Source organism: Nuphar pumila, chromosome 15 (assembly GCF_984573655.1).
Source record: "Nuphar pumila chromosome 15, dmNupPumi1.hap1.1, whole genome shotgun sequence".
In the NCBI taxonomy this organism is placed as follows: domain Eukaryota; kingdom Viridiplantae; phylum Streptophyta; class Magnoliopsida; order Nymphaeales; family Nymphaeaceae; genus Nuphar; species Nuphar pumila.
This window is the reverse complement of record NC_143263.1, coordinates 31,972,730-32,044,818: the sequence shown is the minus strand read 5'-3', so window position 1 is coordinate 32,044,818 and position 72,089 is coordinate 31,972,730. Positions and strand designations below refer to the sequence as shown.

Genomic DNA, 72,089 nt, shown 5'->3' with positions numbered 1-72,089 from the left:
CATTGAATTTAGAAAGTTTGAACCTTCAATGAAGGAGTGCTGATCAAGGAGTTGTAGCTACACATTGAAGAAGTTGTGTGGATCGAGCCATTGAATCAATCATTTCGACATTCGTACATATCAATTCGATAAAACAAGGTAGGAGATTCTATTTGATACTCGTACATCAGATCTCGTATGCACAAGCATATTCCAAAGCTGAATAGGTTTGAAAACATACATTGAGCATCACATATAAGAAGTCGATGTCGATTTCAACCTATTGAGCATCAAATTGGTCTTCAAAATTGATTTATGAAATCATGTACCGATTCAAGTATGAATCGGTCATGAACATGGTTCAATATGAAACTGAATATATATACATTGTACATACATACATGCTAATATGTATATGTATGTATACATATATATATGATAGTGGGGTTTTTTAAGAAAAATATTTTTTTTATGTTGAACAATAAAATTTAATCAAGTAATTCGAGCATGGCCGATTGGTCAAAATCGGTCGTGTGAGGGATCATGAACTAATTCACTCATAGATCAGTTTTGATCAACTTAAGAATAGCCTGATCCGACCTTGTTGGGCTGGGTTGGTTTAGTTCTTAAAAGAAAAACTATATAGTTACATGTAGAGTGGAAAACACCAAAAAATATTTTCTGAGAAAATCGTTTTCATGGTAAAGGCCTACCGGTTTGCCTAAGTGGTTGTGTGTGTATGGTTGTCATTGTCGTGACCACATGCTGATAATGTGTGTACTTAATACACGTAAGGATGTGTGAAGTCAGCCATGAATTCAGACGATGACGATGATGCAAAATTAGAAAAGTATTTCAAAAATGATTTCATAACGATGATGCACTAGAAAAAATATGATTCAAGGGTTCATTCCTAGTATTTTGACCATGAGGTCAAATTTAGTCAAAACGATATCCCCTATGAGTTCCAACCTATGTCTCAGGGACACACTGACACAACATATACATGCATTATTTTATTATTTTTAATCTATATTTTAATACTTTTCAAAAAAATTAATAAAAACATAATTTGTAGTATTAAAATATCAAAATTGATTAAATCATTAAAAAATTCTGAGTTCGTATGCTTTATTTTTCAAAAAAAAAACATTTGAACTTGCAAGTGGAACCCACATCATGTGTTCTTTTTTTATGATGAAGTTCCATGCCTAAGCACGGACGTTAGGGGTTCTTGTATCCATGAGTCTTTGTAACTAAGGAGTTTCCTACCCACGAGGTTATCTAGGAAAATTGGTAGTTGTGAAATGCTTGAGTACTAAATCGGTGGTCAATCACGCATGTTGATGGACGATCACACGAAAAAAAATGTCAAAATGAAGAGTTTTTCCACCAAAAAAGGCATTAGTGGCGACAAAATTGTCACCATTAATGCTCAATTAGCGCAACAATTTTGTCGCTGCTAAAGCCTCTGGCAAAAAAAACTCATCAAAAATATGATTTTTTGTTTTGTTTTGCACTGGCCGTAACGTGCATGATGGATGGTCAGCGCGGTTGACCACAAATTTAGTACGTATAGATTTCACAGCTATCAATTACTATATATATAGAGAGAGAGAGAGAGGTGAACATGTTAGGCCCAATTTCTCGTTCTATACCATTCTGCTCTCATAGGTTTTAAGTATTTTATGATAGATCTAAATCATTAGATGTGTTTAGCATGATTTAGTGAGAATAGACTCTTAGATCATGTTTTATGAGACGGGAGAAACTGGTACCTTAGTAGCCATTGATTTTGGATCACTGGAAAAATTGTATACATATCAGATTTTGGCGATCCAAAAGCTAATTGCCACTAAACAAAACCTATAGAACACATCTGTGGAGTAAAACATTAGAAAAAATCCTTAAAACTATGATTTTTGATATATATATATATATGTGTGTGTGTGTGTGTGTGTGTGAGCGAAGCAGGTTATATGTTCCTCCCCCCCCCCCCCCCCCCGAACAGGGCAGTTACCTACATCTCATGTTCGGGGGGCCCAAAGAGCACCACGTATGTAATGTGCATCTCGTATCCCCAGGTTTGTCATCATTAATTAGCATTGGAGTTTGAATAACACTACAAATCGCGTAAATCGCTATTTGAATCAAGACCAACTTATCAGGGGGCGTATCTCCCTAACCGGAGATCGGATTTCCGATCCGTCAAAAGCGGCATCTTCGTTATTTAGTCTAGTTTATTTATGTCAATTTTAAGCAATTTTTATGATAATTTTACACCTGTTTTTGGTCAAAAACCAAGACCCTGTCACACTCTATATCGTTTGAGTTACTCATGTTTTTAGTTTATTTTGCAAGAATCATATCTCCCCAATGAGAGATCATTTTTCAAATCTGTAAAAAAGATTTTTTTGCTTTATTTGTCTAGTTTATATCTAAAATTTTTTATAACTTTATATATTTATTTGATATTACAAATTTTTAAAAAACTGGAACTGTTTTGTTTAATCATGGTGAAATAAGATTAATTTGTAATTAGTCCCGAATTTTAACAATTTTGAAATATCAAATATGTATAAAAAGCTATAAAAATTTTCAGATATAAACTAGACAAATAAAGCAAAAAAACCCTTTTTACAGATTTAAAAAGTGATCTTCCGTTAGGGAGATATGACTCTTGTAAAATGAACTAAAAATATGAGTAACTCAAACAATATAGAGTGTGACAGGGTCTTGGTTTTTGACCAAAAACAGGTCTAAAATTATCATAAAAATTGCTAAAATTTACAAAAATAAACTAGACTCAATAATGAAGATGCCGCTTTTTACGGATTGAAAATCCAATCTCCGGTTAGGGAGATACGCCCCCGACAAGTTGGTCTTGATTCAAATAACGATTTACGCGTGACGACTTACTGAATAACACTAGAAATCGCGTAAGGGTAAAAACTCTAAATGAGGCTCCACAACTCATCAAGTTGAATGATGTTACCCACGCTGGGAGGAGCGCCCAAACCCTCCTCCTATAAGGGCAAAAACTCTAAATTAAGCTCCACAACTCATCAAGTTGAATGATGTTACCCACGCTGGGAGAATCGCCCAAACCCTCCTATAAGGGCAAAAACTCTAAATTAAGCTCCACAACTCATCAAGTTGAATGATGCTACCCACGCTGGGAGGAGCCCTCAGACCCCCCTTCTGTAAGAGTAAAAACTCTGAATCAGACTCTACAACTCTTCAAGTTGAATGATGCTACCCATGCTGGGAGGAGCTCCCAGACCCCTCTCTCGTAAGGGTAAAAACTCTGAATCAGGATCTACAACTCATTTTGTTGAATGATGCTACCCATGTTGGGATGAGCCCCCAAACCCTCCTCCTGTAAGGGTAAAAACTTTGAATCAGGCTCCACAACAGTCAATGTGCAGGTCAGTTGGTGCTTGATGGAGCAATGTAGGATCTTCTGCTGGATGTGCACAGAAGTAGAAATAGAAGGGAGAGAGAGAGTGAGAGGGTTGATGTTCATGGCCTCCTCCAGGGGAGAGTGAGAGGGTTGATGTTCATGGCCTTCTCCAGGGAGAACTTTTTGCCTCCCTTGATTTCTTCTCTAGAGAGAGAGAGGGTTTTACAGTGTTTTACGGAGAAAGAAGAAGAAGACTTTGAAGAGTCAACAGCATCCTCAATTTTCTGGATGGATGACATGTTTATCCTTTTTTTGAACTGTTTGTTTTTTCTTTTTTGAATGAAGGGCATTTTTGTCATTTTCTCAAACCATCACTTTACGAGAAGAATAGCAATAAAGGGTACTGAAGTCTTTGCAACCACACCAGACTCCAATGCTTAGTGATGTCAACATACATGGGAATACGAGCCTTATGTGCTTGTATACGTGGTGCTCATTCAAAGCCCCAAACACAGACATGAGATTCAGTGAATCATCGGGGGGGAACATACACCACCCTCCCGTGTCTGTGAGAGAGAGAGAGAGTAATGTGCTCTTTCGGCCCCTCTTTTCATTCGGCCCAAATAGGTTTTCTTTGAATGAAAAAATGAGCTTGCCACTTCTCTCTGTCCCTCTCTCTAAAAATCCTACTGCCTCTTCCTCTGTCTGGACTGTCTCTCTTCCTCTGCCACCCCCGCTGCCCTTCTTCCACCTCGTCTTCCTCCTTCAGCCTCATCTGCCTCTCTTTGTTGTCGGCCCTTCTTCTGCCTTGTTGCCTCTTACCGCACCTCCGCTGCCCCTGTTGGAGCTCGATACTGACATTATTGTCCACACCCTCTGCTTCAGCCCCAACAGGTACTGACTCTGGGTCACTTGCATCGCACTACCTACGATGACCCTCACCTTCATCCACAAACCAATGAAACCTATGACTTCATATAAAAGTTAACCTATTCTTAATCAGATTTTGATTCGAGATTTTTTTTTATCCAAATGGTTCTAGTTGGTTAAGTTTGGTTGGGGGGGTGAGATTTAGAATAGTATCCAATTGTTATATTAGAATTTTTGGTTTAAGATGGACTAAATGTTTTTTTTTGTCACTCCTCTTATCATCTAGGAATTTAATCGGTTTATCATCTTAAACTTTTTGAAAGATACAAACTTCGGTGATATGTTTAGATCACTCCCTTGCTGTATTCAGTTCTTTTTTTTGTGAATTTTGGATCGTTATTTTTTGAGGCTTGTGTTTTTGCATTTGTTCTGCAAATTATGTTCCTGCAAGCTTGTATCTTGTGCTGGAATCTAGCATTTTGGGGCATGTAAACATACCTTTGTTTTTTGTGACCGATGTGTTGAATGAAATTGGAAACAGGTTGCTTTAGAATTTAGTCTTTCCCTTGTTTCAGATGCAGTTATTTTGCATTCGTGAACTAACAAGCCAACCTTTGGCGGCCTTTTTCATCTTTGCACTAGAAAGATATGCCAACACTTTTTTTCCTTGTTTGGCCAAAGACTCTTGCATCATTATGCATTTGATTTAGTTGTTGTATACAACAACAACAACAACTACGCCTTCATCCCAAAACAATTGGGGTCGGCGATATGAACCAAAAAAAAAAATCATTCTGGGTCTTCCACATGAATCCTTCTCCTCCAATCATTTCTATCCAATACCATGTCCTCGGTGAGGTTCAAAGCATTCATATCCTTTCCTATCACCTCCATCCATGTCTTCCTAGGCCTACCCCGACCACTTTTAACTAATATATTTTCTCATTTCTCCATCCTTCTAACTGGCGCATCATTAGGCCTTCGTCAAATATGTTCAAACCACCGTAAATGATTCTCTCTCATCTTATTTTCAATGGGTGCAACGCCTACCTTCTTACGTATCTCCTCGTTCCAAATCTTATCTTTTATTGTATTTCCACACATCCATCTCAGCATACGCATCTCAGCTACACTCAATTTTTGAATATGATGTCTCTTGGCATCCCAACATTCCGTACCATATAGTAAAGCGGGCCTAATAGTCGTCGTATAAAATTTTCCCTTCAACTGCAATGGCATTCTACGATCGCACAATACTCTAGTTGCACTTTTCCATTTCATCCACCCAACCTTTATCCTATGATTTACATCTCCATCAATTTCTTCATACTTTTGAATGATAGATCCCAAATATTTGAAACAATCATCCATCGGCATTTCCTGCTCACCAAGCTTCACTACACTCCCATCACTACTTCGTTGCTTACTAAACTGACATTCCATATATTCTGGCTTACTCTTACTCAACTTAAAACCTCTTGCTTCCAATGTTTGTCTCCATAATTCTAACTTAGCATTAACCCCAGCTCTAGACTCATCAATCAAAACAATATCATCAGCAAACAACATACACCACGGCATATTTTCTTGAATTGATCTTGTAAGCTCATCCATCACTATAGCAAATAGGAAAGGGCTTAATGCAGATCCTTGATGTAACCCAACCGTTATAGGAAAATTGGTTGTCACCCCTCCACAAGTGTGAACATTGGTTACTACTCCTTCATACATATCTTTAATTATACTAATGTACTTGAGAGAAACACCTTTCTTCATCATTGTCCACCAGAGAACGCCCCTATGTACTCTATCGTATGCTTTCTCTAAATCAATAAAAACCATATGCAAATCTTTGTTCCTCTCTTTATTTCTCTCCATAAGTTGTCTACGAAGATGTATAGCTTCCATAGTTGATCTTCCAGGCATAAAACCAAATTGATTCTCCAATATCATGACAATCTTCCTCAACCTAGATTCAATCACCCTCTCCCAAAGTTTCATAGTATGACTCATGAGTTTTATACCACGATAGTTTGTGCAATCTTGTATATCACCTTTATTCTTATATAGAGGCACCAAAGTACTCTTCCTCCACTCATTAGGCATCTTATTTGTCCGCCAAATCTTGTTAAAAAGATTTGTCAACCATTCTAAACCTTTCTCTCCCAAGCATTTCCAAGCCTCGATAGGTATACCATCTGGGCCAACTGCCCTTCTTGATTTCATTTTCTTTAAAGCCTATGCAATTTCTCTCTTTTGAATCTTGCGCATGAAGTCACGATTCATCTCATAAAAAGGAATGGAGAAGTCTCCAAGATCCTGAGCATGACTTGCATTAAATAGCTTATCAAAATAATATTTCCATCTCTCCTTAATCTCCTCATCTTTGACTAAAACCCTTTGCGTTTCATCTTTGATACATCTAACCATACCCAGATCCCTCGATTTCCTATCTCCCATCTTTGCAAGCCTATAAATATCCTTCTTGCCCTCTTTGGTATCCAACTGGTCATAAACCTTCTTATATACCTTATCCCTCGCATTTCGAACTGCTTTTTTAGCTTTCTTCTTTGCTATCATATACTTCTCCAAATTCTCATTATCACGACTCTTACTTAGATTTCTATAACACTCTCTTTTAACCTTAATAGCTAATTTGACATCCTTGTTCCACCACGATGTATCCTTACCTAGCGGTGCACCACCTTTAGACTCACCCAATACCTCCTTAGCTACCTTTCTCATGTCACCCGCTATCTTATTCCACATTGATTCTGAATCCTCCTCGAGACACCAATCAGCTTTTTTAACTACCTGCTCTACAAACATTCCTTGTTTAGCTCCTTTCAGTGCCCACCACTTAATTCTAGGATCTATCCTATGTCTATCCCTTTTGCGGCATTGTCTAATTCTAAGATCTAAAATTAAGACTCTATGTTGTGTAGCTACACTTTCTCTCAGTATAACCTTACAATCGATGCAACAACCATTATCTCTCTTTCTAAGTAGGAAAAAATCTATCTGACTCGTATTAACCCCACTTTTAAATGTTACTAGGTGAGACTCCATCTTCCTAAACTAAGTGTTTGCTAAGATCATATCATAGGACAAACCAAAATCTAAAATCCTTTCTCCACTTTCATTTTTTTCTCCTATACCATAGCCTCCATGGATACTCTCAAATCCATCCCTACTAATGCCTACATCTCCATTAAGGTCATCGTTGATGAAAAGCCTTTCTCCATAAGATATCCCTTGTACTACTCCATCTAAATCTTCCCAAAATTGTTGCTTAATGGAATCATTTAAACCTACTTGAGGTGCATAAACACTAATAATATTAATAATATATGTACCTAATACTAATTTAATAAGTAAAATCCTATCACCTTTCCTACGGACCTCAACTACATTATCTATAAACTCACGACTCATAACAATCCCTACTCCATTCCTATTCTTATTTATTCCTATATACCAAATCTTATATCCCCAAGGTTCTATCACTTTTGCTTTCTCACCTACCCATTTGGTCTCTTGTAGACATAAAATATCAATCTTTCTCCTACACATAACATCTACTAACTCTACCAACTTACCAGTTAAAGACCCTATGTTCCAAGTGGCTAACCTAATTTTATGGTCTTGGACTAACTTCTTTACCCCCACCCGTCCAACAAAGTGAGGGAACCCTTGCCTATTTGACACCACACCGGGGCGCCGGTGTGACGTGTCGCTTTCGGGCGACGACCTAGCAACCCTTGTCCATTTATCACTACCTCCGGGCCTAAAGAGTACAGTGTGTCGCTCAGTAGGGAACGCCCCAACGAAATTCTCATATTGGTTCATATTCATAGGGTATGACTAAGTTTTTATGCTGGCTGTCACAGGCCTACCGCAACCCTCCTCCTTTATCCGGGCTTGGGACTGGCAATGTATAACTAAATAGTTATACACAGGCGGAGTTAAATTCATGTGGTTGGAATAAGTCTTGATGATGATGACCAGCACTAAGAATAAAGTTAATCTTGATTTTCATCAATATCAATATGCATTTTCCCTGCAAACAAGTTGCTTTAGAATTTAGTCTTTCCCTTGTTTCAGATGCAGTTATTTTGCATTCGTGAACTAACAAGCCAACCTTTGGCGGCCTTTTTCATCTTTGCACTAGAGAGATATGCCAACACTTTTTTTTCTTGTTTGGCCAAAGACTCTTGCATCATTATGTATTTGATTTAGTTGTTGTATGCAACTCAAATTTTTCTGTTTTTGAATTCATGTGGTTGGAATAAGTCTTGATGATGATGACCAGCACTAAGAATAAAGTTAATCTTGATTTTCATCAATATCAATATGCATTTTCCCTGCAAATGTGATCGGATATCTGCAAGCAAGAAACCCATCACTCACAATGGAGCATGGCATTGCTTAAGCATTAACGTGTTTCTAATGATTGCTTAGTGAGCTGGTTCATTCTAAAACAATTTTTAACAAATATTGTAGCATTATTTAATAGCTTAAGCAGGTCTTTGTCAAATGTGCAGATGCTTCAGAAGAGTTTTTTCAACAAGCTGGTGAGGCTCCCACGACAAGGCCTAGCAACTTCTCTTTGGCTTTCGAATTTTTTCAAGAACAAGGTGGAACCTTGGACATGGACAGAAGGACGTGATCCAATTAAAAGATCCAAACCCAATTAACACTACACATATATCAAATCCAGCTTTATGCGTGAAAATTGTATAATTGGATTCTTTTCATTATCGGATCATATATTGGAACGCCATATGGATCCTTACCATTTATGTAGTCAGATTTTAGCTTCAAAAGAAAATTGGTGTAATCAGATCTAGAAGGTGCTTACAAAATCTGACAATGGATCGGTTCCCATGGTGCTGCCGCTTACAACAAATCTACAATGAGAGATGGACGGTTCATCTCAAGTTCTGCATAATGAATGGCATCATATAGAAGGAAAAACGATTTCCTCACCTATTGTGAGTTTAAAAAAACAAGTCCTCATACAGGTCAATATGCAGCAAAACAAAATTGTTGTGAGCATCTAAAGGATTTATTCCACCAGAACCAACACCTAAAGGATTCATTCCACCAAAACCACCATTTAAAGTTCTCATTCCACTATAACTAGGGGTGGCAAAACCTGACACAACCCGCCTCTTAGGCGGGTTCGGGTCGGGCTTAAGCCAACCCGTTTAATAAACGGGTCGACCCGCCTAACCCGTTTATTAAACGGGTCGGGTTCGGGTTCGGGTTAGGGGTATGCCAACCCGCCAACCCGGCTGACCCGTTTAATAAACGGGTTAGGCGTGCAGGTCAACCCGACCCGCCAACCCGTTTTCCTGACCCAACCCATTTATTAAACGGGTTGGCAGGTAATGTCGGGTTACCCGTTTATTAAATGGGTCGGGTTAGTGTTTGCCACAGCTGACCCGTTTAATAAACGGGTCGGGTTCGGGTTGAGATATGGTGACACGCCAACCCGACCCGATTGCCACCCCTAACTATAACATTAGATTGACCAGTCACAGATTTGTATAATTTCTTACACGCATTAGAGTAATTACAAGATTTATTACACATTTCTTCTCAAAATGGCCTTGATTTGTATCAACTAATTCCAACTCTAATCAATGATGCCCTGATCTGCAAACAAAGTCCAGTAGAAAATTTAAGTCATAAGTTGGTGCTGTCAGAAGACAGGGGACCCATTCTTGTATATATATAGAAGGTGGAACTCTATTGAATCCTTGGACAAACTCAGGCTTCATCCTTTTCACCGGAAGGGTATTGAGCGGAACTGAATAAACAGTTAACAAACTGAATTAGGCAATTCCCATACGCAAAACAATGAACCCAATATTCACTCTTCCTCAAATATATAGAGAATAAGTAGCTCTATAATGGAGTTTACTTTTTTTCTATTCATTGTTAGAACACATGGTATATAGGCATATTCCAACTGTATGCAACTGCCTCTTGGGCAGCCTACGAAGATATTGAAACTCAGATCAACAGGGGTTTGTAATTGAAGAAAAAGTTATGCATGCACAGAATGAATGCACCAATTATATTCAATGAAACCATTACCTGCTTGATCAAATAAAAAAAAAAGAAAAAAAGAAAAGAAAAAAAAAAGACCGACCTACATGAAACAACTGTTATTTAGTCTCAAAAATCAAACAATAGGCCTGGCAATATCTCCAGGTTTACTTTTTATGCAAAATTGTGCCCTTTATTGTACCACGCAGAAAACATTTGGAGGCATATTGGGATACAAATGCAAACATGCATTAAAGAGAATCTGGTACAAGATTCAAATTAGAAAGACTACATAATAAATTAGAAAACTGAAAAGCACCAGCAAAATAGACAAAAACATGCTACTTGGCTTCTTCCCAACTTGAACCAATTCCCTTCCCCACAACTCGTCCTGCTACTTCAACAAGAATATCATGTAATTATAGTGTCGTCATGTTTTAGCCAACTTCATCTTATTTCAGATTTCTCAGAATCTTAGAATTACAGGAAGGAAACCTTATGTTGGTCATGAGATGACAACTGTGGCTGCATTGTAATGAAATCATATTTGAAGTTGTGCCATCTTTGCAAAGGGTTTTTTGCAGAATATGTAGCCAACCCCACGAGGTTGTCAGACTGAAACTCGGGGATCACAGCGTCGCTGAATGAGAGGAGTTGTTGCTGCAAATCAAGATTAACTGTATTCTTAGTGCTGGTCATCATCATCAAGACTTGTCCCAACCACATGAATTCAAAAACAGAAAAATTGATTTGCATACAACTAAATCAAATGCACAATGATGCATAAGTCTTTGGCCAAACAAGAAAAAAAAGCTTTTGCATATCTTTCTAGTGCAAAGATGAAAAAGGCTGCCAAAGGTTGGCTTGTTAGTTCACGAATGCAAAATAACATCCGAAATATCACCAAAGTTCCTAGATGATAACAGAAATAGTGACAAAAAAACATTTAGTCCATCCTAAGCCAAATATTCCAATAGAACAATTGGATACAATTCTAAATCACATTCCCCCCAACCCAACTTAACTAAATAAAACCATTTGGATCAAAAGAAATCTAGAATCAAAATCTAATTAAGAACATGTTATGTTTTATATGAAGGCATAGGTTTCATTGGTTTGTAGATGAAGATGAGAGTCATCCTAGGTATTGTGATGCAAGTGGCGTAGAGTACCTATTGGGGCCGAAGCGTGAAGTTATAAAAGAGTTTTTAATGACTTCAAGAAAGAAATAAAGAAATAGAACAGTGAACTTATAAAACTGGTTAGGCCTGATAGATGTGATGAATATTATGATCGTTTCACTAAGATATGACAAAAAGAATGGTCATTAGCATATTTTCTAAATGAGAAAGGCATTGTGTTTCAATACACCGTGTATGGTAATGGCTAACAAAATTGTGTAGCTGAAAAAGAAACTATACGCTTAACGAGATTGTTCGAATGTTGTTAAATCACTCAAGCTTTCTCTTGACCTTGTGGGGTGGAACTTTTCGGACAATTGTACTCATATTGAATAAGGTTCTTATGAAAACTATTCAGAAAAGTCTTAATGAGTTGTGGATATGTAGAAAATCTTCTTTGTCTTATACGTGCATATTGGGTTGTTCGGCTGAAGCTAAATTGTATAACCCGCATATAAAAGTCTTTGATCCTAGGATAACTAGTGAAGTTTTTATTGATTATTTAGAAATATCAAAGGGCTTTAGGTTTTATTGTCCATCTCATATACCATAAATAATAGAAATAAATAAAGCAAGATTTGTTAAATATGATTTTATTAGGATAAATGCACCTCAAAGTCATGTATTTGAGGAATTACATACTTCTGTTTTCATACCTATGAAGGAAAAAAAAAAACAGTTTTCTTGATCATTGTTCATTTGGATGATGTTAACAAATTCCAGTCAATGATGTTCAATCCCAAGTAGAACATGTTGTTGATAAAGATTTACAACAACAAGGTACAAAAGTTCAAATTGAACTACTAGTTGCACCTTTATGGAGGTCTACGAGGACCAAAAAATTTGTTATCCATTCGGACTATGTGTTGTATTTGCAAAAACCCAATCATTTTATAGTCATTGATGATGATGTCTTAACTTTCGCAGAAGCCATTGAAAGCAAAAGATCGATATATTGGATCAATGCTATAAAAGAAGAACTTGATTTTTTGCAAAAAAATTAAGTGTAAGATCGTGTACCTAAGTAGGCCTTTAAGACCAAAACAAACTCTAAAGGATGAGTGGAGAGGTACAAGATTAGACTTGTTGCAAAGAGATTCATACAGATAGATGACATTGATTATAATGAGACTTTTTTTCTTATCTCAACTAAGAAATCATTAAGAATAATTATGACCCTCATAGCTCATTTTGATTTAGAGCTACATTAAATGTATATGAAATAAATTTTTTAAATTAGAATCTAGAAGAGGATGTATATATGCAACAACCTCTTAGTTTCAGTGTAGATGATTCAAATAATTTAGTTTGCAAATTGAAGAAATCAATCTATAGACTTAACCAAGTCTCTCGCCAGTGGTATAAAAAGTTCAATAAAGTAATTTTAAACTTTAGATTTACTGAAAATATTATTGATTTGTGCATATACCTTAAGGGTAGTGGGAGTAAATTCATAAGTTTGGTTTTATATGTTCATGATATTCTTTTTGCAACTAATTATTTGAGTCTATTACATGAGACAAAAATTTATTTTCTATCATTTTAATATAAAGAACATAGGTGAGGCCATTTATGTCCTTGAAATTGGGATATGTCATAATAGAACTAAGGGTGTCATTGGCCTCTCTAAAAAATCATATATCTTTAAGGTTCTTAAAATATATGGGATGGAAAATTATTCTCTTGGATCGATACCCATAATAAAAAAGGATAAATTAAACATAAAAGATTGTCCTTAAGATGATATCGAAAAGGCTCATATGACAAGTGTCTTGTATGCTTCGACGATTGAGAGTTTATAATATGCGTAAGCCTACACAGGACCAGATATCACATTTGTTGTTGGGATACTTAGATATTAGTCTAATCCAGACATTGCACATTGAAAGGCGATGAGGGTCATGCGATATTTGCAAGGAACAAAGGACTATATGTTGACCTACAGAAAGGTTGACCACCTAGAGGTCATTGGATACTCTGATGTGGACTTAAGAAATTGTCTCTATAATAGAAAGTTTACTATTGGATATGTCTTCCTATAAGCAGGTGTTGTTGTCTCATATAGAAGCAGAAAGTAGTCTACAACTACAACTCGCACTATGAAAGCAGAATTTATTGTTTCTCAGGTCATATGGATCAAAAACTTTATTATGGGTTTGGGTATAATATACTCTATTGAAAGGCTACCAAAGATCTTATGTGATAAAGAAATTATTGTGTCATTCTCGAATAATAACAAGAGATCCACTTCATGTCGATATATGGAGTTAAAGTACATTGTTGTTAAAGAAGTGACTGAGAATCATTTAATGTGTATTGATATAATTTGTATGAAGAAAATGATTGTGAATCCTCTTACTAAAGGGTTAGCACCGAGATTATATTCTCAATATATAATAAGGATATGTTTATTTGATTTCTTCTAATGTATGACAATACATTATGGTTATATGTGATTATGAAACTAAATTAATTTTCTATGGCTTTTGTGCATTGCTTATTATGTACAAAGTGTCTATGAAGAGAGAATAACATAATAACAATATTTAAAAGATCAATAGAATGAATTAGAGACCAACCTATTAATAAAAGTATTTTTAACCGGCTAAACACTTAAAATAAATAATATTATAGTGCATAAAAATATGATATGTCATATGAAGGTGTTTATCTTCATGACTCGTATGATTCATTCTTGTGATACAGGAAAGTATATGAATCCACATAAAAATTGAATCGAGATAATAGTGATAAACCTTGAAGTGTTTTTTCATGTCAAGTGAGAGAATGTTGAATTTTAAATCAGATCAGATCCAACATAAATATGACCCATATTGACATGGGCACATTAGGAGACATACATGAGAGAGGCTCTTGGGTTTTGGGGTTTACAGGACAGTTAAGAGGCCTTTACCCGTGCTCATTATGGATCTCCACTATATTTTCCTATAAATAGGAGACCCATAATGGTGTGATGATATATATTGTCGGTCTCTTTCACCGTTTTTGGGTTCTAAGTGTCTTGCTCACTTCTCAGCATTCTGGCTTGTGCTCATTGTAGGCGTCGATTGGCTGAAGGAAATGCAGACCACCTACATCCACCGAAGCACCGTTCGTTCGGCCGCATCAGGTAAGTGACTCTTCCGCAATCCATTTGGTTCAACAGAGAGGTGATGGAGGTTCCCAATTTCACCGGTAATTTGGCCAGTGGTTACCGTCCAATCTCAATGCATAGAAATAAGTATAGTTTCCAAGGCCAACAGGGATTTTACAAGAAAACTTGTTGGAAGAGAGATCTAATGAAGTCACATACTTGACTCTGCAAAAAATATCAGCCCGCAAGGGTCCGGATATCTCGTTGTGCGAAAGATCCAACCCGGTCATGCTGGTGCAATTCTCTAGACCATCTGGGAACTGCCCTTGAAGGCCCATGGAGCGGAGTTTTATGTTGAGGACTCTGTTCTCATTTGGGTGCCAACTCCACGCCAGTGAAGTTACAGATGAAACCTGGTGTCATGTTCTGAAAATTCCAGGACGCCAAAGACCTCAAGGGATCAACCAGAGAAGCACGTATGGTTTTCAGGCACAGTATATCAGTTTCAGTATAGTGGCGCCTATCTGTGCTCGTCGAGAACGCTGCGAGAATATACAGAAAACAAAAGATTCTGGAGTTCGCACCCATCGTCGTGATGAATCTAACAAAACCCACGCCTAACTTCTCTGCGCCTATCTTTGCTAAAATGGATCTCAATAAAACCACCCGGGTCACAGTTATTGCAGCTGGCTTTGGGAGAATTAGGTGATGACCCCTTCGTCACAGGTTCGACTCTCACCAGGTGTGGGCCTTTGAGTATCGGTGACACCACTCGGGTTTACCTGACAAGAGAACGGGCCATTAAAAAAAAACAAAAAAAATATAAAGATTAAAAAAAAACACCAACGACTCTGAAGTGTGAAGCGGGAGGAAGGAGATGCTACAAACAGAGTTTTGAATGAGACAAGAATTTAAAGAGTTTCTCTGACATAACCATCAGAATCTAAAGAATACCTAAAACTTATTCCTCTCAATTTTGTTCTTTGGTAGCAAAAGTAAGCACCAAACACGCCAGTTTTGCCACAAAACGCGCAAAAACCCGAGAATTCTAGAGTTTACGTCCAATCACCATCACTATGACCAAATAAAGAAAAAACTCCCCTCCTCATACGAAGAAAATCCTCCCTTTCGTATTCAGCAGGCCGAGAAAAGCCACCGGATTTGTAGGGGGAAAGATGACATCGTTGTTCTTTGTTCTTCCTTCCCCACGGATGAAGAGAAGAGAGTAAAAGAGGGGCAGAACGCAGATTCACATAACTAGAAGATCGTTATGCTCCTCTGCCTGTTTATCATTATAAATGAGATAAAAGAAATATATGAAGCAGAAAAAAATGCTGGCGTCATCGTGTTGACTTGACCGCAGAAAACACGGTATATATATATATATTGTTTTACTTGTTTGCATGTTCAAAGAACTAAGATCATCATGCAAGTTGTTTTGACTCAATCTGACCTCATAGGTGAATTCAGATTTCAGCATGATCAATTTATTCAGTTGTGATTTTTAGATCATGTTTTTTTTTTTTTTTTTTTTAAAAGTTCTTTTAGTGTCAACATGGTTTTGGTGCATTTACAGCCGTCGATATTTTTTCATCTGACCTTGAATCCAAATGTGAAACTGCTTAAAGCTAAATCTGATTGAGTCAAATTCAGTAATGCATGGATGGAAACCATGTTCAGCCCTTTTACATCCCTATATATCCAGCAAGTCATAAGATGCTCGTCTCGTTCTCCAGCAACATTGTTACAAATCTCATTACAAAAAATATTTTTTGTCAAAGGAAAAATCGCAGGATATATAAATTGCAATTTTTTTTTATTAAATATCGGTGTATTTATATTTTAAAAAATCATAAGAAAATATATAAAATATAAAACTCTATCAAAATATAAAAATTATGTTAAAAAATTATCTATTGCATTATAATTTTGTAATAAAAACACAATATTTTCAAATAGATGATATTTTGCAAATATCACTTTCTTCTAGGGATTATATCGATTATTGAAAAACCCAGGATAAAATCAAGAGATATTAAAAGACTGGCCAATATTTGTGACCATGGAGCTATTAACACGGCTAAGGTCAATCTTCTAAGCTTGTGTCCCCAGAAAAAGTTGTCATCAGCGTTCGATAACGATACAAACACGTTTTGTCAAACACAGCATACCAACTCTATTTCTTTTTTTGAAAGGCAAGCTGAGGTTAGGCGGACCCCTACCAGAACAACAGCTGCCCCACATGGCATAGGGATTTGATCCTGAGCCTTCAGCTTGACACAGGACCCCGCTTACCACATGGGATACCACCTCGGTGGTACGGCATACCAACTCTGAGCGCGAGGACATGACACCAAACTGGATCATGACCTGAGTCTGCCTTTCCGAACCTTCCTTGTTGGCACCTCTTTGACATACAGACCAGCCAAACTAAAGTTGGTCCCTCTAGTTCAAAACTTCATCAATATGCATGTTCCCGGCTGCAGACCTTACAACGATGATAATGACCATGATCAAACCCCGCTGGCACACGGGTGTGTTTGTAGCTTTTAAAGGTAGGTCACTTAAGGTAGGGGTGGTTGTGCAGCCCCACCTGGGTTTTCCTCACTTTGGTAAGGGTTCCTCGTAATCAAAATAAATTTGATAAATACCAAAGTCTATCAAAGTCAAGCTCTAAATCAGAAATAAATTTGATGAATACCAAAGTCTATCAAAGGCAGGAGCAGTTAGTGCAGGTCATCTTGTGTTGGGAGGTTGCAAGTTCGAAACCCAAATGGTATGGTTGTATAACTGGTAGGGGTCTGCCTAACCCCAGCTTAATTTCTGTCAAAAAAAGGATTGCATCCTTTACCAGAAGGTCAAAGCCAATGGAAAACTATCCTCAACTAAGAATGCAAATGGGTCGGATTCAGCATTTGGGGTTTTATGATTTTTGGCTGTTCCGACTGGATGAGAATCCGGCTACCCCATGTATTTAGCTGATCAGAATCCGATCCATTTGCATCCATATCCTCAATGGGCTGGGAAGAATACTTGTAGAATTTTGTACCACGGACACAAAAACAGTGTTATGCTCACTTGGCATCTCTAGGCCTGTAACGGGGGACGTCTGAACGATAATAGTGGTTTATTCTTGTTATCAGAAGAAGAAAAAAAGTTAGCCGTGTTCTATTTTAGATCCTAGCTATTCACATGATCCACATGTGAAATGGATCTCAAAGTCTACCTCCTGGTTGTTGTTTGAATGCTCAGCCAGTATCATCTCGAGTTGAGATCAAAGGAGCGGTTAAGTGCCATAGACAATCACATGAAAGCATTGAATGGAGCCCACAGTTACAGAGTGCAGGCCCCACATGAAATGCTGTCATGTGATTGGCTATGGCACTTGCCATGTCACATAGCCGCTCCATGGATCCCTGCTCGCATCATTTCTCATAACTAAAATAATGTGTGGCGTTTAGATTCTAGTGTAGGCTCATTACATTCCCTCTCGAATACTCGTACGTTGAAGACCATAGATCTTAACTTGACCTATATATATCGTGGCTTTCTTGAGAAACAAAGCCTAGCTTCACATAGAACCCGTCTAAGAACTCATGGCTGGATATATCATGTGATGATTTTTAAATTGAACACCTTGATATCCAGATTTCCATTATTTCATTTTTCTGTCTACAAGTGTAGTACAGTGGTTAAATCCATGGTCATAAATCTGGGTTCCAGTAAATATAAGGTTAACATCCTGATATTTTCAAAACAGGCATTTATTTTCAAAATAACGAAATTTTTGTGATTATATTCATCTGAAAATATCGTGATAAAACCACAATGCTTGAAAATGTGTGTGATATTTGTGACACAGGTTATAACGAAATGCTAGCTAGATTTATGCCTTTTCCTATCAGCAACTGATCTTGACACCATTATCTAATATCCATAAGCTAAAAGCTAATTCACACACAAAGATGCCTGAAATGAAAAGAGACTATTTGCTACAAAATGCAAGGGAATAGTGTCTCCTGTGTCCGAAACCTGGTTATGCTGGCCCTCATCCAGCCATACCTAGGGTTGCAAACGGGTCGGATTCAGGAAGGAGAATTTGCAAAATTTGGCTGTCCCAGATCCAAACCGATCTGAATCGCCAATGTATTTTGGGATCCAAGAACTGAACCATTTGCATCCCTACCTACTTACTGTCACTGTCCCGGAGGCGTAAAACACCACCACTCACAACCCTTCCAACTTCTCCTTGCGGATGGGAATGCCCATACGGGGACCGAAACTTGGGGGTACAAGGAAAGCTCCCCATCCAAAAGTGTGAGGCCATGTCAGCAACCTCCTGGGATAGGTCCTCTTGTATTTTGTTCTTCCCTCAATTAAGAATGTTGTGCAATCGTTGATTTTTCACAGTTTTAAGTTGATCATGCTATCCTTAACTTGCCTATAAAAAATAAATAAATAAGAAAATGGGACAATTGTGCAGTCTAAGCATACTAGGTGCAGCAAATATAACGATTACTTGCACGATTGTAATTGATAGATGCCATGCCATAATAAAAAAACCAAGCATCAATACAATTAGCATTCATAAAAAGAGAATGAGCACGCATGAGACCACTGAGAACAATTCATCATCTCATCTGAAGCTTTATAGTTTCCATCCAAGTGAGAACAACGTATAGCTACATCATCTTATTGTAAATGGCAACCTTAACAAAACTTATATGGTAGAATACTGCCACTTTCAGCTCAACCCTATAGACAGGCATATAGTACGCACACACGCGAGCGAGCGAGCGCGCAATTTTGGGGAAAATCTGTCACGCACCACTACACATAATAGAGGCGGTCATCCAAGAGCTTAGCTTTCAAATAGAACATGATTTTACCAACAATTTTCCTTTGTTTTATGCATTGTGAACCACATGACAATCTTCTTGTGCTCCCTTCATACTTCTGATCGTGTGATCGATGAGTGCGGGTGTATGATTGGCCTCGCACTTCTTCAATAAAGAGAATAAAAAGAGAATCCAAATCCAGGGAAGTTAGTCAGCCTACGATTACAGTTAAAATCAAACTATGCCTCTAATATCACAAGGAAAAACCATGTAAGATTTCAACCATACAACCGGGGAGGAAAGGAGCCCATCAGGGCTCCGCTCATCTGGTAAGTGCAACCTGTGAATGTCAACAAATTGACGCAACATTACAAGTTTTAAACCTACAGATGGCATCCTTGCTGCAAGGTCGAAGCTGGATGTAGTCCACAGTGGGCAGGGGAGACCTCAAGGATTTTACCAACTGGAAAATAGCCAATGTGCGGTTGGTGGTGAGGGGGTTTTCCTTTGGATTAGAAGAAGAGAAAAGGAGAGAGAGGGGAAGGACAGGAAGACTCCTTTGGTAGTGTTTGGATCCTTCAACAAGGATATCCAACATAACAAGGATTCCCAAAAGGAACCATATCCCAAGCATGAATAGCCATAACTAGCATTTCTCTCGCACAAAGAGAAGACAAGAAAACAATATGGCAAGATGATAGAAAATAAAAATTAAAAAACGACCAGGACATGCCAAAAAATTAATATGAAATGGGAAAAATCAATGGGACAAACGTCTGACGTTCATATTTAACCTCTTTATTTTCAAGAACAAAAAAAACCCTTCAAAATTAAGATTAAAAAACTGATGAGCATCCATCATTAAGTCCACGAAAACACATTGAACGTGTTGTCTCAGATACCAGTGTTCAAAATGTCCACAGTGCATCCAAATGCAATCTTAAATCCCCAAGGTTGCTGAAGGATGTTCACACACAGTACCAAAATTTGTCATTCACTATCCATTGTAATCAATTTTATGCAGAAATACTAAAAAAACTCGTAAACATGATCTGTCCAACAAACTTCATTTCATGCAAAATGTTTCAAAGTTCAAACATATACTCCGGTAGCTAAGAGCAAGAACAAGGATCCAAAGCCCTGCAAGTGAAAAAGAAAGAAAACAAGGTTTGTTAGGTGCCATCAACATACACGTACAGGGCAATGCAAGCAGCAAAGATATTAGTGACCTACCAGGAATATGGAAGACACAGCACCAGCAGTAAGCTCCTTTGAAAGGCTACGGTTTCGCCTGGATGAAGTGGCTTCATATCTGAATGACAATTTATCTCAGAACCAGATAATGGAACAGAAAAAAAAAACGAAATGGAGGTGATAACACAGGAAATATTCAATTGATTGTGTAATTCTTGAAAGGAAGGATGCACTGCAACCAATCTTCTGCCCAGTTCAACAAGTTTGTCTGCTATTAAATTCAACATATTTAACAGAAAGATGAAGATGTCCACTTTCACATGCAAACAATTTAGAAGCTAGTTCTCCAATACCGAGAACTGCAAATAGTTTCAACACTATGGCATATGATAGAATTGCCAATTTCCAATTGTATCAGAGTAATTACACTTGTCAATGGTAGAGCAGGGCATAAATCATTAGAATTCATCATTCATATATCTCTCGCTGAATATTAGAGATCAATCAAATACCCTGAAATACACTATATCCCCTGAATTAAAGTCTTTTTTTCAAGGGAATGAAAATTTATTAGCAAAGGTGATAAGGTCCTCTAAAAAATAAACACAGGTGATAAGGAATCAATATATATAGAAAATACAATTATTAGGCAGCACCAAATAGGGAAATACCCTGGATAAACCAGGTCCCGCCTATGTAGTCAAAAGCCCCGACTAGGCACCAGCTAGTCTGCCGAGTCAGATTAGGCGTAAGTAAAACACATAGGCTTTGCAATTTCTAGGTGGGTACCTTAAAAGGTATCAATTTTGCCAACTAGGTACCGACTAAGGCACCTACTCGACCACTAAGCTGCCCCCACCTAAACATGAGGGCAGTTTAGTTATTTATTATTATTATATCTATTCTGTTATTTTTTGTATATATATAATTATATACATGTGCATGTGTTTGTGTGATTTGTTCTGTGAAATGATAAAAACATGCTTTATATATATATATATATAGAGAGAGAGAGAGAGAGCAATGCTATGGTGCTCCGGGAGTACCTACTCCCACATACTAGAAATCATCGTTGTAGGTTGTATCTTCTCAATTAAATCTTATGGATGTACCAAACATAGTTTATTTGATAGGAATCACACTTTGGATCATGTTTTTTGGACATAAAAATAGGATTTTTTAAGTCATAAAATTTTGATACATTGTGAGTTGTTGATTTTTAAAGGTCTTAAAAAACATACATGTATGCTATAATCACATGATCCAAAACTTGTTTTCTACTAAATAATGCTTATAGATCATATCTATAGGGTCTGATCAACAAAAATAAAATAAAAATTTTGAAAATCTAAAGCTTCTATTAGGTTGGAGTAGGTACTCGGGGAGCACCTTAACCTTTGCTTTTGGGATTTTTTCTGTGAAACATTGAAAGCATAAGCAGTTAATTTTAATTGATTATGTTTTTTTATATATGTGTGTTACTTGATTATGTTTTTTTATATGTGTGTTACTTTGTTTCTGATGATTTTTTCTATAAAAGCCTGAAAGCATGTTTAGTATTAAGGATTATGTAATATGTTATTTATATATGTATGTGTATTGTGCTTCTGTGAAAAGCTGAAAGCATATTTTGTTGATTATACTGCATATGTTATGAATAATTGAATATATATATATACATATCCATGTGTGCACAATTATATGTATGTATATTCTGGTTATGTACATTAATATATTTTGTGAAAGCATGTGTAATTTTGTACTTGTGTGATGAAAACATCTTATTAGTAAAAGAATTGAACATATTTTTATTTATATTTTGTATACTTTTTTATATTCTAATTGAGATACCGACTAGTCCCGCCTAGTCCTCGACTAGTCTTTTTAGGGGTCTACAGACTAGGCACTGCCCAGCGCTTTTGACTACACAGGATTCCGCTAAATCCCATTTTGTAAATGACGGATGTCGGACTGCCTAACATGTAACTCACTGATTTCTCTTAACCACCAGTACAACCAAGGTCACAGTAACCATCATCACCAAATGATCTTCCAATTCTTATCCATGGATTCGGTCCAAGGGCCTAAAAGTAGTTCTCTTGCCTAAACAGCTGGCTTCACTGATACCTCAGGTCTTGGCCAAGCCACTCTAAAGGGATTCTAGAATGCTATACAAAATCAGAGCAGGTGATCTAATAATTCGTCCTCACATTTGCACCTAACAGAGCAACTAGTAAATTTCACACGCATCTTCTTCAAATACAATTGTGAATAACATCATCTACCGAAACCGACTTCATGATCTGTAAAATCTCTTATCAAACATGAGGTCAAGAAATAGCCATGGGAATGGAAAACATTAACATCTGGTTAAGGTGCATGGAGGGTTTAGCTTCCTGTCCTAGAAGGTTTTAAGGAAGGATTATGGGTCAAATTGAGGTGTGCAATTCTCTACTATTCTAGAAAAATTGTGAGGATGGCAGGTAACTTTCCAAATCAAAATGCTTTCAAAAACTAACTTCATGGACTCATTTACTTACTAATTTTGGCTGTTAATGCACCTCAAATATTTTTTGGGATTTAATGTGATCAATGAACAAGAATGTAGCAAATCACCAACACAAAAAAGAGATGTAATAACAGTCCAGGCTCCAAGTTGAAATATCATACGAAAACTAGAAGGCCCATCTAGGACCAACCCAGATTAATGGCATATTTCCCTACTGAATAAGCAGCCTTCTAGGAGCTTATTCTATCTCAATGGCCCTAAGAATGAGGATGATGGTTAACACTTAATACCAACCATAGTCCCAAATATCAGCTATATATTAAAAATATTGCCTACATCTTTTTTGGGGGTAAATGATGTAAAAGGTAAAATATCACATGATTTTCAAAATCATATTTATTGTAATATTATCACGGCAATATCATGATATTTTCAGCCACTTTTATATTTCTTTTTCTACATTGTAAATATGTTTTTTCTTCTTTCTTTACATTTTTTATATTTCAATATTTTTAACTTTTATTTACATTTCTATAATTAAGTTTATTATCTAAACATATTTTTTTCTTATTTTTATATTTTTTTAGTGACGAGATTTTTCTGAGATTTTCCCAAGATTTATCAATGCAACCTTTATTATTGTGAGATTTAGCTTGCCGAGATATAGTGCAGACCAATATTTGTGACAATGACACCAACAGAAAACATGGGCCAGCCTTGATTTAGCAAGTTAAAGTTAATGAAAGAGTTACAGACATTTTATATTCCGGGACTTAAATATTTCTTAGCAAACCATTATGACCAGTTTTTACACCAAAGTACCCACTAGAACATCTAACGCATTTAGAACTATGTTTACAGGACCAAATAGTCTGTCTCCAAAGTCTTCTTGGAAGAATAATATGGTCAGGCACTCAATATGTAATCATGCAAGTGTATCAACTAATAGCTGAACCATAAATGGGTCAAGCCACCCTGGGCTAGTTTTTATGCATCATTGCGAGCAAGTTAAGGGTCGAGCTTGGCCTGGCCCATCATCATGCCATGCCCAGATCATGAGCAACCATGTTTTAGAATCATAGCATAGTCAGTATTTTTTTGTCAAAGCAGGCTAACTAGCAACTTTTTTAGAGTTCAGACCACAAACCAAAGCTCCATCCTGGTTATCCATCAAGCTGGGCCTGGTCTGGGACAAATCGGCTCATCCACAAAATTTTAGCCCAACCCGCGACCAATCAACAATAGTAAATGAGTTGATAAACTGTATCTGTGCATGCACGGAAGAAGTGGTAGAGGTTCTAATTCATCACTTAAAAAGAAATTTTTAAAACTCTCAGTTTCTTTATTATAAAAAGATGTTCATGTATCATTACAAAATTCCATACCTTCCATTTTTTATTTTGTTTTTCTATCTTGTTATTTACAACCTCATTCCCTATGTCACACGGACACTTCACTTAGCATGCATATCCCATGTCGATATGACACGACACTTGGACACTTCATGGATACAAACCAGTTTCACACACAGTCAACACTGTGTCATTAACTTTATCCATTTTCTTCTGTGATCTCATTTACTTATTTCATATTCACCTTTCTTTTTCTTATTTATGATCAATTTCAACATAATTTCATTAATTGATGTTGCTCATTATAGCGATTAAGAATTATTGTTTTTCACACACACACACACGTGTGTGTGTGTGTGTACAGCCAAATGTTCCTGCATCCTAATTTTTTGAAAATTACTTTATCCTACAAAGCAAGCATCGTGTCCAGCACTCGCATCCCTATCCATGTGACAGCTCATTCCTCTTTCTAAATATTCTATTTTTTCACTTGTACATTTTATCTAACTTTTAGTTCCTGTCAGTTCCCTATTACTTTATATACCACTAACTTGGTTTTTTAAGTCTCATTAGCATGATTATAAAGGTTATCTTTAATTCTTCTGTCATAAAATTATATACACTAGATCGTCAGATTCACTTGCGTTATGGGGTCTAGCAAATAAAACCAATGTTAAGCAATGAATCAATTAAAACTAGTAGTATTTCATGCTAAATTATTCCGCCAGACCAGACTCAATGAAGAACGAGTACTAGAGATTCATGCAGAAGTCCTCCTTTAGAAAATGTGGAGAAGTCTTTTTGGGTGTCTTAATATGCCCATCAATCTCTGCTCCAACCATTTTTTCATTTAACACCACAGTGGACATCTACATAGATTAAGATCCACACTACCTTAAAACATCTTCACAGAAATCCTTTGCATCAGACTTGCTCCTTTTGATGGAATTTAAATGTGATCATTTCATTTGGATGTTCTAAATGTTTTAGGACCAATAAACACGTCAACCCAGAATGAACACATTGAAGGATGAGAATGCAGCTATCTTCCTCAATATCAGTCTACTACGTCCAAATACCAAACAACTCTACAGTTGAATTAAGTGAAAAAAGGTAATAAATCTGTAAAATAATGAATGGTCCACCTCTCATATTTATTTTTAATCTCGTCTTTCAGATTGATCATGTAAAATATTCCCACAACTATGCTGCACAAAATTTATCAATGTATCTCGAAACAAATTTACAGATATCCATTTCTCCTTTGATGGGAAAACAGGCATCTATCTTACACATTCTATCAATCAAGAACATTTTGATATGGTGAAATCGTGTAAAAAGGATATAATTCTGCTTCATACTCTAGAACACACAAATTACAAATCAATTCATACAGACATCTATATCTTATTCCACAAAAATGTTAAAATATGCATATTTTTCTGCTCATAAATCTCCACAAAGATTAGATTGAACACATCAAGGATTTCAACTGAACCACCCAATGATTAATGATGTATGAATGGAGCTAAACACCAAAACCAGAAGACCACAGGTTGCCCAAACCTAGCCTAGGTCAGCACACATGGTTAAAACCCATGTAACACGGACCCTTCTAACAGGGAACCGCACCCGCGTCGCACCTGCACCCATGCGGGTGCGACACTTGGACACGGCTTCCTTTGTGTCAAGTGAAGTCAACCACACTGAAGTCCATTTTTGTCCAAAAGTAGATTCGGTTAACCCTAATCAAGTCCAGTTATATCTATATTATGTATATAAATACATAAATGCACAGTTATATCTATATTATGTATATAAATACATAAATGCACACACATACACGTAGTGTTAACTTAAAAATGTTAAAAATTATATATATACCCTCCCCACACCCCCGCACCCAAGTTTTTTTAAAGTGCCGAATCACCGCATCCGCACCCGCACCTGTGTGACATAGGTTAAAACTTAAAGTCACTTGGTATATCAAGCCCATGAACACTCAGCATTATAACCTAGGATGTAACATTGTGCATACAGTACATAGTCCTGGCAAAGGTACACCAGCCAGCTCATCAACCTCATAGAAGAACTCAGCCCAAAACATGCAGGTCATGCTCGGTCCTTTAGGACAGTTATGCCCATTTGCGATTTGCCACAAACTATGTAATTGTGACATGGCGGTTCAGCTGCCGTACCCATGTTGACACGAGTATGGGCACCGGGCACAGTGCAGGTACACCACGTCATAAAAAACAAAGTTGCCCCGCTCCCCCCAAAACTCTCTCTCTCTCTCTCTCTCTCTCTCTCTCTCTCTCTCTCTCTCTCTCTCTCTCTCTCTCTCTCTCTCTCAGCTTCCCCCTTTTTGTCTCCCTCACTCTTTCAGCTTCCCCCTCTTTGTCTCCCTCTCTCCCATCTTCCCCCTCTTTGTCTCCCTCTTCTTCTTCTCGCTGCAATAAACACACAGAGAGAGAGAGTGTGTGGGTGTACCTCCTCCCCTCCTCTTCTTCTTCTCCATCTCGCTGCAACAAATAGAGAGAGAGAAGAGGCCCTTCCCCTTTTATAACTAAGTTAAACCAAGTTGGTTTCGTTGACAAGGTTTGAATTAAAAAACAAGTTTTTTTTTCAACGAAGCTAAAAAATGATTTTCTTTCTCTATATATATATATATACACATATATAGTCGTGTCCCCGTACCTTCATTTTTTGAAATTGTCGTGTCCCGTACCCAGGTGACATAGGCCACAAACATTCAAGATAAAGTTGATCTTTAGCTTATGATCAATGAACTATGCAGTCAAAAGAGCCCAACTAGTGCCTAGTCGGTCTAAGCGTAAATAAAACGCCTAGCTTCAATTCCTAGGTGGGTACCTTAAAAGGTGCCAATTTTACCCACTAGATGTCGATTGGGGTGCCCAATCGGCAAATAAGTTGCTCTCGCATAGATGTGAAGACAGTTTAGTCATTTTTTATTATTATTACATGTATTTTGTTACTTTTTTGTATATATAATTATATGTATGTGTGTGCTTTTGTGATTTGTTCTGTGAAATGATAAAAACATGCTTAGTTAATTATATATATTGATTATGTTTTGTATTTTTAAAAATACATATATATATACATACATACATACGTATGTATATATATACACACATATTTATATATATAATCCGTAATTCCTTTGTATTGCCCGATAAGAGCATTTTAGTCTTTTTACTTGTATAATAAGTTGTTTATTAGAAACAACCTATTTCTTTTTTTCTTATGTTTTCTTGTTTTCTTTTTATTCTTTTTGCTCTTTCTTTTGAGTATTGAGGACCCGCATTTGGAGTCGTTAGGGCCCCAACGGTCATAAATATGACCGTTGGGAGCTCCCCAACGACTCCAAGAGTGGGGAGCTCCCAATGACTCCTCCTTTTTCTTGTATATATATATATAAGGGTGTTCCCCCTTCACATGTATTTGTTCTCAAGCTCTCTTTAATAAAAATTTTATTATTTACTTGCTTGTGTTGCTTTTTTAAGGCTTTTGTATTGTCCCATTGTGGACTTCTTACTTATATTTCTCTTGTGCCATCGTGCCTGTCAATTATTGAACTTTGTAAATGCTTTTGCATTCTTTAGTTATATTTCCGCATACTTCTTTACATGGTATCAAAGCCAAGAAACTCTTCTTGGCATTTTTTGCTTCTTTTGGGTCTTGGGATTCTTTGGTTCGAGTTCTTGCTTCATGAAGGATTCATGATCGTTGTGTGGCTTGGATTCAAGGAAAATATTTACCCAGTATGTATCTTACATTTTTAAGTATTTTTCATGTTATTTAGTTTATGCATTATGCATGAGAAAACACTTATTTTCTTTATCGTTATATATATATATATATATATATATATATATTGTTATTTAAAAAAAATCTTTAAATGGTTTTTTAATCATCGTTGGACTTGTTTTCTTATTAAAACTTATTTGGTTATTTTTTTAAGCAAACTAGATATATGTATGTTTTGAAATCATGTTTGAGTCTTAAATTTTTTCAAAACTTGCTTTGATATATATATGTATATAGTTATGTGTGTTTGAGCATGTATTGTTGGCATTTAGGTGTTTATCTTAACAAATCATGATTATAAATGTCAAATCATGTTCGTATTATTGAACATGGTTTTGTTCTTTTTGACAAATCATGTTCGTATAAATGACAAATCATGTTGAGAATAGGTGGTTTTTAGGTTAAGTTGTTCTTTCTTAGAGGTTTTCTGAAATATTATTTTCATAAGGACTTAGATGTAATTTCTCTGTTTTGCCTCTCTCTATTTAATATAGAGAGAAGCCCTAATGATGAATTAAGTTTTCTGTTTTCATGTTCAGCCGTCTCTCTCTCTCTCTCTCTCTCTCTCTCTCTCTCTCTCTAGGGTTCGGTTCATATTCTACATGGTATCAAAGCACAGCCCGATCGTGGGAACGTGATCGACTGTGACGTGGGAGCGTGATCGAGATATCGACTATGACGTGGGAGCATGATCGTGTTTTACCAGAACACAGTCGATCGTGGAGGCTTTCATGATCGTGATCAAACTTCGATCACGCTGAGTAATGTTTCTAATCAGGTCAGCAATTTAAAAAAAAAAATTTGGGCATGCTGCTGGTCGTGGATGCCTGCTGTGGGTGTCGTATCATCTGCTGGTCGTGGATGCCTGCTGTGAGTGTCGTACCTCCTCGTCCTTCTTTTTGTTTTCTCTCCTCGTGACTACCTACGCTGTTGGGAGTTTGATTGCGGTTCAGATCTTAGGAGAAAATCTAAATCAGTTCTCCTCATCGGGATTTCCTGTTGCAACCTGGTGGTGCCGAGTCTTGTTGCTGCTATGACGAGTTTTGTTTTTGGTTCATGAGTTGTCGAAGGGTATTCCTGATGGTTGGAAGTAACAGAATTTTTCTCTGTTGTCGTGAGTGCTGAATTCTTGTCGAGGTGTGTTCCTGCTGTTTGGGATCAACAGAAATATTTTTTTTTGTGTGGCCGTAAGTGTTGAGTTCTTGCAGAAGCTGATTGTGTGTGATATTTACTGGATGTCATGCCTTATATGTTGGAGAACAGCAGGTTTAGTGAACATTGTGTTTTGCGACTGCATTCTATCATGTGTGGTGATGTGTTTGGGTGCAGCAAGGTTCGGGATTTCCGTGGTATCTACAGCAACTGAAATTTAGTTTTTTTTTGTGTGGGTTGGTTTATTTCAGAATGTGTTTTTCAATGACTTCCTGTTGTGTCGAGTGTTGTTTTTAAGGAAGCACGGAAGCTGAAGTTACTCTTCTGTCATGGAAAATAGCAGGTGTGATTTCCTGCTGGATTGAACTTTATTTTGTGGAACAGCAGGTATGATTTCCTGCTGAGTTGAAGAAAAAAAAAATTCTTCTTGAACACTTGCTGTTCAAGTGAGTTTTTTTTGGTATGGCTGAAACGTCGAAAGGTGATTCCAAAATGGAACATATTGGGGAGTATAAGGCGTTTGCCAACCCCTTCGCGTATGGCTCTTCTGTTAGGTTGAATGAAACCAACTATGCCAGGTGGTCCAGAACTTTTATGATGTCGGTATCTGGACATCGTCGAAAACATATTTTGTTGGAAGGCGAACCCATTGAGAAATTGGGAAAATATGTTACTTGGGATAAAGATAATGACATAGTTATGTCATGGATCATGAACAGTGTTGAACCCCATATTGCAGATGGATTGATCTATTATAATACAGCCAAACTAATGTGGGACAATCTTCGTGATACATACTCACAAGAAACGAATGTGAGTCGTATCCTACAAGTCGAACAGGAAATATATAACTTGCAACAGGGAGATCAGACCTTGGCCCAGTACTATGCCTCTGTCAAAGCTGCGTTTGAAAGACTTAATGCTCACCGGCCTCTGTGTTGCTCGAAGCAAAAGGATCATCAAGAACAAACCATGGTTGCTCGTTTTCTTACAGGTCTCTCTTCAGATTTTTCTGTTGCAAAAGTTCAAATGTTGACTGGTTCAGATGTTCCCACTCTTGTTGACGCTTACAATCGTCTGAGTAGACTTGCGATATCTCTGCCACAATCTCAGCCAATGACTCAGACATCTGCTCTTGTTGTCCCATCTAGTTATGGCCGTGGAAATATTCAGAATATCAGAGGACGAGGACGTGGACGTGGTATGGGAGGTAGAGGAAAGCTTCAATGTACATTCTGTGGAAAATCTGGACATTTAGAAGATCGTTGTTGGGATAAGCATGGTCGACCAATCCCTTCTGCATCAAAGTCATATAACCCTAAAGCTCATGTTACTACTATTGAGGCAACAAATGCACAAGAGAATATCACTGCAAATGAAAGTAGTATCACCCTTAGTCGTGCGGAATATGATGAGTTGATTGCTCTTCGACCTTTGAGTTCCACTTCTCCTGTAGCCGGTATTGCCTATTCAACCGGGAATCATCTCCATCCGAATGATAGTAAGTGGGTTATTGACTCTGGTGCATCCAGACATTTGTGTAGAAATTCACGTGTTTTTTCAGATCTAAAGGTCATTAAGGCTCAACTTGGAGTCTCATTAGCCGATGGGAGCTCCTCCCCGGTTGTTGGTCAGGGAAATATTTCTATATCCTCCTCATTACAGTTGAAAAATGCTCTTCATGCTCCAAACTTTTCTCAAAGTTTACTTTCTGTTAGTTGCTTTATAAAAGAACAAAATTGTAGAGTAATATTTGATCCTATGGGTTGTCATTTTCAGGATTTGCTGACGGGGAAGAAGATTGGTGGAGGCTATGAAGAAAATGGAATTTACTACCTACATCATCCAATGGGTTTTGTTCATGCTGCAGTGGAACATTCATTCAGTCCTGTTCAGTGGCATCGTCGTCTTGGTCATCCTTCATTGTCAAAGCTTCGGTCGGTCTTTCCTCAGATTCCTTCCACCACATCATTTCAGTGTAAAGTATGTCAGTTGGGCAAGCATCATCGAAGTTCGTTCCCCTTGAGTCTGAGTCAGTCTAGTAATAAAGTTTTTGAACTTCTTCATGCAGATGTATGGGGTCCTAGTAAGATTCCTACTAGGACTCAGTGTCGGTATTATCTTGTTATTGTTGATGATTTCTCTAAGTTATCATGGGTATTTTTAATAAAAGAACGATCTGAAGTTCCAAGTCTTATCAAATCCCTAATTCTTGAAATAAAAACTCAGTTTGAATCTATTGTCAAGATTGTTCGCACTGATAATGCTCTCGAGTTTAAATCAAAAGGTCTGTTACAATTTTACCAAGATCATGGCATCCAACACCAAACTTCTTGTGCCTATTCATCTCAACAAAATGGGGTGGCTGAGCGAAAACATCGGCACCTCCTTGATGTTGCCAGGACCATTATGATTCAATCCAATGTTCCTGCGTTATACTGGGTGATGCGATTACCACTGCTTGCTATCTGATCAACCGCATGCCTTCGTCTTCTGTGGGTGATCAAATTCCATTACATATCCTAAAACCTAATGCCCCACTTTTTTCTTTCTCACCAAAAATATTTGGATGTGTTTATTTTGTCCACAAACTTGGCCCTGACCGTGATAAATTAGCCGCTCAAGCTACAAAATGCATATTTATTGGTTATCCAAAAAATCAAAAGGGCTATCGATGTTATGATCCTATTTCTCGCCGAGAGTATGTCAGTGCGGACGTATCTTTCCTGGAATCCTCTCCATATTACTCTAGTTCCGGTTCTCCGCTGCAAGTTGATCCAGCTGAGTCTTTTCCATTACCTATACCTCCTTTTCCTTTGGAATCTGTGCCCTCCTTACCGAACCAAACTTCATCCTCTTCCAGATTTAATAATCCTCCATTGGTATATATGCGTAGAGCTCCACTTCCGCAAGAGCCTTCATCTTCTTCTTCTCCTGAGGTAAGTTCTACTGACAATAGTGATCTTCAGGATGATGATAACAGGCCTATTGCTCTACGAAAAGGGACAAGACAATGCACCTTATATCCCATATCTCATTTTGTCTCCCATGCCAGAATTGGACATCAGATGAAGTCATTTATTTCAGCCTTGTCGGCTGAAACCATTCCTCTGAACTATCAGCAGGCAGCACTTGATAATCGCTGGAAGATGGCTATGCAAGAAGAAATGACAGCTTTGGTATCTCAGCATACCTGGGATCTAGTTGATTCCCCAGCAGATGCTGACATTGTTGGTTGTAAATGGGTATATACAATAAAGTACAAATCTGATGGTTCTATTGAAAGGTACAAGGCCAGATTAGTCGCGAAAGGGTATACCCAGACATATGGAATTGACTTCTTTGAAACTTTTTCTCCTGTTGCACGGATGGGTACCATCCGTCTTGTTCTCTCAGTAGTTGTTCAGCATGGCTGGAACTTGTGTCAATTAGATGTGAAAAATGCATTTCTTTATGGGGATCTCTCTGAGACCGTTTACATGCAACAACCTCCAGGTTTTAAGGTTGAGGGGGAGTGTCATAAGGTGTGCAAATTGAGAAAGGCGATTTATGGCTTGAAACAAAGTCATCGTGCATGGTTTCAAAAGTTGTTTGAAGTGATGTCAAGCTTTGGTTTTAACAGATCAGCAGCAGATCATACACTTTTTATAAAGAAAACTAGCTCTGGCATAGTTGTTATGGTAGTATATGTGGATGACATCATTCTTACAGGAGATGATGTGAAAGCTATTGAAGCCACAAAGGCTCATCTTCACAAACACTTTGTTACAAAAGACCTTGGTTCACTCAGGTATTTTTTGGGTATAGAAGTTGCTAGAAGCCGTGAAGGGATGGTTTTGTCTCAACGGAAGTATGTTCCTGACTTATTAAAGGAAACAGGCATGTTGGAAGCTAAACCAGCAAATATTCCCATGGACCATAAAGTTCAGTTAGTTGAAGAAGGGTCAAAACCTGTTGATAGCAAACGCTATCGCTCCCTAGTAGGGAAGTTACTATATGTAACTGTGACCAGACCAGATATTGCTTTAGCAGTAAGCAAAGTTAGCCAGTTCATGGACAAACCAACTGAGGTACACTGGAATGCAGCCATAATGATTCTCAGATATCTAAAATCCTCACCTGGAAAGGGGTTACTGTTCAAGAAAGGTGGAACTCTAGAGATAGTAGCCTATTCTGATGCTGACTATGCTGGATCTGTAGTAGATAGAAAGTCTACCACAGGATTCTGTGTGTTTCTGGGAGACAACTTGATTTCATGGAGAAGTAAGAAACAAAATGTGGTTTCCAGGTCGAGTGCAGAATCAGAATATCGGGCTATGGCCCAAACAGCTGCTGAATTGATATGGGTTCGCACTGTTCTTAATGATCTTCAGGTGAAGGTTTCCTCTCCAATGACCATGATGTGTGATAACAAAGCGGCAACATATATAGCAAACAATCCTGTCTTTCATGAGAGAACAAAGCACATTGAGGTTGATTGCCACTATGTAAGAGATATGATTCAAGCTGGTCATATCACTACAAAATACCTAAAGTCTGAAGACCAAGTTGCAGATATGTTTACAAAGCCTCTTGCTATGCCAAATTTCTCCAGATGCTGTGACAAGCTGAGCATGATAGATATCTATGCTCCAGCTTGAGGGGGAGTGTTGAGAATAGGTGGTTTTTAGGTTAAGTTGTTCTTTCTTAGAGGTTTTCTGAAATATTATTTTCATAAGGACTTAGATGTAATTTCTTTGTTTTGCCTCTCTCTATTTAATATAGAGAGAAGCCCTAATGATGAATTAAGTTTTTTGTTTTCATGTTCAGCCGTCTCTCTCTCTCTCTCTCTCTCTCTCTCTCTCTCTCTAGGGTTCGGTTCATATTCTACATATATGTATATAGTTATGTGTGTTTGAGCATGTATTGTTGGCATTTAGGTGTTTATCTTAACAAATCATGATTATAAATGTCAAATCATGTTCGTATTATTGAACATGGTTTTGTTCTTTTTGACAAATTGCTATATATTTTAAAATAATTTAATATTTCAAAATAATGATGTTGTGTGTATTTTACAAGTATAATTTTATGAAATTTTGCTTGAACTTGTATTTAATATTTCTCTTTACTCTTGATATGTTAAAAGTAGCATATGAAGTGTTAAAAATTATGATTTAGCTTATAAAATAATTTTTCTTAATATTTGATCCCTATGCACTTATAATTGTTTTACATGATGAATAAGATTGTTTGTTCGTGCATAAGGTATTGAGCATAATTTATTGTGGGAAGTCATTTACTTTAATAAATGTCCTTTTAGGACAATAGTTATGATATTAGGTGTTTATATTGTTAATCTTTTTTGTGGAACTTATGATTATGTTATTGATCTCATGGCATTATTTTACATGCTTTGCATGTGATTTAAATATTGTGTTGCATACTTGGTTTTTAATAGAATACTAAGTTAAGAATCATGAGAAAATCCCTTTTGTAAGAGCTATATGTGTTTTTCTCATGGTTCACTTTAGTACTTGTTCATTATTGATGGATGTGTTTGTCCACTTAGATCCTTGGTGGACATGCGTGTTCATGTTAAAAAATTCTTGACTCATTGTATACTTGTTATTTATAAAATATAAATTTTTATATTATACCCTTAGTGCTTTAAATCTATCACTTGCATATATGCTTAAATTTGTTGAAATGCATGTCTTTTATATGAGATATGTGGCTTTAAGTTACTTAGATTATTGCATATACATGAGTTCTTTTGATCGCTTTGTAAGAATGTATGTACTTGTTTTTTCATATGGTTCTTTAAGAATCTCTATACATGATTTGGTCCTCTTTAATGGCATTGATTGTCTCATAGTAGACTTATAATCTAGATTGAGCTATCTCTCTATATAACTTGCTTATATTAACGATGCTTATAATTGCATGTGCATATTATTGCACTATATTCAGTCCAAGTTTTCCATCTATCATTATTGGATTTGATTTGAAATTTGTGTTTTCAAATTGGTACTTATATTTGAACTCACTTGTTTGGATTTAGTAAGTATTTATTGCCTTCTTATGGCATTTGTGTTGTCCATCACAGACTTTTATATGATATATCAATCTTCTTAGCCTTGTTATTGTTGAATCAGAGATGTTTGTTGGGGTGAGTTGTATGCACATCTTTTTGTGTCATTTTAGATTGTCAACATGTAGTTTGACTCTAACTGACAGTTATGTGATCTATGATTGTGAGTGTGTTGAATGGCTCATTTGTTTTTAGCCATTGTCTTTATTATGGATGCTTATAATTATGTATGTCTATTTGTGATGACTATCTATTTTTTAAACCATGGTGTTTCAAAATATGGTTAAAATTGATATTTTTATTGATTGCATTAGTGTGTTTTCATTACAAGCCTTCTTACCTCAGGTGTCTTCTCCTTTTTATGCCTCTTATCTAAGTGTCATTATATGTAAACAAAAAATGTTTGTTCACACCTTCGTGTATGTTTTTAGCCCTTTGTTGGCATTAAGATTATACTCTTGATCTAGTAGTTGATACACTTATTTTTTTAGTGTCATTATATGTAGACAAGAGATGCTTATGCATACCTTCGTGTGTGTTTTTAGCCCATTGATGACATTATGCTCATGTTCTAGTCGTTGATACACTTGTTTTTAAGTGTCATTATATGTAGACACGAGATGTTTATATACACCTTCGTGTGTGTTTTTAGCCCATTGTTGGCATTATACTCTTAATCTAATCACTGATATACTTGATTTTTTGAATGTCATTATATATAGACAAGAGATGTTTATTCACACCTTCATGTGTGATTTTAGCTCATTGTTGGCATTATGCGCTTGTTCTAGTCGCTGATACACTTGTTTTAAAGTGTCATTATATGTAGACAAAAGATGTTTATATACACATTCGTGTGTGTCTTTGGCCCTTTAGTAGCATTATGTCTTTGCTCTTGTTCTAGTCGCTTATACACTTGATTTTTTAAGTTTAGAGGTCTAGTGAGGTGATTGTTTGTGGTCGTTGAACTATTGTTGAAGTTTGCAAAATATCACTTCTCGATATTTGTGAGAATTTATTTTTTTTATATTTTTTGCAAATTGGTGTTGATTTACAAATATCATTTTTTTTGTTATGTGAGATTTTTAAAATCTCTTTAAAATTTCTAAACTTTTACTACTTGTTTTTATGGAAGATGTTTATAGATAAAAATTTTAAGCATTTTATGCATACTCATGATAATCTTATTCTTTATATTGTGAGCCTTCTTTTGTTGTGCCCCTCTGTGGGTTTTGTGAGTATGTTCTTTAAATAAACACTTGTGTACTGTTATGATGGGGACTTTGGTTCATAATTAAAGGTATTTGATTCTTTATATTAAATTCATGCATGTTATGTGCATTTTATTAATGAAAATATTTATCTTTTTATTGTTGTTTCATGTGCATTAAATATTCTTTAATTGCATGATGCATATGTGTGTATTAGCTTGGTTCACATAATTGTATGCATGAATTTAATTAGCTCTTCTTTTTATTATATGCATAATTGAAATGCTTAAGATATTATTTATGCATAATTATTTATCTCTTCTTGATGAATCATATGTCCTTTAATGATTAAATTTTCTCATAATCAATGCTATGGTTTCTTGAAAAATATGTTGATTTTATGGTTCAATTTCATAAAAATTCATCTTTGAGGGATACTCCTCTTGTCTTTCTTAATGATTATCTAATGTTTCTAAAATTAGTACTATTTTGTTTGAAAAAATATATTCTTGTTTGTTAAAATATATTGGTTTTAAAACTTTATAACTATTGGGTTAAGATATTTTTCTTGTGTACTTGGAACATTTTTGTTTGTTCATTCTCTACAGGTTCTTAAAGATGTGATGGACTGAGAAAACAATACCTTTGATACATCGTGGAGATAGCCAATGAAGGTGCTTGGGGATGATCACTAATAAAGACATTTGAAGACTTATATTTGCAAAATTCTCTGGTATGCCAATAAAGATAGAGATTTTCCTTGAAGACTTGGATTCCTTTGATTTTTTTTTGTATTTCCAAACTTTCGGTATAACTTTCCCCATCAAGTTTGAGGAAGAGTGTTAAACACACACACACACACACACACACACACACACACACACACATATATATATATATATATATACATATATATATATATATAAAATCTGCAATTCCTTTGTATTGCCCAATAGGGGCATTTTAGTCTTTTTACTTATATAATAAGTTGTTTATTAGAAGCAACCTATTTCTTTTTTTCTTATGTTTTTTTTTCTTTTTATTTTTTTTGCTCTTTCTTTTGAATATTGGGGCCCCGCATTTGGAGTCGTTGGGGCCCCAACGATCATAACGGGAGCTCCCCAACGACTCCAAGAGTGGGGAGCTCCCAATGGCTCCTCCCCTTTCTTGTATATATAGGGGTGTTCCCCCTTCACTTATATTTGTTCTCAAGCTCTCTTTAATAAAGATTTTATTCTTTACGTGCTTGTGTTGTCTTTTTAAGGCTTTTGTATTGTCACATTGTGAACTTCTTACTTATATTTCTCTTGTGCCATCGTGCTTGTCCATTATTGGACTTTGTAAATGCTTTTGCATTCTGGAGTTATATTTCTGCATACTTCACACACACACACACACCTATGTCACATGGGTGTGGGTGCGGGGGTGCGGCAAATATATATATATATATATATATATATATATATATATATATATATATATATATATATATATATATATATATATATATATATATATATATATATATATATATATATAAAGTCCAAAAGTTGGACATAAATGACCCTTGGTGCGTTGACTGCACCTAGGGTCAGGTTGACCGCATCGGGTGCGGGTGCGGGTGCGGCACCTAGTTGGAGAATCCCTGTGACATATATTAAAAAAAACATTCTTGGCAATTTTTTTTTAAGTCCGGAAAATTGGACCAAAATGACCCTGGGTGCATGGTCCAGGGTCGGGTTGACCGCACCCGCGTCGCGTCAACGAGGGTGTGGCACCCTGCTAGCCGAATCCCTGTGACACACACACACACACACACACACATATATATATATATATATGTGTGTGTGTGTGTGTGTTTGTGTTACTTTGCTTTTGGGATTTTTTCTGTGAAATGTTGAAAGCATACACAGTTAATTTTAATTGATTATGTTTTTTATATGTGCGTGTTACTTTGTTTGTAATGAATTTTTCTGTTAAAGGCTGAAAGTGGCATACATATGTATGATTTTTATTTGTATATATGTGTGAGTTTCTGTGAACTTTTCTGCAAAAGCCTAAAAGCATGTTTAGTATTATTTAATATGAAAATATGTGATTTATATATGTATGTGTTACTGACCTGTGAAAGCCTGAAGTATGATTTTTTTTATATATAACTAAATATGTGTGCGTGTACATATTCTTATAATGCTATGAATATAATATATATCAATATATGTGTGTTAAAATCAATTTTTCTATGGAAGGCTGGAAGCATATTTTGTTGGTTATACGGAATATGTTATGAACAAAATATATATAATATATAGATATATATGTATGTGTGTGTGTGTGCATGTACAGTTATATATATGTACATTCTGGCTATGTATATTTTGTGTAAGCGTGTATAAGTTTATAGTTGATGTGATAAAGCATCTTTATTATTAAAATAAATAAACATATTTTAATGTATATTTTGTACACTTTTTATTTTTTTAATTGGGGTACCGAGTACCGACTAGTCCCGTTAGTCCTTGACTAGTCTTTTTAGGAGTCTACCGACTAGGCACCGCCTAGCGCTTTTGACTACATAGTCAATGAAAGCTACAAAGTGAAGATAAAACGATAAATAAGGAAGCATTTCATGTGTATACTGGTTTCCATCGAATGAGCATTGTTAACTTATATCTAAATCTTAAAGATAGTAATTATCATGAGAGGAAGTTTGACCATGCAAGTAGAAAGGATAATGGTACTAAACCCTTGGATGCATTTGCAAACAGGTTTCATCCATTATCAAGGCGAAGAACATATGGTGACCTTGTGAATAAAAAATACATGCTAAATCATCAAGCATATAGCAATATGGAGATATCCCATTAACCACACACCTTACTTATTTTGCCATCTACAAGTGTCCAAGAGATGTCTATCAAAATTTAGTTTTGGAACATACCATCAGGGCCAAATTCTATAGCAACACAATCCAGAAATGATGATACCATAGAAAAGTTGATAAAGCATGATTTTCAATAAGCAGTCAACCACAAAATGCTTGTGGATGCAAGATGTGTAAAAGAGGATATGAGGATGTTTGCAACCAACAGCTAGCAATATTCAGTTCTTCCTTAAACAAGACATACATTATAGAACGATCATCTAAAGCATTACAAGTTGGTCAAACAGTTTTTCCTTTCTTCAAAATATTCTGCTGAATTTGCTTATACCCTGCATGCCTCTTTTAACGTATCCCCTTGTTTGCACGGAATTTCTTCCGCACTTTAAAATAATTTGAAAATCATCACTTTTCATAAAATATGAGCTTCCGGCTTTACAAGTTAAGGTTGTTCATCCTCCAACAATGAGGGACGGCCTTGACAAGAACTTCAGCTTCTTTTTGTTTGAACCTTTGTGTGTTTGTTGTGTACCTTTCTATGTAACACGGACTCTTCTAACTGGGTACCGCACATGTGTCGCACCCGCACCCATGTGGGTGCAACACTTGGACACGGGTTCCTTTTATTAGAATATAGATTGGATATGGATCCAGTACTGGATCCATATCCATATAGAATAGCCTCACGTGGTTTGATACATCATAATGTATTTTACATTACTAACCAAGGGCAATCTTGCCATTGTAAAATATTATTGTAAACCTATTCTACATTAATGATGTTTAGTGCAGCATGCAAGGGATTGAAGTGGCTGCCGATTCCAAGGAAATCCCCTCTCCTCTCTCCTCTCTTCCCACTCCTACTTCTCGGTATTCACGATAGAACTGCCAATCCAAGCAGTTTTAACATGGTATCAGAGCAGCCGATTAATCTGGGCATAACAATGCTCTCGTGAGGGATCGTGAAAGTGCCAAGCCTTCAGCCGAGATTTTTCCCTCATCAGCGATCGTGAGCAGTCCCTCAACAGCCGAGACCTACCGTGAACCTTTTCCTGCCAAGCCTTCAGCCGAAATTTTTCCCTCATTCAGCTGAGATTTTTTTTTTCCCTCATCAGCGATCGTGAACAGTCCCTCATCAGCCGTGACCTACCGTGAGCCTTTTCCTGCCAAGCCTTCAGCCGAGATATTTTCCCTCATCAGCGATCGTGAACAGTCCATCACAGACGAGCTGAGTCTTCTATTCAGACGAGTTTCACAGACGAGCTGAGTCTTCTCATCCTCCTCTTCAGAACAGCCGAGTTCCTCCTATTCAGCCGAGTCTTCTGCTCTTCATCCCCTTCAGCCGAGCCTTCAGCCGAGTCTTCTGCTCTTCATCCTCTTCAGCCAAGCCTTCAACCGAGTTTGAAACAGGTCACGCCTAATTCATTTCTTTCTCTCTTCCTTCTACTACTGAAATACTTCTCTTCTATCAACTGTTTCTTTTATTTTACTTCGCTGAGATTCCTTTCAGCTTCATTCCCATTCATCGCCTGAAAATCCTTTCCCACGCTGTCGTTATTTTCTGTTTTCTTCTCCATCAATTCTGAACATCTTCTACTTAACCTTTTATCTTGAAATTGCTCTGTCGTTTTATTGCTTCAACCACTAGAGTTTTCATTTCAGTTTCAGTCACTAATACTTCAGGCAAGCCGTATCTTCTCCTTGTCAATCAGCTACCAATGGATACTTCAGGCAATTCAGGTCTTTCTTCCAACTTCCTTGGACAACTAGTTTCAGAAAAATTGACTACCAACAACTACCTGACTTGGAAAAGGCAAATTGCTCCTTTTATTCGTAGTCAAGACCTTTCAGGTCACTTGGATGGATCTACTCTTATACCTCCAGAATTTATCATAACCGAAACCAAAGAAGATGGAGGATTGCCGAATACTATTCGCAATCCTGCATTTGTTTCCTGGATGAAGCGCGATCAAGCTCTTGTTGCATACATCACTTCCACATTATCTCAAGAGATATTGATTTCCATTCCCGATGATTGCACATCCAAAGTTTTGTGGGAGGTTTTAGCTCAGACATATTGTCAGATATCAGAGGCTAAAGTGTTGTTTCTCAAACGCGAATTTCAGATGTTAAGAAAGGGGGCAATGAGCATTATTGAATTCTTAAATCAAGTTAAAAGCATTACGGACCAATTAGCCATGGTTGGATATCCAGTATCAGATAAAGAAAAGGTGCAACAAACATTGAATGCCTTGGGATAAGAATATCATGTCCTTGTAACCTCCTTATTATGCTTACCTACATTACTCAGTTTTGAGGAATTATGTGCCAAACTCCTTCAATACGAAATGACTCTAAAGAGCATGTCTTATGCTTCAGCTGGACAATCATCTACGCATGAGGTTCTTGCCACAAGGATGGTAGTTGATCGTGCACGAGGAGGACGTGGCAGAGGCAAGGGAACTGCCATCCAGGGTGGACGCGGATTATTACCCACACCAAATTCCACAGCCAGTTTTTCAAGGAATGTTCCCACATGCTATCAGTGTAATAAACGGGGTCACATCAAAGCCAACTGTTGGTTCAACTCGCAGAATCGAAACAGAGCGCAAAATAATAGAAATATTGCTACACCAGGAACTGCAGGTACCTTTCGGGTCAGTGATGATGCTAAGGATCTTCTCTTATCTGCAATGGCCAACTTGAACTTGAAACAGAATGATGATGGAATATGGTATGTTGACTCCGGGGCAGCGACTCATGTTACTGGCAATGCAGGTAAATTCTCTACTTTGGTTCCCTATTCTGGAAAATCAAATATTGTAACTGGAGATGGGACTCACCACCCTATTTCTAACATAGGCAATGTCCTTATTCCTTTGTCTGAGTCATCTATTTCTTTATCTGATGTCGTTCATGCACCAAATATAAAGAAAAACATTGTCTCTGTATCTAAACTTGTTGACTCTACCAATTCATCTGTGGAATTTACTCCTACTTCTGTCTTTGTCAAGGATCTTCAAACGAAGGAGATGTTCGCTAAAGGAGAACGACGTGGAAACATGTATGTCTTCAATGAAGATCCAGCCTCCAGTGTCTTGAAGCCCAAGTCTGATCATGTCTCTGAAAACGTCCTAAGTTTATCCAAATGTAATAAGCCAGATCTCTGGCATTCTCGTCTTGGTCATTGTAGTCAAGTCTTTATTGAAAAGTTAATGTCCAATGGTTTTCTTTCAAAGTCTGTTTCATTTTCATTAAAGAATAAAATGTGTTCCAGTTGTCAAGTTTGCAAGAGTCATGTACTTCCTTTTCATCAAATAAATAAAAGATCTTCTATTCCTTTTGAGGTAATATGTTCTGATGTTTGGGGTCCAGCTCCCAATGCTTCTTCTTCTGGAAGTAAATATTATGTATCCTTCATTGACAGTTTCTCTCGTTTTACCTAGATATTCTTCATGAAACACAAATCAGAGGTTTTTCTTATTTTTCGTCACTTTCATGCCTATGTTAAAAATCAATTCTCCCAAAATATTCAAATTCTCCAATGTGATGGAGGTGGTGAGTATTCCTCCAAAGAGTTTTTAGACTTCCTCCAAGATAATGGGATACATCGTAGAGTTTCTTGCCCGTATACTCCACAACAAAATGGAATTGCTAAACGTAAACACAGACATATTGTGGAGAGTGCAATGAGTATGATGCATGGTTGTAATTTGCCCATCAACCTTTGGACAGAAGCTTTTCATACTGCCACTTATGTGATAAATCGTCTTCCTATGCCTATCCTTGAAAATCAGTCTCCCTATTATGTTCTCTTTGGTATACAGCCTAATTATGATGAGTTACGAGTTTTTGGGTGCACATGTTATGTACATGTTGACAAATCCATGAGAAACAAATTTCAGGACAAAGCCTCTATATGCCAATTTGTAGGTTATGCAGATGAACACAAAGGGTACAGGTGTTATGACCCTATCAATAAGAAGATCAGAATTTCCAGAAATGTTGTCTTTGATGAAAATAGCTTTCCAGAAAATAAAGCCAACTATGGTCGTGAACATGGGGATATGGCTGATAATTGGTATAATCCATGGCTCAGTGCTGAACTTATCTCACATGCTGCTGAATGTACCGCTTTGGCTCCTGAAAACATACATGATGAGACGGTTTCAGATAAGGTGTCGGAAACAGAATGTCAGAGATACAAAGGGAATGTCTACACAAGAAGACCCAAAGCGCAAACAGATGCACCTGTTGGAGAACACATGACATTCCCCAATAATGTGGAGGCACCAAGAAAATCAAGCAGGATAAGGCATCCAATTGAAAAATGGGTAAGTTACGATAACTTTTCTATGGATTTTCAGATTTTCCTATCCAAGGTTGAAAAACATGAAGAACCACTTGGATTTTGTCAAGCTGTTCAATCTGACAAATGGATTGAGGCGATGAATGAGGAAATAGAGGCACTTCATGAGTGTCGAACATGGGAGATAGTTGGTCGTCCCCCCGATAAGAATGTTGTTGGCTCAAAATGGGTGTATAAGATTAAATATAAACCGGATGGGAGCATTGAACGATACAAGGCACGTCTTGTTGCCAAAGGGTTCACCCAAGAATATGGTGAAGATTACGATGAGACCTTCAGTCCAGTAGTGAAAATGGGAACCATTCGCATTATCCTCGGCCTGGCCATTGAGCATGGGTGGAGCCTTAGTCAGCTTGATGTCAAAAATGCATTCCTTCATGGGGACTTAAAAGAAGAGGTCTATATGGAGCAACCTCAAGGTTATGCAGAGGGAGACCCAAAAGCATATGTATGTAAATTAACCAGAGCATTGTATGGTTTAAAGCAAGCCTCCCGGTCATGGTTTGAAAGCTTCTCCTCAGAGATTCAGAACCATGGTTTTATTCGTTCCCAACTAGACCATTCTTTATTCATATACAGGGATGGAACCGCTGTAGTTTTCTTACTTATATATGTTAATGATATAGTGGTCACTGGAAATGCTCCAGAACGTATTCAACAAATTAAAGTTTTGCTGAGTATGCGATTTAAGATGAAAGATCTTGGAAAGCTAAGGTATTTTCTTGGTGTAGAGGTGGACAGACAGGATGGAGAAATGTCATTAACCCAACACAAATACACTCTTGATCTTTTGGCCAAAGCAGGAATGACAGATTGCAAACCTGTGCCTACACCCAGTGTTGTCAATCAAAAACTCAGCATTTGTGATGGCGAGTTGTATCCTGATGCAACCAAGTATCGCAGTTTAGTGGGCATGTTACAGTATCTTACTTTTACTAGACCAGATATTGTATATTCTGTAAATCAAGTATCTCAGTTTATGCATGAACCAAAGACTGGTCATATGGATGCTGTCAAGCGTATTCTCCGATATCTAAAAGGCACGGTGGGTGATGGACTCAAATATGCTCAATCTTCATGGGCAACACCGAAACATGACATATTGGCCTATACAGATGCAGACTGGGCAGGAGACCCAGATGAAAGAAGGTCGGTTTCAGGATACTGTGTTTTCATTGGAAGCAATCTTATCTCATGGAGTAGCAGAAAACAGAAAGCTGTGGCAAGGTCTAGCACGGAAGCAGAATATAGATCTATGGCAGCTACCACAGCAGAAGTAACCTGGGTTAGGCATCTCCTTACAGAAATGGGAGAGAGTATCTCAAGTTCAACCCTCATGTGTGATAATAGAAGTGTTGTACAAATTGCTTTCAATCCTGTTCATCACGGTCGGACCAAACATATTGAGATTGACCAACATTTCATCAGACAAAAGATAGCAGACAAAGAGATTGAACCAGTCTATGTGCCTTCAGAAGACCAAGTTGCTGATATGTTCACAAAAGGTCTCACAAGTAACCGCTTTTGGTATCTGAAGAACAAGTTGCACATGGTTCAATCCCATGTACAACTTGAGGGAGGGTATTAGAATATAGATTGGATATGGATCCAGTACTGGATCCATATCCATATAGAATAGCCTCACGTGGTTTGATACATCATAATGTATTTTACATTACTAACCAAGGGCAATCTTGCCATTGTAAAATATTATTGTAAACCTATTCTACATTAATGATGTTTAGTGCAGCACGCAGGGATTGAAGTGGCTGCCGATTCCAAGGAAATCCCCTCTCCTCTCTCCTCTCTTCCCACTCCTACTTCTCGGTATTCACGATAGAACTGCCAATCCAAGCAGTTTTAACACCTTTGTATCAGGTGAAGTCAACCACACTAAGGTCCATTTCTGTCCAAAAGTAGATTCAGTTAACCCTAACCAAGTCCAGTTTTATCTATATTATATATATATATATATATATATATATATATATATACATAAATGCACACGCATACACGTAGTGTTAACTTAAAACCTATGTAACACAGACTCTTCTAACAGGGCACCACACACTTAGACACGACTTCCTTTATGTCAGGTGAAGTCAACCACACTGAGGTCCATTTCTGTCCAAAAGTAGATTCAGTTAACCCTAACCAAGTCCAGTTTTATCTATATTATATATATAAATACACACATATGCGTAGTATTAACTTAAAGCTGTTAAAAATTATATATATACCCTCCCCGCAACCCCGCACCCAAGTTTTTTTAAAGTGCCGCATCCGTATCCGCACCCGCACCTATGTGACATAGGTACCTTGTATTTCAAACTTGATTTTCGAAAAGTAGAATTTTGATGATGTAGGAACACCACTGATGCTCAAATAATACCAAAACCTAACAAAATATGGAAGACATAAAGAACCAGGGTTTTGGATCACAAAAAAATTGGGGCCGCAGAAATGGTGTTGTTTCCTATGACATACAAACAGGACCTAAGTCTCTGACATGTTGGAATTGTTGACATTTGCAGCTTAGATTCCATTTTACAGTCTGAAATGCCCATGTTGGGATCTAGAAACTTCATCTTCACCACAAACTTCTTTGATTAGTGTGACGAGATCCTTCACATACAACAAAGAATCATGTAAAAGCAGAGGATGCCCTCCATTACGTTAAGACATAAAGTCCAAAAACAACATGGAAAACTCTCAAGTTGGAGATCAATACTTATGAAAGCATAGTCCTCAAAGACTCAATGAGCCTTAGCCTACAATTAAGAAATTATCTTTCAATCGATAATTTTTGTCTGAATATATTTGATGCATGAAAATCCAATGTCAACTCACACAGGTCACATTTGCCTCATGCATAACCAAATAAAACACCACAAAAATCAAAATTCATAGACCACCAAAAAGAAATTTCATTTACCTAAAAAAAAGAGTAAATTTTCAGAATCCAGGCTCCAGCAAAGCAGGATCAAGTTCGCCAATGATTCTAAAATCCAATTTAAGGTGCTCCGCTCGTTATTAAACAAAACATAAAATCCAGAAAAGCAAGATCGAAATTCACCAATGATTCTACAATCCAACTTACATGCTGCACTCATGATTAAACAAAACATCAAAGTGAGCAAAGCAGAATCAAATTCACGAATGATTCTACAATCCAAGTTACATGCCCCACTCATAATTAGAAAAACAAAATCCAACAAAGCAAGCAGGTTCATAATTCAATGCTTCACTAATCCAACTTACATGCACCACTCATAATTAGAACAAACCAACTACCAGACCACAATAATGATCAAAAAAGAAGATGGGATCTAAGAAAAATAGCTTGTGAGAGGAAAAGAAGAAAACCCACAAAAAATTAATAGAAATATGAATCATAATTCGTCGATCTCATTGCGAAAAAGGTACTAATCAAACTAAAAGTAGTCAAACCCAGAAAGAGAAACGATACGAGAGAAGCGAAACGAGGCTCACATGAAGAAGGAAGCGGTGAGCATGAGGCCTATCCCCAGAAGAAGAACGGAGAGGGCTGGGTACCACGCCTCCGGGACGGGGCTGCCGATCGGTTTCAACTCCGAACCCTAGAAAACGTTTCCGCCCAAAAGATTGCATCAGCGAAATGACTACGAGAAGACCATAGGGTTGACGAACAAAAGAGGAACAAGATCATGGACAAGAAAGAGGGGAGCTTACCATTTAGATCTCGATCGAACGAAGAAAATCTCTCTCTCTCTCTCTGCTTTGGGGGGAAGAAAGAGAGGAGTTCATTGTGGGTGTTAACTGCGTCAACATGTGCCATTTGGGTCGGATATCCAACCTAATCCGAATCCATTCAGTCTGAGGTAGGAAGCAAACGGATCGGTTCCGTATCAGTTAAATACATAGAAAAGTTGGATCCTGATTGGGTCTGCTGAACAGAAAAAAATCATAAAATGTTCATACTGAATCCGGTCCATTTGCATCCCTAGGTATGTCCCGTGATTTGATCCAAATCACTTGATTGATAATAAGATTCGGATTCGATTTTAGAGTTTTTACATTGAGTCCAACTCCGAACCTTAATTGGGATCAAATTCATGGCAACATATCCGATAGGGTTGCAACACCCGATCAAGTCCCTCCCGTGGTAGCGAGTCTAGGGAGAAGATGCTGACCCCTTCATCCCAAGTTCGACTCTCACTGTGTGCGGGTGCTTTCTACTGGTAGGCACCTTAAGGGCTTGGGTGTCGGTGACCCCACTGAGATTACCTGATTCAGTGGAAAACTTCATCATCAATAAAAATAATATATCTGAAAAAGATGCAAACGGATCGACACTCTCACTGGTTCCAAATTGGATCCAAATTCCATTATCGGAGCTGAAACACATATATACGGACTCAGATCAGGTCAGGTTCAAAACAGATAGTGTCTGGTTTAGTCGGATCCAGCTAAGAATCGGATAAATAAATAGGTTCCCAACTGGGTCTGACATTACTCGTTTTATCTATTTCACATAGAAGCCAATAAACTTTACTCGTTTTCTATGGATCAAATAATAGACGGGGTTAGATAAAACACGAGTCATGAATCCTACCATGTGTTTTTAGTGGAAAAAAGGTCTAGAACTTGACCCACTCATTGAAAGTTGGATCTAGTGTTGGGTGAACCCTAACCCTACCCATATCTCACCCATTTGCAACCCCAATATCCATAATAGGTTACATATATGACCAATACCGGTTCAATGATGGCTCCTTTCATCTAAAATCTGGATCCAAAATGGGCCTAATTAAGTCACTTTCATTTACCTAGGAGTAAATAATGTTTTCATCCAACCCATTTACATAACTAAATATGATGACTATCAAATGTCGGGTCTTTGACTAGATCCAAGTCAGTTCAAGCCCAGGTCCAATCTTCGAGCACCACTTACAAATAGGGATGCAGATGTGTTTCAGTGACAGAGATAAAGGTTTAAAATAAGAAAATAACGGCAGCAAAATCCTCGTAAAAATGATCTTTTGTTTTTTTATGTTTTTTATCAATAAATTATAAAAAAAAATAATTATAAAAAAAATGATGTATCAAAAAATAAGAATAAAATATATAAATATAGAAAATGACTGTAATGTCTTTGCAAAATGGTGTGTTTCTCGAAATACCTAGCGATTTGACAAAATCTCTTGCATATTTTAAATTTTGATTCTTGACTTTTTTAAGTTACTTTTACCCTTTCACGCATGTGATCCTGCTGAGGTTTGCGTGATATATAGCTACGCTATAAGAAGTTCGCAACCCTTCAATAAAAAAGAGATTCTGCGAACATTGATAAATAGAGTACGATATTCGCAAATATGGTTTAAGATTCACATATTTTGATATGTGAATGTCATTCAATTGATAAAGTTAACTCCTCAATTGTGAATGCGGTCACATATTTGCGGATATAGAGACTTTCACATGTTATTTTCATGCGGATCTTGTAACTCAAAAAGATGGACATCCTCAAATATGTGACCACATCCATAAATATGATTTTATGGTTTACACATTTCATCTAATTGATAAGGTTAACTTGTCAGTTGTTTGGTCACATATTTGCAGATGTGGGAACCTTCGTACATTATTTTCATGTAGATCTCGCAAGTCTTCAATATATACATTTGTAAATATAGTTTAATATTCATACATTCTCATATGCGAATGGCATCCAATTCATAAGGTTAACTCCCCAATGTGTGAGACAGTATGAAAATAAGTTTCTCACATCTGCAAATATGTGACCACATTCATAAACATGGTCTCAGGTTCACATATTGTGATGTGTGAATGTCAACCAATTGATAAGATTAACTCTTCAATGTGTGAGATCCGCATAAAAATAACGTACGAATGTCAGGACATTCAACCTTTAGCACTGCTAAAGGTCTCAGTTTTGCTGGGACCTTTAGTGGTGCTTCTAAAACCAATTGAAAAAATGACAGGTGCATCCCCACAAGGGCTTTTAGTGGCATTTTGAAGTACGTTAGAGCCTCCAGTGAAATTGGGATATTTTGTAACACTTTAAAAGCGTCACTAAAGTGTCATTTTTGGTGTTTTAAAATGCTTTTGCGCATTTTTACAATCATAAGTTGCAAAAGTCTTCAAAATATGTGAACATCCTTTAACTAAATACTCTCACATTTGCAAATATCATTGGCAAGGGAAAATTCGCAAATATAATACAATATTTGCAACTCATAGTTGCAAAGGTCGTACTGTATTTGAGAATGTCCTCCTGCATGTGCCATCTTTTTTTCTATTTTTTTTACATAGGTTCGCACATTTTGGAGACTTTGCAACTAAGAGTTGCAAAGGCCGTAATGTATTTACGGAAGGATAAAAATTGTCTTAAAAAATTAAGAATCAAAATTTTAAATATATGAGAGATTTTGCACTACAAGAATTTTGCGGATTAGCGACGGATGCTAATCCGTCGCAATTCCATCGCTGAATTATTTAGTGATGGATTGGCAACGACGTAGCGATGGATAACATCCATCATAATTTTCTGGTCACTAATTATCGACAAAACTGATCCATCGCTAATTCGCGATGGATTAGCGAATGTCATGATCTATCGCTAATCCGTTACTAAATAAGGACTGATTTATTTTTACGACAGATACATATCCATCGCTAATCCGTTGCTACAATTTAGCAACGAATATGTATCCTTCTCTAATATCCGTCGCCAATTTAGCGATGGATTATATTTTGTTGCAAAATATCGGCTAATTCAGTTTTTGACACAGATAAATATTTGTCCTTAATTCATCGCTAAATTGGCAACGGATAATTTTCGTCGCTAATCCGTCGTAAATTTTTTTAAAAAAATAAAAATAAAATTGTTTGAAATATAAATATCGAGAAAAAAATTTGTTATATAATTTATATAACCTGTGTATAAAAAATAAAGTACACATAAAAAATACATAGTGAAACAAATTTAATAACCCAGTATAATCCCCGCCAAGTTCTAATTAGTTACAAATGAACATATACAAAGAGTTTTTTTTTTAAACAACAAGTACGTGAAACAAATTCAACACATGAATCTAATCCTCGCCAAGATTCGGAGCATCATCCTCTTCATTGTCTTGATCTACCCCTTAATCCATGCCTCTATCAGCTCCTCTACGCTGATCATCTCCAGCATCCTACAAGAGAATCAAAATGTTAATATTGATAAACAAAATATAATGAAATAAATTATATGCAATGCACTTAATCTAAGGCAATCAAAGTAACATGGTTGAATGACACATAGACTAGCAATAAAGTGAAGGATATTAACAGAATTCAAAGGTTGTCTAAAAACTTTCATAGTGATTCAATCATGTATATATGTGTTATAAGGCAGTCAAAAAAATTTATTGTGATTCAATCATGCTTATATGTGTTCTAAGGCTGTAAAAAAAAATCATAGTGATGAAATCATGCTTATATGTGTTCTAAGGTTGTGAAAAAACTTTCATAGTGATTCAATCATGCTTATATGTATTCTAAGGTTCTCAAAAAACTTTCATAGTGATTCAATCATGCTTATATGTGTTCTAACGTTGTCAAAAAACTTTCATAGTGATTCAATCATGCATATATGTGTTATAAGGCAGTCAAAAAATTTCATAGTGATTCAATCATGTATATATGTGTTCTAGGTTGTCAAATAAATTTCATAGTGATTCAATCATGCTTATATGTGTTCTAAAGTTGTCAAAACATTTTCACAGTGATTTAATCATGCATATATGTGTTATAAGGCAGTCAAAAAAATTCATAGTGATGAAATCATGCTTATATGTGTTCTAAGACTGTCAAAAAAAATTTATAGTGATGAAATCATGCTTATATGTGTTCTAAAGTTGTCAAAAAACTTTTATACTGATGAAATCATGCTTATATGTGTTCTAAGGTTGTCAAAAAACTTTTGTAGTGATTCAATCATGCATATATGTGTTATAAGGCAGTAAAAAAAATCATAGTGATTCAATCATGCATATATATGTTCTAAGGCTGTCAAAAAAAATTCATAGTGATGAAATCATGCTTATATGTGTTCTAAGGTTTTCAAAAAACTTTTATAGTGATTCAATCATGTTTATATGTGTTTTAAGGTTGTCAAAAAACTTTTATAGTGATTCAATTATGCTTATATGTGCTCTAAGATTGTCAAAAAACTTTCATAGTGATTCAGTCATGCATATATGTGTTATAAGGCAGTCAAAAAATTTCATAGTGATTTAATCATGCATATATGTATTCTAAAGTTGTCAAAAAATTTCATAGTGATTCAATCATGCTTATATGTGTTCTAAGGTTGTCAAAAAACTTTCATAGTGATTCAATCATGCATATATGTGTTATAAAGCAGTCAAAAAAATTCATAGTGATGAAATCATGCATATATGTGTTCTAAGGTTGTCAAACAAATTTTATAGCGATTCAATCATGCTTATATGTGTTCTAAGGTTGTCAAAAAACTTTTATAGTGATTCAATCATGCATATATATGTTATAAGGCAGACAAAAAACTTTCATAGTGATTCAATCATGCATATATGTGTTATAAAGCAGTCAAAAAAATTTATAGTGATGAAATCATGCATATATGTGTTTTAAGGTTGTCAAACAAATTTCATAGTGATTCAATCATGCTTATATGTGTTCTAAGGTTGTCAAAAAACTCTCTTAGTGATTCAATCATGCATATATGTGTTATAAGGTAGTCAAAAAATTTTATAGTGATGAAATCATGCTTATATGTGTTCTAAGGCTGTCAAAAAAATTTATAGTGATGAAATCATGCTTATATGTGTTCTAAGGTTGTCAAAAAACTTTTGTAGTGATTCAATCATGCATATATGTGTTCTAAGGTTATAAAAAAACTTTCATAGTGATTCAATTATGCATATATGTGTTATAAGACAGTCAGAAAATTTTATAGTGATGAAATCATGCTTATATGTGTTCTAAGGTTGTCAAAAAACTTTCGTAGTGATTCAATCATGCATATATGTGTTATAAGGCAGTCAAAAAATTTTATAGTGATGAAATCATGTTTATATGTGTTTTAAGGTTGTCAAAAAAAATTCATAGTGATGAAATCATGCTTATATGTGTTCTAATGTTGTCAAAAAAATGTATAGTGATTCAATCATGCATATATGAAGTTCTTCTGTCCCGAAAAAAGTTGCACAACTCATTATGGACAAGGTTGAGAATGACTTCATGTAAAAAGTCATGCATTGTGTTTTGAAGAAGCTGGCGGACACCATTCCAAGAAACAGCAGGGTCAATCGGATGGTGGGAGTTGATGCTGGCGGGAGAACTCTGAGAGCTCTGGCTGCAGGAGGCAACGACTGGTATGGTGTTCATGTTACTCCTAAACTCGAACACATGACCTTTTTTGGGTTCACCGGTTGTAGTCACCCATGTTGTAGGATCAAAAGGCAGATGTTGAGTGGTGTCATCATCATATCGCTCTACCATCTGTTGCTCGTATGACTCCTACAAAGTAATGATTACAGTATGAATTAATAATTACAATATTTATGATAATGTAATTCATGGTTACTTGTATATTACAATATTTATTAATACAATAAATACATATCGTTGTCGCTTTTGCCTTCTCTGATACGAACTCTCTCGTGCTCTTACGTTTATGTTTTTCAACAAGCACATCCTTGTAAGGCACAATGCCTCATTTTTCGACTTCCTACAAGGTTAAATGAAAAAAAAATCAATTAGAAAGTATGCAGAAATACTTATAAATTTGACAATATATATTTTGATGAGTTACCATTTTCTTCTGGTGGCTCCCAAAAGTCCTAGAACCACCTGTGTGTAAATGGGTATTAGACATCTTCGCTCGATTTTGTGCAGCCTTTGCTGGGCGGTTTCAAAATTCATGACTCGCCCACTTGTCACAAATTGCATCCCAATAATCTGACCTGATAATAAAAGGGTCATGACCTTTCTACTGTAGTGGATCATTTATCCCACCAGCTGCTTTTATTGCTACAGTCTTCATATTATGTAGCATGTCGGCAAATCGGCTGGCAGCCATTTTCTGTCATACTAGCCTCGCGTCATGCTCTTTCTTAGCAGTCGTGAAGCGATTCGAAACCTATAAATAATTTCAGAAAGTTAGTACACATGATTATAACAAAAAATTAAATATGAAACACATTAGCTATGATAAACGATTGTATACCATGAATGATGACCATAATCTGTCCAATACCTTCTTCGGGTACTCTTTCCATTGAGCGACCGGTTCTGGAAGATGATGAACTAATGACTTCCTAATTTTTCGTATTACTTCTAGTGGCTCAAACCTTACATTGCACATGAATTGGTACATATTAACAATCGACTATCGATATACATTATTTATAAGATAAGTATTGGACAAGTGACAATAAAATACTTACAGGTGACTATTGATATATACTATTTGATATAACAGTCGTGTGTCAGACTGAGAAGACCTTACATCCGGCATTGTCTCGTGATGTGTATGAGTGGCTGGTGTAGGTGGGTCATGTGTAGGCAAAACATCATCTATAAAACAATGAGTTAGAAATTCACACAATGCATATTTAAACTAATCAAGTATAGAATTATTTAAATAATATACCTATCAAAGCATTACGTGAAGACAAAGGCTGAGACTGACTATCACTGAGTTGGGATCCTTTAAAAACGATTAACAAGTAACAATTTTTATATCAACATATAAGAAAAAACATAATGAATGCCTATATTTAAATATAACACAAAGACATCTACCTAATGTTATCCCACGGTCTCCACTTGGTCCTCCACCACTAGGTGCTCCACCACTGTGACCTCCATGAACCATATTCTAACAAATAAAAATATTATTTGGATCAATTACATAACTCTTGATCTTAGCATAGATATGACATATGCATGAAATGTAAAGATTTAAAGGTCTTACATGAATCAATTTTATAACTATGCATGAATTGTGTATGTACATGCTAAGTATGCATGGAATGTAACATGATATGCAATTCCATGAACTATTATGCCTGCATTGATAATTCAATATTTTTGTGTGTAACGCCATTACATCATATTTACATACATCACAAGGATATTTAAAAAGATGAAATTACATTCACAAACACGGTACGTTCATTTTAAGCATGTTTTCATGATACAATTTCACATGGAATGCATAATCAAATCGAAGATAACTTCATGCAAGTATGAATAGTCATGTCAAACATTGCAATATATTCAAATCATTCATATCACAATAATGTCAAACATGTACCTACAACAAACACACTCCAATATCCCGCTAACTACAACCATGACTAGCATGGTCTCCGAACTACAAAAATAATAGCATATGAGAAAGTGATGTGGTATATATTACAAGATGTATTTCACTAGCTCAAGTATGATTCCTCATCACTTGTTTGACTTTCATATTCTTCTTCTTCCTCCTCCTCCTCTTCGTCCTCTTCGTCTTCTTCTTCATTTGGGTAGCCATCTACTTGGTATATCATTTGGATCATATTCTTCTATATGTGTGTCATCGGATAATAGAGATGTGACATACAGACCATGTGTGACATTGTGACCATAAGAGAAGTCATACATATTATCTGATTGATAGTAAGCACCCACTTCAACAATCTTGTTTTCCTGTAACTGATCACACTCGGGTATAGTTTAGACTTCACCTTGCAAACTGCCCACCATTCATTTCTATCTGACTTCCTTGTATTCAGATATGAAGTATAGTAAACTTATTGAGCTTGCGGTGCTAATATGAATGGTTGATATGTTTCAAACCTTGATTTATGATTCACCTCCATAATGCTTGAGGCTTTGTCGACTCTTGTTGGTGTGGGATCAAACCAATGATACTTGAATAAAGTTACCCTGTTATTTATGCCTAATTAAGTTAACTCCATTATTTCTTCTATAACATTGTAGTAGTCAAGTTCATTTTTACCGTAATTGCTACCCTTGACATACATGCCACTATTCATCATTGACTTGTTTACACCATAGTCTTTTGTATGGAATCAATAACCATTTATGATATACCCGTTGTAACATTGCACAACTTTGGTCAGACTATTTTGTAAATCACATATTTCTTAGTCATTAACATCACCATGGCGGACCTACAAGCATAAACAATGACTGTAAACACGACCAATTAACATATTGTTGTTTATACAAAAAAATGCATGTCATCGTCCTTACCAACTCTTTCAACCCTGCCCTAAACTTATTTTCACGTTTTTTTTTGTACTTCTGAATCAGTGAGATGTGGAAGTTCTCTTCACAACTCCAGATCAAATTGTTTGTACTTAATAAATAATTATATTACTGAACCATGTACGTAGAGAACTTAGTGTAGCATATTATGTATACTTACTCAATGTAGGGGTAAATCTCTGAGCAATTAAAAAGAATATAGATTTGTGTTGCGTCTTGCTCTCGATCTTCGAAGAGTCTTGACCGGCAACTGCCAAAGGCATTCCCAAGTGGTTTAAATATCGATAGTTTGTCAGCCAGAATAAATTATTCTCCATCATCATTATGATGTGGGTAAGTGTAACATGTTGGAATGTGAGGCTCAAAGTACATAGATGAGAAATTTGAAATCTCTTTTAAAGTGTACGCCTCACAAATTGAACCCTCCACTCCTGCTTTATTTCGAACCTTTTTTTTGAGGTCAAACATGCATCTGTCAACAATATATATCTCGTAATACAATAAATTATTAATAACATTAGAGAAAAAAATATAAATAAAAATATACCTTTTCAAATGGGTACATCCATCGATATTGCACAGGACCACCAACCCTAAGTTCATATGGCAAGCGTATCATCACATATTTCATAATGTCAAAAAAATGTTGGCAGAAATATCTTCTCTAGCTGACAAATAATAGTGACGACAGAATCCTCGAAATTCTTTACCTCAGTTACTACAACGTTTGATACACACAATGTTCTAAAAAATCGACTCAACTCGAATAATACCCCCATATAGGTTTTCTAACATATCATGGAATGCTAGGGGAATCAACCGTTGCATGATGACATGACAATCATGACTCTTCAACCCATATAATTATCTATCATCTATCTTCACAGTCTGAGTAATGTTAGAGACATATCTATCTGGAAATCTCAACTGTCTCAACTAACATACCTGCTTTACTTGATCTGGTTCAAGCACATACCTTACCTTTGGTTTCAGTACTTTGCTATTGTACACTTGGAGTTCCAATTCTGGTCTTTTACATATTACTTTTAAATGCATACGAGGCTTCAGATTATCCTTCATTTTCCCTTGGACATTCATTACTGCATTAAACACATTATCAAACATATTTTTCTCCATATGCATCACATCCAAATTATGTCATATCAATAAGGTCGACCAATATGGTAGTTCCCAAAATATAGATTTCATTGTCCAATTGTGATCCTTTCCAAATCCAATGAAAGGCGTCGTACTACGAGCATCTGTCAATCCATATGGAAAGTATCACAATCGTCTTAAAATCTCTATGGCAGACAACCGTGTAGATGAACCTTCTATTTCAGTTGTTCCTACTCGAAACACATTCTTTTGTCGTCGAAACAAATGGTCTCTGGGTAAAAATCGATGGTGATAATCAAACCAACACGGCTTCTTGTCATATGTCAATCTAAAAGATTTTGTATCCTTCATGCAGTACAAACATGCCAACCTCTCATGTGTGCTCTAACTAGATAATATATCATATGCAGGGAAGTCACTAATTGTCCATAGAACAACAACATTCATAATGGAGTTTTGTTTTTTGTGGGCATTGTACGTGAGAATACCGTCATCCCACAGTATTTTCAGTTCATCAATCAATGACCTTAAATATACATTAAGATTTTAGCCTGGAGACGTCGGACCAGAGATCAATAGAGACAAGAAAATATTTTGACACTTCATACACAAGCTTGGAGGAAGATTGTATGAGGTGACAAATACTGGCTAACACGAGTATAGAGTTGATTTACCCCCAAATGGATTAAATCCATCTGTACAAAAACCGAGCCTAACATTTCTCACTTTCATTGCGAAGGTCTGATGAGTACGATCAAAGTTCTTTCAAGCTTTCACGTCAACAAGATGTGTGATCTTGTTTTTATCATGTCAAACTTTATTTGCATGTCATCTCATATGTTTAGCTATCCTCGAAGACATATACAGTCATTGCAATCTAGGGGTGAGAGGAAAGTAGCGGAGTGACTTGTATGACACTTCTTTTGACCTCGTGCTTGCATTGCCTATTGTCTTTGGCTTGAACCAAAGATGCTCACATGATGGACATGATCTGCTATTTTCTTGATCCTTGAAATACAACATGCAGTGATTTGGACAAGCATCTATCTTTTGATACTTCATACCTAGAGCGTTAACCATAATCTTCGCATGGTAGAAGTTTTATGGCAATTTCTCATCTTTGGGCAACATACTCTTCACAATATAGCATAAATGGTCAAAACATGATTGACTCAAATTATACTCTGACTTCAAATTCAGTAGTTGAAGAACTGCAAACAAGATAGTGTGACTCTCGCAACCATTCAACAGTGGCTGATCAACATCTTTAAGTAAGTCACAAAATCTACTAGCTGCATCGTTTGTTGCTTCTTCATCTACCCCAGTTGGTACATCACTAGGACCCATAGCAGAACCCAGTTCTGGTCCTGCAGCATCAAATATCAAATTTACATATGGATTATTGTGCACCATATTCATCCGTGCATCAAAATTGTTTCAAAATACTTTATCATAAACCGTTCAATTCTGATAACCACTGACAAAACCCTTTTTGTATAGGTGATGTCTAACGTCATGAGGTTCTACAAATTAATTATTCTTACACATCGTATAAGGGTACCTGATTCGACCGGTGGGATCCACTGTACTGACACTTGTCGTTGTAAATTCAATAAAATTATCAACACCATCCATATATTCAAGCGACACCTCATTATCAACTATCTTACGGTACATCCATTCACAGTTTGCAGTCATTTTGTCCTATGATGTTACAGATATTATCTTAACCAGTTAAAAGAGAATCATAATAATGCTATGACGAAGAAAATATTTATTTTATTATCATTGATGGTGGATGTAATGATTTGATATATATATATCACATATATATATATATATATATATATATAATGACTGATTTTTCCTTGTTGGTTTGCTATAATTTGCATATTATAGGTCATAAAGTTTTCATTTTGCTTGTGTTGAGTTGGTTAACACTTTGTTGTGGTTTACAAATCTATTAAAAGTTCTTGTTTGGTGATTGTTGGTGAGCATTTTTTTTGTTTCAGTTAATGTGTAAATTTTCTTCCCCTCTATACCACAAACATGCTTAACATAAAATGCAATTTCATGAACTATTATGCATGCATTGATAATTTAATATTTTCGTGTGTAAAAACATCACATTATATTTTCACACATCACAAATATATTTAGAAAGATGAAATCACATTCACAAACACGATACATTTATTTTAAGCATATTTTTATGATACAATTTCACATGGAATGCATAATCAAATGGAAAATAACTTCATGCAAGCATGGATAGTCATGTCAAACATTATAATACATTCAAATCATTCATATTACAACAATGTCAAACATGTACCTATAGCAAGCACACTCCAATATTCCGCTAACTACAACCATGACTAGCATTGTCTTCGAACTACAAAAATAAGAGCACTTCTATTTTCATACATTCAAATCATGGTCAACATGATCTCCAAACTCTAGCAAAATAGTCCTAGATATCCACCACTAAGTGAGTGTGTGAGCAGAAAAGTGTTGCATCCAAGAAAGTAAATAACATGTGATACGCTTGCATCACTTACTCATCATGGGTATTTACCCGATTTGCATACTTTTGCATTTGCATTTTTCTTATTTCTTTTCGCATGACATTTTAAGTCGCATGCGATGCTTAGCATTAAGCATCACACATTTTGCTCTGCTATGCACCTGCAATAACAAATATTGCCGGCCAAAGACAAACACACCGGCAGGGGGCTTCGCCTCACGTTGCCTGACGAAAGGAGAACATGACAGAGGTATAGCCTCCTCCCCCTGTCGGCAAAAGAACCACTCAGGTAGGGGCTTCACCCTCCATGCTCGATGAAAAAAGACAACAACAGGGAGGCAGAGCCCCTACCGGCTGGAGAAACAAAGTGGACAGGGGGCAGAGGGGCTCCTCCTCCTGTCGACTGAAAGAACCAAGGACAAGGGGCTTCGCCCCTACCGATCGAATGGAAACAAAGAAGAACATGAAAGGGGCCGAACACCTCCCTTGTAACCCAAGCAACAGAGAGGGGGTCTCGTCCCTTCCCTTACAAAGAAGGACAAACAAGAGGGGGTTGAGCCCCTCCTTCAAAATCCAAGAAAAGACAGAGAAGGATAGGCCCCTTTCGGTCGACAGAAAAAAAAGAGAAGGAGAAGAAGACACAAGAAAAAAGAGAGAGGGTGTGAGTGGTTACCTAAAAAGGTTTCGGTGAGAAGGAGAGCACCGACGTCAGGTGTATGCGACAAGAGAGGTGAGTGAGGGTTCGACTATGAGAGTCTAGCGAGGAAGAGGGTTCGGGGGTCTGATCGAAGAGGGGTGGAGAAAGAGAGGGAGGAGATCTCCGACGTATAGACGGTGGTGGTCACGGCGGTGCCGCGGCTTCGGCCGATTGGCAAACGGGGAAGGAAGGAGGACGCTTCGACCGATCGACAAAAGCAAAGAGGGAGGAGGTGGCACCGCAGACGGGGCTCTCGGCGGCGGCACACAACGACGAGAGAGATGGAGTGAGGGAAGAAGGAGGAGGTGAAAGAGAGAACTCAGGCAGCGGGCGGGGGATGGCAGTTGTGTGCGAGAGATAAAACAGAAAGGGAAACAAATGGGCTCACATTAGGGTTTTACAGGAGAAATTAGAGACGAAAACATTCTGTCTCAAACTCCATCGTAAATTAGCAATAGCGTAGCGACGGAAAAATTTTGTCGCTCATTCCATCACTAATTCCACAACTAATTCCAACTTTAGGGACAACTAGTTTTCTCTAGCTAATCTGTCGCAAATTGACGACGAATTATTTTCGTCGCAAATTTTTGTCGCTAATTAACGTATTTCTTGTAGTGTTGTTAAATTGCTAAGTATTTCAAGAAATATATCATTTTGCCATGACAGTACAGTCATTTTTTATATAAAATATTTTTTTTACCAAGATATAGCTCATATAAGCCTAGTGATATTTTTGTTAATACCACCGCATGATGAGATATTGACAATATCATGGTATTTTAAAAAATGTCAATATTTGCCACTATGCATCTAGGCGATGATACTGTGTTTATCCACTATCCAGATGTGGATTCACTACTTGCAGTTAAAATGGCCAGAACCAGTCTGAATGGCCACTTGGGATGCATTTTTGCTGAAGATGTAAGTGGATCGAACTGGGTTTGGATCTAGGTATTATGGAATTCAACCTAATCGGATTCAGATTGGGTTAGAATATAAATGGAAAAAAGGTAATACCAAATCTGGATTTGATTAGCTAATTGAATATGTCTTTTGTGTAATTAGGTATTCATTGCTTTTGGAAGCAAATCATCATATCTAATCCAAATATTATTATTTGTTTTCTGAATCCGACTAATCATATTAAAAGTTGGTTGAATATCGTATCCAAACCCAATCCATTGATATCTCTAATTTTAGCAACCTTATACAAATGCATCACAGTGAAAATAGTTCTTACATGTGCGTTGTGAGTAAGGGATGATCCGCTTTTACATCCAAGATGTGGATATATATGGATATGGATATGGGTTGGTAAAGCTCAAGTACACCGACAAAAGTTTAAAACAACAATTTATCACCTAGATTTTTCTTTTTCTTGTGAGATTTTAAAAATATTTTATTTATGTCAAGTTTTTTCAAAAAGAAAAAAAATAAGGATAGGGAATTAAATTTTCAAAAAAAAAAAATTTAGAGGCCAACCTTTTGCCCTTAATTCCAAATATGGAATTCACATTTCTGAAATTCCAAATGTAAGCCAAACTTTTCCTGGAAACTGACAAATAAGAGGCTGCATTTATTATTGTGTTTTAACTCAGGTTAAATTACAAGTCAAATTACAACAGTGACCTTCGTTATTAGGAGTTCAAACTATTTACTTTTTCTTTTCTTTGATGATAAATAAGTACCTTTCAATTTTTAAGGGATAATACAAGAAACCAAAAAGGAATAGATGTTGACCAGAGGTTCCTATTTGACAGTTTCTAAGAAAAGATAGCTCCTAAATGAAGTTTTTCCTAAATTTTAAAAGATATAAAGCAATTAAAAGTTTAGAAATGACACATGTTTAAGGTCTTGTTCAAAAGTCAAACCTCTAAATAAAATCATTTAAGGCTTTTAATTTCAAGCTCGAGTTTAGGAACCCATTTTCTATTTTCAACAGCCACCACATTCAAAGCTTTTAATTTTTGAAGATTATTTTTTTGAAAATTATTTTCTATTATCAACATTTTCCAAAGTTTTTTTTTAAACAGTTTTCTACTCTTTGTGGATCAATGAAAATTTAATTAATATTGATGAGAGAGAGAGAGAGAGTTAAATGATAATATTTGATGAGATTTTATTCATCCAAAATGGGTATTCAGTGCATTCTAAATAAATTTAAAGCAATTAACTATCTTTGTTTTTTAAATAATCTCAGGAATAAAACTAAAATATTGTAATAAATATGCAATATTTTACTATTTATCGAAGATATCAAGATATTTTGGAAACATCGCACTATTATGCAGTTTAAAATAGTAAGCTATCATGTCATGTTATTTTTTCAATATTTTCAAAATATCAGCTACATTTGTCACTATTGTAATCACATGATTGAATCCATCTCAAGCATTCTTTTCCAAAGTAGTTATGGAAGGAACTATGAATTATGAAATCCAGATTTGACACTTCCTACTTACCTGGTTGGGAACACCATCATAAATCTTGCTATTATCACTTTGCATGGTAATCTAAAATATATAAACAAGCAAAATATGTAAACAGGCATGAAACCAGAATTTCATAGGTTTTTTTTGCAAATCTAATCCTCCATATGCATTCGGCATGGTCCATTTGCCTAAAATCAACTATTGGATCATCTAATCTTATCAAGAAATGTGTTTTTTTATAATTACATATTTACAAAAATTTTGAGCCATTGATTTTCGAGCCTTAAAAGAGCCTTCTTATACATCATAATCGGATGATCAAAGAGTCTATTTCTATAAAATCATGCATCTATCGCATCCATACTGTGAAATTTTAGGAAAAAAAACCCTATGAAAAGCTTGGTGCATACGAGTTTACATATTTGATTGGTTTACATATTTTAGTTACCTACTTTGCAAATCTATTTTTAAAGTTTGGATGGCATGCAGATTTCATGGCTCCCTCTATGGACACCTGTTTCCAAGTAGACATATAACTATTGCAAATACAATTGCCGTTGTGAGAGGTTAGAAAAGGCTTGGGCTTAGTTTAATGTGCCCTTATACTAGGTGTGACTTGTCTATGCAAGTTAAGTTTTTTCTGACCAAGTTGCCCTATTCTGACTTGAGTTATTTTACTTTTTTAAAATGTCCTAAACGACTTTAAAGAGAAAATTCTAGATGCTTCTTAATTTGAACTCATACATGTATTTTCTATAGCTTACGCATTTTTCATGTTTAAAATGCACATCTAGAGTAATAAAATTTTGGCAGTTCATATTTGACCAAAACTTGGTGAAATAGAAATCAAGGTTTCTCATCGAATTGATTCGATCAAGATAAAAAAACATGGTGTTTAGTGAATAAGAAATGATGAACACGTCTATAGTTTTTAAGATTACATAAAAAAAAATGTCACTTTTTTTAGGTTTAATGTCACATTTGTCAGTTTTTACTTCCTTTACTGAAGTTTATACCACTTTGGAATAATTCAAGTCAATGTGGCTGAAGTCAAATTACATGGTTTTAAAGCATTGTTGTCAGCATCGGCCGATACATATCGCCATAAAATCGATACGATAGTGATCTGAATCGGCTGTTTGTTAATAAATATACAAAATAATTTAAAATTAAAATTTTAATATTATTTTAATGGTTTTAACATGTGTCACATTCTGATTCACAAGTAGTATTTTTTTACTATGTTTTGGCTGATACACCGGAATCATTGGCCAAACTATATAGATTCGATTCCAATGCTGACAACATTGGTTTAAAGTCCTAGTTAATAAGCATTGTCAAAGTGATGGCTATAGCAAGTGGATTTTTTGCCATTTAATCAGTGATTCTTTTTTGTAGGCTTTGAGATCTCTTTTATCTATGTCCATAGCAATGTGTTCTTAATATGATAAAAATGCAATGGCATTACAATGGACCTGAAACCATCTATTTTAGACAAGTAGAGGCACAATGTTCTGGATTTGTATACATTTTTGGATTTTGCATCTGTTTTCGGTTTTATCCAAATTGAAACATGCTTTATTCATCCAGGTGCTATTCAAGAGCTAGCAAAGAAAGTTTTGGGAAATTTCAAGACAAAATGGTTGTGGTACAGAAAAGGATTCTAGACCTTAGAGTAATGAAGATAGCCTGGTAAAGAAATCCATGCTGCAATCTATAGACAAACCTTGCCTTTTCAACATAATTGGTTCTTATTCAAATGCCACACTTGCTGATGTTGAAGATAACTCTACCTGGTCTAACACTTCTAATGATGCCTAAATGTTTTGTTCCTGATAAACCTTCCATCCAGTCTTTCAAATGCTTATGTAAGAGCTCTAAGCCTTTGTAACATTGATACTAAGTACCTCATTGATGGAAAATACATGAGAAGAATGAAGAAGCTTCAAATATGCAATATGTACATAAAAGTATGATGCACATTTAGAATAACAAAATCTCTCTCTCTTATATATATATATATATATATATATATATATATAGTGTGTGTGTGTGTGTGTGTGTGTGTGTGTGTGCCTCCATAATCTTATAAAAGCAGTAGGGTTATGGATGTTGAATTTGCCTCATGTTTTTCTTTCTAAATTTTAATAGATAATTTAAAGTCAAATGTTTTGCTGCCTCATTCGATTTTGATTTGCATATCTATGATATACAACATAGTTACACAAATGTGTGTGCAGTTAATCAAGGCCTCAAGATATTTAATGCATTGAATAAAGGTCATTCAATGATTAATTGCAAATTAGGAAAACTTGAGGTTGGTAACCTTTTTCTTATTTTGCTATCAGCATATTCTGAACTGTTGCAATTTGAAACGCAATATTCTTTGAGTTCAAGAATGCCTATTTCTGCTTTTACTATGCCCATTTTGTTCAAATGATGTTGCAGGTAGAGGATCTAGCTGCATTATTGCAGGTTTGAGTTGCTTCAACCTCACGAAGTATGAAGCAAAACCTTACTTTGTTATTTTGTGGAGAGATCATTGCACTGTTGCCTGTGGTTAAGTTTTCTTTCTAAATAATGCTGTTCAAATAGGTTTTCAAGAACTACAATGAATAATCAATAGCAGCGACTCTTTAAATGGCAACAAAAAAAGTTGCTGCTATTGAATAGCATTAAAGATGACTTTAGATATCCCCATGAATGCCTTGGCCCCGCACAAATGTTGTCATTAAAGATGACATATTTTATAACGGCTACATTATGTGGCCATTACATATGCCACCATTAATTATTATCATTAAAACACTTGTATGGCAATATTTAATGGCCATATATTATCACCACCATTGATATATAATGGCGAGATATAAATCTCCCTATTATAGCCTCATCTATAACAGAGACATTATATGGTCATTAATTATTGTTGTTAAAAAACTTTTACAGTAATATTTAATGCCATATATCATCGCCGCTATTGATATATAATAGCAAGATAAAAAATGTCATTGTTACAACCTTTCTCTATAACAGTGATATGTATGTCACTGTTATAGCCTTTTTATATAACATTGATATTTTTGTCGCTGTTATAGCCTAGTATTTTAAAAGGACCTAACAAACCCTTTTTCTTTTTTCCTCTTATTCTCTCCATGTCTCTCTCTCTCTATGATCTCTCTACACTCTCATTAGACCACCGTTGGCTGCCATCATAGTGTATGCTCCCTCCTCTCTCTCTCTCTCTCTCTCTCTCTCTCTCTCTCTCTCTCTCTCTCTCTCTGCCTTGGCCCTGCAAGCTAAAACTCTGGGTTAAGGACATGACTACCCATCCTTACATAGTGATAAAGCAATGGTAGCCCCCAAGCACCAATAGGATTTGATCTTGATTGAGCCTTGTTAGGAAAAGAGTACTTTGACTGGTTTGGGTTGAACCGTTGGGTCATTCCAGAGTTTCTACTACTTGCTTGTGAAGGGCCTCTAGGCCATGGTATGCATCAAAAAATAAATGGGTCCATGGGTCCCAACATAGGTTGTAGTTGTTATTGCCATCCTTCCCCACACATGTAGCCAACCCTCTAAGTGGTCTACTCTCACACCAAGCATCAATTGGATGCAAGAAGCCTTTAAAACGAAAAATAACATGAAATCTAGCTTTGTTATGAACACCAACCCCCAAATAAGGAGCCAATCATCCCTAATTTCATGCCCCTATTCTTGTAAAAAAAAAAATCATACCCATATCCTAGCCTTCAAAAAACAATTCATACCACTGGAGTATGGGCCTCATTCTCTTCTCTTTCTTCTTCTTCTTCCTTCTCCTCTTTCCTCCTTTTCTCCTTGTTGCTATTGATCTCTAAAACCCAGACATAAATCAAATGTATCACATTAACAAACAAGATCATGTTAATGTGGTACATTTGATCTGTTGTTGATCCTTGTACCAAGGTGGACATTCCATTCTAGTGTTCAGCACACCCATGAAGCAAATTTGAGAAGCACTTGAATGCAAATTTTAGCATCACCGAGACATCAAGAAATTAATTTCTCTGTGTTCCTTCAATCTCTATGTTCCTACAAATTTGAGACGCAAATTGTTCCTGTAATTTTTAATTGCTTTATGTTCCTGCAATGTTTCATTTTTGGGATTTGAATGATCCACTAGAAACTAGAAAAGGCCTTTTGATCATTTGGGATTTGTGGGTCTTTTGATATTTCGATCATTGCATATGGATATGCTATAATGAATTAGTATCATGTATTTTTGTGACTTGGATATTTGTCAGAAAAAAGTATAAAAACCACAAAAATACATGTCATTCAGCTCAAGTACTTGCACAAACAAATATAACAATAACAAATCCAACAAAAAGAATCAATAAAAGAAAACCTATGATAGCACATACAGAACCCCAATTTACATTAGAGAATTGTCAAAAACAAAATCACTAAAAATAATTTAAACTTCACAATGAAAATAACCACCCCAAAAAAACAAATGCTACAACATCAAACTGAAACACCACCATTGAAACAAAAGCTCATATTGCCCATCAAACCCGAAAAATATATAGAATACCAAAATCTTTGTTTTCTAAGCACTAAATAACATGCATAAGAATGCTAGTAAAGTGCACAAGCATTAAACCATTTTACAAGAATACAATTCATGGGGCATTTACAAATGAACCACATGCTATTGAAATTAGAATTTATACTTTGAAATTTAAAAGAATACTTAGAATTTTAGGGGCATTTCATAGATTTATTTATAAATGCCACTGATCAAATATTCTCCTATTGAATATAGTGGGGTCATCATCTGTGAATATGGATCAATCGTGGATACACATTCACAACAGAAGTTCTGAAACTTAATTATATATCTGAAATTGATTAATTCATTGAAGCGTCACGTGCTCATGTCAATTCTATTGGTAGAATGCTCTCCAAAATTATGAATTCTCGTAAGAAGACTTGAGTGTGATGTGAATTGAATAAGGTTTCATACATTGTCTCACAGTAAAGACTGTAGCCCTCAGAAGAATGAAGTAATGATTAAGTGTGAAGGCGATGCAGAGGAGCTTGATGTAGACTATTACAATATTCTAAAAGATATTATCGAATTTAAATATCTAAGATAAAATTAGGTGTATACGTTTAGATGTGATTGATTTGATAATAGGCACATACGTAAAGACAAATACTTTACATGTGTCAATATGTCTCACCTAGCATACCAGGAATATTTCTTTATTTTAACCTCTCAAGCTATACAAGTATTTAATATTAGAGATCCCATAAAGAGCGAAATATATATAGAATAGAAGATAATACCAAAAAATATGTACGATATTCTACCAACTTTTAAATGGAATGAAGAACAAGATAACGATGTGTATTAAGAGAACGATTGCGGAGGGGTTGATTCATTACGCCCCCTCCTCCCAACACACCATCAACAAAGATCTCACGTTGTTACATCAAGATGATTTTGAGGATGATTGATAAATATTCAGATGAATAATTTTGTGAAAGATAAAGGTTGCAACTGAATACAAATATCATCACTATAACCAAGCTGATTTTCGTGCATCAAAAGCAAATCAAGCAACGAAAAGCTTTAGTAACTATCAAGTTTGATACATTTTCATACCTCCAAAGCTATCATACGAGGATAAGTTTTCTATTCTCTAAGTTTATTTTTTTTATATAATATAGTGCTTATCATGATAATTAATAAATTCTTTTTTTATTATTTACAAACTGAAATAGATGGATAGAAATCGATGGCAAATGCATTCTATATAATGGATCATCTTTGTACCTTCACAGTTATCATATGAGGGTAAGTTTCTTATTTTTTAAGTTTATTTTTTTATTTAGTATAAGTTCTAAATATGTTTGATATAATAGATTCTTAATTTATTGTTTGTAGACTCAAATAGATAAACAAAAAAATTAGTGTATGTTTATATTTGAATTGATGTTTGAAGTGTATGTTTATATTTGAATGAATATATATTTGAAGATGTTTGAAATATATATTTGAATGAATGTATATATGTTTGAGGATGTTTGGCTTGCATTAATTTTTACCATAATGAGATGTAGTTAGTGTGAGATTGATTATATATATTTATTTATTTATTAAATTGAAGTTGATATCTTCTTTAATGTGAAAATATGTTTTATTAATGTTATCTTTATATTTTTTTAAATTCTCATGAAAGTGTAGAAAAAGATAAAAGTATTATCGATCCTTCAATCGTAATATGATTAAAATATCTCAAAGTTATCAAAATGATTTCTTATAATACTATCATCATCATTAACATTGTCATAATTATTTTTTTTATAAATTTTTTTTGAATTGTCATATTGTACTCGTTTATGAAGTGTGTTTGTTGCGGGTTTGGAGAGGATGTATATTTATTTTTTAAAGTGTATTTTTTAAAGTACATGTTTATATTTGAATTTATATTTTAAGTTGAATGTTGAGAGAGTTGGAGATGATGAATGTTTAAGAAAGTTGAAGAATTGTATGCTTATATTTGAATGAATGTATATTTGAGGGGGGTAGAGAGGATGAATGTTTGAAGAGGTTGGAGAAGTATATGCTTATATTTGAATGTATGTTTTAGGATCTATAAACACTAGTGTATGTCTATATTTGAATTGATGTTTGAAGTGTATGTTTATATTTGAATGAATGCATGTGTAAGGATGTTTGAAGTGTATATTTGAATTGTATTTGCTATTTTGTTTAGTATAATGTAAAAAAATCTAAAACTAATATAAAAAATTTAATTTTATAGGTCCTATAATGGCGACATTCTTGTGTAGCCGTTATCGGCCTTAACCCTATATCAGTGTTAGAACCTATAACAATGACTTATTTGTCGTTGTCATAACCTATAATGGTGACTTACTTCTCGCCATTATTGACTATGATAGTGAGTTAATTATCCTCATTACAGGCTATAATGACGACATAGAAGTGTCACCGTTATAAGGTATGTCACGATTATTGGGTGGGTCACCACTATTGGTGTTCTTAGTTTCAGCGAGATTCTTCGTAGGTGTTGGATTACACTTTAATGGTAACCTATAAATGTTATCGTTATTATTCAACCGAAGTAAAAAATTGGTGGCCATTTTTTGTCGCCATTATAAACTTATAGCAGCAATAAATAGGGCAATAGTGGCAAAAAAGTTTGTCGACCCTCATCCTTGTAGTGATTATGCAGTCATGACAATAGCTCAAGGCCTCAGGCGGTAAAGAATTAGTTATAGAATGGCCCCTCAGAATCTGCCTTGTTGTTAGAAGTGAAGGATATGCTTAGTAACACTTCAGTGATAGAAAAAGTGTGTTTATAGACCCAACCCTAGCATTTTATTGCAAAGTTCATTGTTTATTGTGTTTTAAAAACGACAAATATGAATTTAGAGGCAATGATATTATTTGTTGTTTATATTTTTATCTATAGATTGTGTTCTTGATGATTTTGTAGTGTTCATCGTCATGAATTTGTAAGAAAACTGTACAAGTTCTTTCAATATTTGTATTAAATTGTTTTCTATGATGTGTGTGTGTGAACCTCTTTTTCTTCCTCGTTTGCAAGGACAGGCCGTTTTCAAATATATTTAAATAGAAAATCATGAACTAAGCCTATAGAGCCAACTACTTTATGCTAAAAAGAATAGATGCTAGAAAGCACATGAAGAAGAAACAGAAACAAAAGGAAATTGGTATCAGAGACATAAGAGAGAACATGCTCTCCATTTTTAGTGTGCAGGTGGTCACTTGAAATTGCATTTTTTTTTATTTGGAGAAACTGCCCCAGGCGCAAAGACCTAGCCGTGCTGGCTCAGGCTGCTGTACTTACAATCTCTGGACTTGTCGGCATAAAACTTCGAGGGCGAGTTGCATTTACTAAGGAGTCTTAGTTTGCGAGAACCATTCGCCCAAGGGCTTTGCTCATCTGGTAGGGATGACTCATGAGTCATGAAAACAACCAAGTTGGAAGGACATTACTAATTCAAAACTAACAGGTATGCATCCATTGTTGGAAGGTCTAAACAGGGGCAGGGGGGGCTAGAGTTTTTATGCCAATTAATAAGGTGACTTTTCCAAATTATCTAAAAAACCAGGGCAGCACAAAAATTTTAGTGACAATGAATTATAAAGCTATGTCACAGATATCCATGAGTCACTAGATTATGAGAATTGGAAATATGAGAACTAATGTGTGAACCGCGATTTTCATAGTTTTTTTATCCTTTTCGCTTGAATCTAATCGTATGGATGTGATCTACATGCTTGGTTTTATAAGAACCCACTCTTCAATCATACGATTTTGATGCATAAACGAGATTTTTTAAGGCTTTAAAATCAATGGCTCATAATCTTCATAAATATTCAAGCATTCAAAATAGCATTTTCATTGAAAATACATGATCGAATTGGTTGATTCCTATTAAATTCACCATGCCAAGCACATCGACATGGTTGGATTTGCAAAAAAAAGTGTTGGAAGTGCCTATATCATTGTGCAGCCATATGCTTGACCCTTTACTGCACTACTTTTATCAGATAAGGTGGAGTTCCTGATCCAGATTTCACTATAGTTGCAGTGGGTGCTGGATCCAGATCTCATCTAAACTCTGTAGTATCAGATCGATTTAAATGGAGAATCTTCACTGTTTAACACAGAAGGAAGTTGATCGGATTGGATTGGACTTTATTTATTCCTGTTCTGAAATCAAAACGCTTTTCGGTTATGGATAATAGGGCAGTGAACAGGTTGATCTGCTGTGGATCCAGTGGGTCTCGACCCAGTCTACCTCTGAGGAGCTGGTACTGGTTCCATTCAGACCAAACATAAAATAGTCAGAATCAGACCTGGGTTTTGGATATTTATAACATGAACCAGATATGATGAAATTTTAGTATTTGATATTTCTTTACATTGAAAACTGGCGGACCATAATTGAAACTCAGATCA

The 72,089-nt window shown here is 36.0% G+C and overlaps 1 protein-coding gene across 1 annotated transcript; it reads right to left on the bottom strand.

The window, feature by feature from the left end:
* Positions 1–20,293: 20,293 nt before the first annotated feature.
* On the bottom strand, positions 20,294–47,780 carry LOC149815027 (uncharacterized). The gene is made up of 4 exons (XM_089989731.1): positions 47,706–47,780; positions 47,487–47,593; positions 20,656–20,734; positions 20,294–20,562 (listed from the first exon to the last, which is right to left on the bottom strand). The coding sequence occupies exons 1-4, from the start codon at positions 47,706–47,708 to the stop codon at positions 20,515–20,517; spliced, it is 237 nt and encodes a 78-aa protein (XP_089845857.1). The 5' UTR covers positions 47,709–47,780; the 3' UTR covers positions 20,294–20,514.
* Between the last annotated feature and the right edge of the window lie 24,309 nt (positions 47,781–72,089).

Coding starts and splice junctions, on each gene's coding strand:
- LOC149815027 (XM_089989731.1), bottom strand. Junction 20,735..47,486: donor CTCACCGCTTCCTTCTTCAT/GTGAGCCTCGTT, acceptor ATTGTCATTCAG/ATATGAAGCCACTTCATCCA. Junction 20,563..20,655: donor CTGTGTCTTCCATATTCCTG/GTAGGTCACTAA, acceptor TTTCACTTGCAG/GGCTTTGGATCCTTGTTCTT.